Raw genomic sequence first — 72089 nt, forward strand, 5'->3', positions numbered from 1 at the left:
GAATCGATTCCCTTAAAAAAAGGAAGAAATAAGACATAAAAAGATGGAGAAAACTTAGGTACAATTCCTTACGTGCTTTGGGTATGGTTCTTAACTAAAAATATATATATTTTTGGATATAACAATCTTTGAGAAAATTATGGATTTGAGAAAATCATGGTGAATTTAGTTAAGAACTATACGAAAAACACATAAGGAATTGTACCCAAATTTTCTCCTAAAAAGATATCTATTTCTATATAATCTATAACGATATAAAACAAAATACATTAATTTGAGATGAATTTTTTCTTTCATTTATACCCTTAATTTAAACTATTTATTTACTACTTTATTCTTTTTATAATAATATTAAGTTATTAACTACAAAATAATTAAATCATATTAAAAATAGGAAAAACTCGACTACAATAGAAACAATATTGAACATTATTATTTCAATCTTATTTATCAGCATTACCCAAGAGCGTTTAGATGAAATGACACAAAACTCTTCTAACTTAACCAAAGTCCTTGGTTCGAATTCGGTCATGGGCATGCAGCATCGTTAAAACTCTTAGGAAGGGTTTGTGGCCCATTTGAGTTACATAAGACTCGAGAGATTAATCTTCATAAATTGCACGTGGAGGATACCTGACTAAGACCAAGAAATAGTATTTATCAAAATTAAAATATCTTTCTATACCAAATTAGACATAGTAAAAATGTGGATAGACGTGCACATTGATGCCCGTCTATCCGCTAGTGATACATAAAGAGATCTTTTAAGTTTAAGCCAAGAAATTGTGAGAGAATATATGACACAACCAACATTACTTTTATGTTTAGAACAAATTCTCTAATCCGGTTGCATCTTAGTATAAGACTATTTCCTCATAATGCTAGATGGGGTTCCTGGGTCAATTTTCCCGGCCCGCGGTATTCATTTGAACACAAAAACTCAGTGAAACACAAATCCTTCAACCTAGCTTCTGCAAAACTCATCATAGGATGGAACAATGACTTCTATAGAATCTTGGTTAACACCACCAGATCAACCAATGAAAGAAAACACAAATAAAAAAATGACCAGTTTTGTATTAGCTTATGAATTTATAATGGGTTGTGAAACGGCTGAGATTACCGCAACAAATGCTCTACGTGCAACATAAGAAACCTATGATTCGCCACTGTGTCGGATAAGAAATCTATGATTCTTCTAAATCACAAATAACAAGAAAAGTGGCAAATTAACATAACAAAAGAGCGCCAAACCAAGCAAGCCAGAATTCCTAATCCTCGGCGCGGGCAAAATGATATACTCTAGAATCTTATTATGCTTCAGTATTCATGCTCCTGATACAAAAACAGATAAATCCAACACTAGTATGACACACAATCAAAGGAAAAAAATCCCCATTTGTAAAAAACGTCTGCAAAAAGATTCTTTGAAACAAAGTACTATATAATTTTCAAGATATTGTGCTCTATATCAAATGACAATTTAAGCTTCCACCTAAGAGGAGTCTTTGGTCACTGTACCGAAGAAGATATTGTTTTAGGAAAAGAATATCATCTCTCCCTATCCATTAGTCCCCAACGACGCATAACCAAAACAAACAGCACCTGATCAAGATCACCAAATTATATTCCAAAAATGAAAGGGGGGTATAAGATAACCTCACCTTAACTAAGCTCCCACAAAGGAATCGAGAAGCGTGGATGCTGGAACGACTATATTGAAATGTAAAGAATTCATAACCTGAGATCACCAAATTAAAGCCTAGAAAATATATAACACAACCAACAAAATATTATGGTTCATGGGTCCTTGTTAATTTTTTCACAAAATAAAAATACTGCAATGTGAAGTGAGACTCGATAATATTATGATACAAAATATTATGGTTCATAAGGTGTACGAAAATAAGAAGTGAGACTTGATACCGAACATAATGCCATTGTTTCAAGACACGGTAAACTATAAAAAAACAACATTATAATAAAAGGGATCTAAATGAATCCAGATTCAAGGGTACAATGAAGGGATTTGCCTTGGATGTATTGAGGGTTCCAAGGACCAAGGGACGAAAGAGGCTGCTTTTGTGTTCAATCAACATTCAACAGTCACTACCTTTGCAACCTAGTGCCGCAGAGGCCTTAAATATGCAAAGGAGGTTGTCGACAATGAAATCAGGGAATCTGGCGAGAAGCCAAACCAATGAAATGCTATGTGGCCTAAAGATTCTGAGAATGGTGCTAGTTCTAGTTCTGATTGGATGGAGGGTGACCCTGATCTTTCCAAAGAAAAGCTGTGGAGGCCGTTGACCTGGAAAGTGAATATTCCAGCTGCAATTCTGAACCATTATTAGTATGGTTGAATTTTTTGGATCCCATTTTCTTGTTTTGTCGATGAAATATTTCCATATGATGATAGTCTTAAATCTAGTTGGAGCCTCTAATATCTGATATTCAATTGGAATTTGATATTTCAGGTTTTAGTAAGTAAGTTTCTCAAAGAAAAACTTTTTATGAACAATGACAATTCTTTTTTTTTCCTTCAGGAAATTTATTTTAAAACATTTCGATTTTAATTACTTCTATTTTCCTAGTTGTTGCTGGTTTTCTTGTCTGAATTTGGACAATTTTTCTTTTAATTTTTTCAACATCTAGGCTCGTAATATTGGCTCGGATGGTGCTTCTCGTTTTCTTCCTAAAGTGGAGGGTGTGAACTTTGAATGACCATGCGATGTGGCTATGGGGAATGTATGTTGTTTTTGAAACCTGGTTTGGAAACTCCTGCCTTCTTGATCAGCTCCCTAAACTCTTTCCGGTAAACTGTGTTGCTGATCATGGCGTTTTGAAAGAGAAGTTTGAAACCCTTGGTCCAACCAAACCAACTGGAAAATCTGATCTTCTGGGAATTGATATGTTTTTGCGACTGCCTTCAAGTTATTGCAAATACTATTATTTCTATCCCCACTGCTAATTATCCAGTTGATAAACTTTCTTGTTATGTCTCCGACGACGGCAAGTCGATTCTTACTTTCGTGGCCATGGGATAGGCAGCAAGTTTTGCTCCGGAAGCACAACATTGACCTATGGAACCCTTGAATCACATTTTAGTCTGAAAAGAGTTCCCTACAAAAACAAAGTACTTTCATACTTTATTAAGGGATATCTCTTCAAACTAAAATATGATTCAGGGTTCCTTAGGTCAAAGTTGTGCTAAAAATTGTTGCTTGTGCCATGGCCTCAAAAGTAAGAAGCAACCTGCAGTCTTCAAAGACATAGCAATAAAGTTTATCAACATGATAATTAGCAGGAAGTATAGAAAGAATAGTATTCTCAGTAACAAAGGGTGACTCTTTCTTTCTCCGGATCTGCAGTCGACACCAACATATCAATTTCTGGAGGATCAGATTTGCTGTTTGGCTTGGCTGGACTAGGAGTTTCAAACTTCTCTTTCAAAATGTCAAGATCAGCAACACGGTTTATTGGAAAGAGTTTAGGGAGCTGATCATGATCAAGAAGCTGGGAGTATGAAAACCAAGTTTCACAAACAACAGACATACCCCATAGCCACATTGCATGGTCATTCGGATTTCGTGCACTCTACTTTAGGAAGAAAACGAGAAGACCGTCCGACAATACTATGAGCTTGCATGTCGAAAAAAATGAAGAAATTGTCAAAATTAAGAGAAGACCACCAACATCAAGGTAAATAAAACCAAAAAGATGATGAATTAGAAGATAAGAAAACAAAATGAAAGGGAACATGTAAGTTAACATATACTTGTTATGTTTTAAAATAAATTTCTTGTAAAAAAAAAAGAATTGTCATTGTTCATAAAAAGCTGTTCTTTAAGAAACTTACTAAAACCTCAAAGCATAAAACCAAGTTTGAATTGAATGTCAAATATTAGAGACTCCAACTAGATTTAAAACTATCATCATATAAAAATATTTCATCGACACATCAATGAGAAAACGGGATCCAAAAGAATTCATCTGTGCAAGCAAAGGAGATAAAAAGATAAAAAAATAAAAAGCAAAATGTAATCATACCAATAAGGGTTGAGAATTGCAGCAGGAATATTCACTTTCCGGGAACGGCCTCCACGACTTTTCTTTGAAAACATTAGGGTCACCCCCCATCCAATCAGAACAAGAACTAGAGCTAGTAGCATTCTCAGAATCTTTAGGCCACATAGAACTTCCATATCCATAAGTCCCTTTAATCTCAAACAAACATTGAGCATCAAATTCATTGGTTTGACTTCTTGCCAGAAGCAGCCTCTTCCGTCCCTTGATCCTTGCAAATTACATGTCAAATTACATATCCAATTTCTCCATCAATGTGTGAACTCCCGCACCGTCAAATTACATGTCAAAAGCATAAAATGTGTAAGATAAAGATAGTATAAAGGGGTAAGAAACCTTAAGGCTAAACTTCTAAGAGATAACCATAAACCCTCCCCATACATCAAAATTCGATCTCTCACAAGTTACAACGAAGTGGAGAGATCAAAAAGGAGTAATCTAAAAGACAGGGCAGTAAAATGAAATAAAATTCATCCACAATCTATATGCTTGATCAAATTACCATGAAATTAAGAGTGTGCCAAAATAAACTTGAATGCTTGATACTACACAGAACGTTGCATTGCAAAAAACAAGTACATGTTTCAATTCACAATGTCTAATACAAAAACTTCACATCAGAAGTCCAGCTATGTTTCGAAGTTTTGCAAAACATTACCATTATGTGATACTCAATTAGCAATACCTTAAAATAGAAAATTCACACCAGAACTGCACTACACTGCCAACAAATTAAACACAAAATAACAGAGGAATCGGAGAACAATTAGTTTAAACCTAAATAAACTCAATTATCAGATCATTAAAATAAGAACAGAAAACATCAAAATTGAAACCAACAATTAACAAATCGAACCTCAGAATCAAGATACCGAAATAATCAACCGAAAAGAAGGATAAAGACATTTTGAAAATAAAAAAGATTTTAAGAGAAAACACCAAATCAAACCGTTAAGGTCCATGCTATGAAGAAAGTTACTGTTTGACAGATGGTGCTGCAAAAAAATGTTAAATATTCATCTTTTATGCCTTGCAATTCAAAACCCAGAAGTTAAAATAATAAAAGAAGAATGTTAAATTTTCATTGAAGAAAATTGGTTTATCTATCGGCACCCATTGTGTGTTCTTGTCCGTGTTATCAGACATTCTAGATATCAAGACTTCCCAGCTCGCGGCAAAACGGATAAACGGATCTCTCGATTATCAAAAATGAAGAGAAGAGTCATGAAACGTGTGATGGTTTAAAATTTTTTATATCTAGAATCTAAGAAAAGCATATTAACACATAAGTCCTTGGCAATCATATTCATAGGAGTAGATCAATGAAAACCATGAAATCAAGCCATCACAGAGCAAACAATCTTGCCAAGAAATCAAGAAACAAAAGAAAGTAGGACACATGAACGAGAACAAGAAAACATCAGAATTAACAAATCAAAATCACATCCTCTTCTGCAACACCAGAGTAAATAACCAAATCGAGAAATATCTCATAAAGACAAATTGAACGAAAAGATTTTACTAGAGATCACGAAATCAATACTCGAGGCTCCATGCTATGAAGGAGATTATAATTTTGATTATCTCGTAATCAAAGCTCGAAATTAAAACAACCAAAAATGAATGATTGAAAAATTCAATTTATATATGTGAAGCCGTTCTCGGTTCTTATCTGTTGTGTTAAGAATTGTAAAACATTCTAGATTTCTAGACTTCAACTCACTGCCAAATGGATAAACGCATATCTCAATTATCCAATTATGAAGAACTATATCCAATAATCCATAAATAAACAAATAAGTCTTGAAAAGCTGATCCAAAAAAGAAGATTCAAGATAATTGTGAAATTCTTTTTTTTCTGAACAAGATAATTGTGAAATTTTTGATATCTACTTTCCGAAAAATGCATATAAAAACGCCAATCCATAACGATCTCCTTGATGTAGCAAATCAAAGAAATCGAAAACAACAAAGCTTGAAATTGATCCATCATAGAACAAAGAAATCTGAGCAACAGTCTCAAGAACAAGCAAAACCTATCAAAATCACGAGTTCATGTATGCTTCATATTCATGTTCTTCATTCCCGAGGAAAAGAGATGTACTCCAGAATCTTTTATGCTTCATACTAGTGTTCCTAATACTTAATCATAAAAACCGCAAAACACACACATTAGAGGACAACTATCCCTTCCCAACAAAGTGTGGAAGTGATCAAAACAAACAAAATCAACATCTTTTTCCAGCAATTGTTTCATGGATTCTAATGGTGAAAGAGTTTCAGAATCAGAAGAACAGGGAAAAGCACAACCAGCCATGAGAATAATGTATGAAAGAATACAAAGAAAGAATTGACGTAAACATCAAAAAGCGAAATGATCTTGAAGTACAAAAATAGATGCCGAAGAACATATATATGAAAGGGATGTAAACAGATGACCAAGTTATAGCTTGCAGTCGACAGTATACAACAACCTGCAGAAGATGATGATTCCTTGGAACAAATTTCCATCCAATTTACAAGATCGTCATATACCAATATGAAAGAGAATTTTAGCTTCCTCCTAACACAGAGGAGTCCCTGCCACTTATTGAAGAGGATATATCCAATAAGGTGTATCATCATCATCATAAATGGAAAATAACAATAAAAACAACAAAACAATAAAAAATGATTATTGAAAGGATCTCCAAACAAAAATAAGAGATTAACTACAAACAAATCATCAGAACAAACAACAAACAAAGTTGTCAAAAGTAGCTCGTATTCGGAAGGGAAGAGTAAACCAGATTGGCTCTTAGGTTCCAGATACAGAAACACACAATTGAAGAAACACAAAAATACCGGCTTGTATACTATTGAAGAACAACAATTCGGGAACAAAAATATACATACGTATGTATAAGATGACTACTTATATCCCAAGGATGAATGAGAAGGTCTCTGTGTTAATCAAACCCAAGCTTGTGAGAAGAATCAAGAAACATGGAAGCAGAAATGTTCACATCCAAGTTCAGATCACCAAATTAATTGAAAATAGATATATAACCGTTGATACATGTAAATTAGAACATAGAGCAGAAGCGCTCATCAAATTTCTCATCTTCAGACATCAAAATTAACAAGGTTCAGTGTAATAAAGAAGAGATTATGTGGCTCACTAAACCCATTTAATTTAACACTTACCCTATGAACACCAAATGATACATGTTCAAAAAAACTACGCCGTGACAAATAGTTATAGAAAAATCAAGAAAAAGAAAAAAGAATTCTGGAAACCAAGCTGCTGATCAGCAGATCATAGTTGCAAAGAAAACCCTACAATGTTCGAATTTCTCCAGAATTGTGTAAATTATCACACTGTTAGGTTACATGTCAAAAACCTACATGTAGTGAGACAAATAGTTGTAAAAAAACCAATAAAAAGAAAGGAGATTACCACAATTCTCTAAAACCAAGGCTAATCAGCGGAACAGTTATTGAGAAAGCCCCGTAAAGTTGTCCCACACTGCCACTTTATCCAGAATTTCATAAGCATATCACACTATCAGATTACATATCAAAAATCTAAATGTAAGAAAACAGTAGTATGACGGGGTAAGAAAAATAAGGCTGGACTTTTCAAATGTAACAACCAACCCTAATTGCACATCGATAAACTTATCTCTCACATGTGACACTGAAATGGAGATCATAAAGGAGTAAATCGAGAAGACTGGACAATAAAGCCGAGAATAAATAAAATAAAAAAGATTCACGATCTGTATGCTTGATCAGGTGACCGTGAAATGAAAAGTGAGCCGAAATAAACTTGTACCCTTGATTACATTATATATTTTTTCATGACACATTAAACTGCAGATAAAAGGTACATGCTCCAATTCACAATTCAACCAGGGTGATAATCATGTATCAAGTGTCAAAAACATTAGGTTATTAGTTTGACAAACCACACTGCAGGAAAACATGTTCAAAATTCAATTAGTATGTCTTTTAGTCGAAGTCCAGAAATTTGATTTATATCTATCTATCTGGAGCTCTTCTTCTTGTGGGTGTATAGACTTCAGTATTCACTGCAATAAACAATCTTGAATATCAAATGAAGAATTATATCCCAAAAATTATAGAAAATATTCTTGATAACCAATAAGTAATCGAAGAGTCAAGAGAATTTTTAAAATTCTTCGTATCTACAATATGAGAGAACATAGTAATAATCAATTCCCTCGCGATCACGTTGACAACAACATAATGAAGAACACAAGAAGATCAAACTCATGAAGCAAACAATCTGACCAAGTATTAAGAAATATAAAAACAAAAAACCAACAACACAAAACAAATGAAATTCAGAATCAATAAATAAAAATGATTTCCTCCTCCTCTAACAACAAATCGTAGAATATTTTCTCAGAATCAATGAAGAAAGATTGAAACCAAAACAATTTATCACCAAATGAAAATTGAACCGTAACACCAAATCATGGAATATTTCCTCAGAATCAATGAATTGACATTTTAAAGTTAAAACCAAAAGAATTTACTAGAGATCACCAAATCAAAACTTTAGGCTATATGCTATGAAGGCCGCACAAAAAGCAAGTTCAAAATTCAATTAGTATGTCTAACAAGCAAATCCCAAAATCAAAAGTAATAGTATCAACATAGTTTATATCTATGTTTTTTTTTTAATTAAGGATTACTTACACATAAATAGTAACAAATCAACCAGAAAAGAATAAGAATGTGTTACATGAAGAATGCGTTACATGAAGATTAAAAACAAGAAGAGGAGAATGTTTTCATAATGAATAAAGAAATATTGAAAATGAAAAGAGTTTAATAGAAATCACCAAATCAAAACATAAAAGGCTCCATACCATGAAGATATTGCTGCAGCCAGAAAAACAAGTTCAAAATTCAATTTGTATGCCTTTGCTATCAAAGCCCGGAAATAGAAATAATAAATAGAGATTCATTGGAGTTGTTCTCCTTCTTGTCTGTTGTATCAAAACGTTTTAGATATCAAGACTTCCCAACTCGCTGCAAAACGGATAAATCGATATCTCCATTATCAAATGAAGAATTATATCCAAAATATAAACAAATAAATTCTGATAACCGGTCCTTAAAAGAAACTCGAGAAAATTGTGATTGTGTGAAATTAAGCAATCATGGAGTCCAGAATTAAACTAATGGAACAAAAAATCAAGAAATGAGAGAAAAAGTATACCGTCTCCTACAACACCAAAGATTAAACAACAAATCTAGCGAGTAGTTGGATCATAGTCCTCGATATTTGAAGGACCGCCCGAAAGCATATAGGCAAGCTACGCACCGTCCCTTTAAATTAATTAGACAAATATTTGTCTTATATTTCAATTGGAGTCAAACTTGTTCAGTAAATAGCAGCATCGCCGAAAGTCACCTATACTAGAAACCCACCTAAGTTTATTGTATATGGGATCAACTATTTGACCATGCAAACTAGAATGCTGAAAGGCTTTTTCTTTTTTTAGGGGAATCGCTACATTTCCGTATCGCTCATGATCTATTACTAACTAGGGAATAGAAAAATACTCACAGAATCTATAAAGAAAGATTGAAACAAAAATAATTTATTAGAGATGACCGAATCAAAACTCGATAAAATAAAAATAGGGTCTTACTAACCAGTGCCCCAAGGGCATGAATCCATAAATAGAAACTTACATTAATAAAGTGCGACTAATTGAAGAAATCATTATAGATATTGCAAAATGTCAAGAAACTCGTTCTTATCTATCTATGAGACGAAACTTGTTCTTATCTGTAATGTCAAGAAACAAGAATTGCAAATTGTTTTAGGTATCGAGAGTTCGGCTCACTACAAAATGGATAAATGCATCTATCGATTATCCAAATATGAAGAAGTATATCCAATAATCCAAACACATACAAATGATTCTTGACAACCAATCCATACAAGAATAGTCAAGAGAACTTTGGAACTCTTAATAGTGCAATCCGAAAATAGCATATCAAAATGTAAATCCATAATTCACAATTCAACTAAGGGTGAGAATCATGAATCAAGTTTCAAAAACATTACCATTATCCAAAACTCAATTGGAAACACCTTAAAATAGAAAAAAATAAAATAATCAAAGAACTATTCAATGTAGAAAATCTATTTATCTATCTAGAGCCGTTGTTCTCCGTTCTTGTTTGTTGTACACTTCTCAAATCGCTGCAAAAACTGAAAACATCTCTCAATTATCAAATGAAGAATTGTATCGAAAATTTATTCAAATTCTTGATTTTGAATGAAGCATGCGAATTAGATGTGTCCCTGTAGCCAACATCGATAGCGACTGTGATGGGTAGTTTCTATGGTGGTAAAACTGGCTTTTCTAATTATAGTGTAGTGATTGATGATTGTAGACACAAGTTAGATTTGAATTAGTAACATCTGCTGTTAGGTTTATTCGGAGGCAAACAAACAAAGTCGCTCATAGCAAACAAAGTCGCTCATAGCGTTAGTTTCCATATTGATATTTAAGATTCCATCGTATATCTCTACTATTATTTTAAATGAAATGCAATAAATTTCATCTTGTAAAAAAATATGTTTTAGGTTATTAAAATATATTAACTTTTTGTTTTAGTTCCTCTAAAAATTTTGTTAAACTTATAATCTCTATTTTTTTTAGTTTTTCATCATTACTTTTGGTCCATTGTTTTTAGTCAACTTATGTCTAACCTTCATATTGTTGTTCTACATGGCAAGGTGATACGCGCTAGATGGGGGTGAATAGGGTTTTAAAAGTTTATCGAATTTTTTAGCGAAAGTGATTTTCAAAAACAAAGATGACACTTGATTCAATGGCAATGACAAAAGTAATAAGACTATGCAATAATAATATGATTCAGCAATAATAATATGATTAAGTAGGATTTGAGAGATTCAAAATCAAATCTTTTTCAATCTATTATTAATAAATCTCACACAAAGTACAAAACTAGACGAATCTCAAACCAAACCTAAAAGCAATTAAACAATTATACTAATGAACACAAGGTATATGTGTTTGATAAATTGACAATAGATTAAATTCAAATGTGATCAATATAGATTAAGGGAAAACCTAATTCAATGAATTAAGTCAAGTTTAACAAGTTGAAACAAGATCACGTTCAATTTCTATTCCAACAATTTATCAAGCAAGCATATACACAATTAGCAAAATTAAAGAGGAAAGGGAAGAGAAACGACATTGAGATTTTATAGTAGTTCACCCTTTCTTCCTCGCTTCGGGCTACGTCTACTCTCCTTGATGGAAAACGTCTCCACCAAGGAATTCCACTAGAATATGAATGTTTGATTACAATGTGATTACAAGAATTCCTTCAAATTACCCCTAGCTCTTCAATTCATATGAAACCACTCCCCCAATCTTCAAATACCCTTTGAAATTGGTGCTTCTTGATGTCCTTGAATCCTTAATCACCCGTGCAATCCTTGAAGCTCTTCACTCAAACCCTTCGTTGCTCCGTCTGGTGGTTGGATCCCTTTCAATACAAGAACTTTAGAAAGAAACCCAATACCCTTAGAGGTGGAATGAAATTACTCAATTCACTTTAGATCATTGATTCCCAATCAATATCCTTGAAAGCAAACAACTTACAACCTCTATAGAAGTCTAGCAATCTATGACTCAAAAGACCACAATGATTCTTAGAAAAAGTGTTTAATCTCAAGAACAAATGGACAATGAGGTTTGGAGACTCTAGAGAGAATAACTACAAATGATTCAGTAGTTAGGGTGTTAGGAGGATAAAAGTATATATAGAAAAGGGTGGCAAGTGCAATATCTTGGCTAAGTACAACGTACTGAATCGATCCACTTAATGTGTGATTCGATTCAGACAGCAAAACGACAAACAAGAAGAAGCATGAAGATTGATACGATTCAGATCTATATTGAATCGATTCAAGTTGCTCAGAATGAATATTGATATGATTCACTGATCATGTGAATCGAATCACTAAGACAAAAAAACAAAGTCAGAGAGAAACAATGATACAAATCAAAATAGTTTGAATCTAATCATGCATGATACGATTCACCAATATATGAATCGATTCGAAATTGCAAGGCACATGACAGAAGGATCTAGTGATACGATTCAAAACAATTTGAATCGAATCAAAATAATAGAAACTCACTTTTTCCAAAATCAAAGATCATTTCAATGTGTGTATACTAAATCGGACACATGGAGCAAGTTGACACAAGGGAAGATATTACAACATCATCAAATGACATCTAATAAACACTATTACCTATCAACCAAACATCATCAAAACAATGACCTAAAGCTACATAGCTTCACATTTTTTTTTTTTAATGAATTTTTTCATAAATGTGTAGAATATTATGAAAATCTCTCAAAAAAAATTTATAATTTTTTTTTAACAAATTACATGAATTAAATATGAAATTTTAAGCAATAAAAACATAACAATTCATATTTAATTCATGTTTTGTTAAAACATTCTATTTTTTTTCGAAAGGGACTGTCATAATACTTTACCCATTTGTGGAGCATTTACCCCAATACGCGTGTACCCCACGCTGCTAACACATGGAAAGTTAAACCGAACAACAATCCTATCATAAACGTCTTAAATCAACCATTAAATGCCAACTACTCCCTCTCATATTTTCAGGGTGCCACTGAATTCGACATGGAACAACAAAGAAACCTTTTCCAAAGTATTCGGAGGCGCCAAACACTCGAGGACGCCTATGAACGAGCAACTCACACATTAAGCCATTGCGCCATAAAGACAACAATTGCTTGGGGGGCAACTCTTCTGGACTTGCTAGAAAGCCAATTCAACGTTGACACGTGGACAAAGAGTCCTCCGGATCAAGACACGCTATCAGAGTGAGCATAATAACTCCGGTGCACACCACCCCACTAAAGCACGCCCCTGTGCATCCTACGCTGTAAACGCAACCTCCAACGACCCCCTAATGAGGCGCCGCATTTCACGAGAACAATTACCGTCTCCTTTGTAACACCCCGTTTTCCCAACGCGAAAATTTCATTTATTTAATCAGAGTAATTCACCTAAACGGAATGTCACATTATTTTCTTAAAATCATAAACTGTATAAATAACTATTTATCCTTTAAAATTCAATAACTAAAAAGTCTTTAATACTTCGCAGCAGAAATTATTCAATAATCAAAACAGTCTTTGGCACTAAAGCCTCTTTACAATTATGCCATAAAAATCCATTCTAAAAACATAGTCATAACTCTTCAGAAACAATACGTAAGGATTAGAAAGCAATAACAAATTCCCATCCCGTTACGTATCAGAGCACCTAAGGACACTTGAGCCACCACTCCTACTAATCATTAATACCTGCAAGTTACTCATACGAAGAGCAACATTTTCAAGCAGAAGGGGTGAGATTTCACAAAACAATAATATCAAGCATATAATTCAATAATTATATTTAACAACACAAATAACTTCATCTATTAGTAATAATAATTCTTCATGTAATAATTCTTAATAACTCAACCAACTTCTAATTATCATTTAACACATATTAACCAAATCGTAACAAACATAGATCATCACATCATAGTCATAGTTCATATATAGCATAACAACATCTTAATCCTAATTCATATACAACATAACAACATCATTAATTCATAATAATAATTATTCATCAAACATCTCATTATCAATTCATTAATAAAAGACAACTTATCAATTTAACATAAACATCATCAAGTACACTTAACAACTCATAGATATCATCATGTAATCATCATCACTAATAACTTTAAAACAACACAATATAATCATCTCTCATTAATAGTAATAATTATCTACATCATAACATAAACATCTTCTTATAATAATATAACAACAACGTAACATGATATTCACTTAATAATAATAATAATTATATATACATCATCTCGTCATAATATAATAATATAACAACAACATAGCATGATATTCACTTAATAATAATAATAATTATATATACATCATCTCTTCATAATATAATAATATAACAACAACATATTCATCTTCTTGTATTAATATAACAACAACGTATTCATCATCTTATGAAAATATAATCAACACATACTAACACCAAAATCAACATCATAAATCTTCAACATAAACATCTTAAACAATATCATCTTAAACATCCTAGCATCTTTGATAAACAATTACCAAGTAATCACAACATTCGATCATCATCAATAACATAACATAATATTCACTTAACAATATTAATCATATATAGAACAACATATTCATCACTTAATAGTAACAATTATACACGACATCATAACAACTTAACAATATCATAATCATTATCTTAAACAACATAGCAACGTAACAATATCATAATCAATATCTTAAACAACGTAGCAACATAACAGTATCATAATCAACATGTTAAACAACATAGCAACATTTTAGTCAACATCATATAATTCACATCGTATAATCTTCGTAGGTACTTCTTTAACAATACATGGGTAGAACACAACTCGACAAACTCATGGATGATAATTCATCGACAACTTAACAACTCATGGATGATAATTCATCAACAACGACCTTGACTCGACATATGCGACAATGCAACTTAGACACTTATATGCATGTGGTACCAATCGTCATCAATTCTATCAATTTGACCTAATTTTCGATTCTTCTTAAACTCATCCTAATTCATGTTAAACTTAACCATTGATTCACATACTTAATAGAATTGCAAAGTTAGTCTCACCCTTACCTTATAATCAAGAAATCGCAGCCCCTCTAGGTCTCTCCCTCTTCTCTTGGCTTTTCTCCCTTTTCTCCAAAAGCAGTCGTACGTACGTTATGTTTTTCTAAACTAGGTCTCTCCTATTTATATAAATCTTTAACCTACTTATTTTTTTCTCTTAAATCCAAATATTAATATTCTATCCCAATATATATATATATATATATATATATAAAATGTTTCTATAACAATAATAAATAACAATTATATCTCTATAACATATATATATATATATATATATATATATATATATTTCCATAACAAATCATACATATTTCTATAACAGATTATATATATTTCTACAACAAATCATACATATTTCTACAATAAATAACATTTATTTCTATAACAAATCACATTTATTTCTGCAACAAATCGTGTATATATTTCTATAACAAATGACATATATACATTCCTAAATCAAATAACATATATTATATTTTTAAATCAAATAGCATATATATATATATATATATATATATATATATATATATATATATATTTCTAAATCAAATAACATATATATTTCTAATAGGGTTACAATTATAATAGGCTCTGCTAGGGTTTCGCTCTGCTAGGGTTTTTGCTCTCGCACTCCTTCTTCCGTTCTCTTCTTGCGCCGGTGTGTTTCTCCTGCTCCGGTCATGTTTGACTGGCAGGCGGAGATAGGTCCGTCGCCCATCAAACCTGGGCTTGTTGCTTCCCCCGTCTCTTTGTCTGTGTTGCCCACTGCTTCTCCTACTGCTCGGATGTTTACAGCTGCGCCGAAACCTTCTTTTGTTCAGGCCCTTCAGGGTAATTCAGCTACCCTGGAACCACTCCCGGTGCCGTCCATTCGTGGTGATATGCTCTCTGTTAAAATTACTGACGATGTCTATGTTCGTGGATTGAATTTCTGCAAAACCAATCTTCGAGGTAGGGTAGTTTTGAACAAGGGAGACAAGCCTATCTCTTCCAAGGACCTTACGGCCAAATTGCAGAAACTGTGGAAAGTGAAAGGGCCATGGCACTTAACTTCCCTCGGCCGAGAGTTTTATGAATTCTTCTTCAATACGCCTGAGGATATGAAATCTGTTTGGGCAGCCGGTACCGTTAGTTTGAAACCAGGCCTGCTACGATTATTTGAATGGAAGAAGGACTTTAACATGCACACGCAACGACAAACTCACACTCAGGTTTGGGTTCGTTTATGGGAATTACCACAAGAATATTGGATGGAGAGGACATTGTATGAGATTGCTGGGGCGGTTGGTACTCCGTTACTCATTGATAATGTGACACGTCACAGACTATATGGTCATTATGCCCGCATCCTTGTTGACTTAGATCTTTCGAAGGATTTGTTTTATGAGATTATGGTGGAACGTGAAGGCTTTGCATTCCCATTGGCAATTGAGTATGAGGGACTACCCGATTTTTGCAAGCATTGTACAAGCATTAGCCATGATGTCTCTAGGTGTCGATGGTTATATCCTCGAAAGGATGCGGCAAGCAATCAAGGAAAGGATAACAATTCTGTTGATAAGGGAAAAGAGAGAGTTCCGACTAAAACAGCTGACTGGATGCCGCTGAAGGAAAACCCCTCAGGAACTGGTTCCTCCAAAGCCTTTGCCGTCCCTACTCTAGAGCAGCCGGTTTTGCATGAGAATGCTGAAAATGCTACAGACAAGGTACAACAGAGTTCGCCTTCCTTGGGACCTATTCTGACATTGGCGACATTTGAAGATCCGGTGGCCGAGTTATCTCTTGCAGGGAATACTGTGCCAGTTGACAATGTAACATCAATGGCTACTACTTCCCCCTTGCAAGGGGAGCATGTTGTTGAGACGGAGGTGCCTTTTGCTGACCCAGGAGACAAAAGCACACAATCTTCCCAGGGTGTTGATGACGGTACAACCTCTGTTGTTGCTCATATTGAGGGGGAGTCTCCGCCTGTTCAACCGGTCGACTCAAACGACGCGGAGATGGAGGATGCAAACAGACCTGTATTTGTCCGAGAGGAAGGCATGGTCCATAATAATCCTTGTATTCAAAATGATCTAGATATTTGGCAGAAAATTAAGGAGTATGATCAACGCTCGGCCGAGAATCCTTTTGTGCCCGTATTGTCCAAAAAACAACAACAAATGTTAAAAAAACACAGGTTTGATGGCAAAACCCCTTACAAAACCCGCTCCACGGGGCCGTCCTCACCTCCTCCTCAATGAATATATTCTTCTGGAATGTACGAGGTATTGGTAATGTTGATACCCGTATTACTTTACGGAATTTATTTTTAACTCATAGGCCTTTGCTCCTGTTTATTGCGGAACCAATGATTGATATTTCCCAAATCCCGGCTTGGTATTGGCATAGTATTGGTGTTCTAAAATTCTGTGTTAATGATAGAGGCTCTCTGCTTCCTACTCTTTGGGTGCTTTGGGGAAGAGACATCAGCCCTTCCATCATTTTTGTTTCCTCCCAATGTATTGTCTTGGAAATTTTATTTCAGCAAGTTAATGTTTATGTTGCCGGAATCTATGCAAGCACATCTTATTTGTCTCGCCGTCATCTTTGGGCTGACCTCACGCGTCTTATTGGTATGTATCACCGCCCCTGGCTTTTTGTGGGGGATTTTAATGCTGTTTTAGGGGGGCATGAGAAGCGGGGTCGTCGGCCTCCTCCTTCGTTATCTTGTTCGGACTTTCTTCAATGGTCGAATGCCAACTTATTATCGCATCTTCCTTCCTTTGGATCTTTCTTCACTTGGTCTAATGGGAGGCTTGGTTTAGAGAACGTCGCCCTCCGCCTGGATAGGGCCATTTGTAACGTTGATTGGTTGAATGCTTGGCAGCGCACGTCCTGTAGTTCTCTAGTTCGTCATCACTCGGATCATCATCCTCTTCTAATCTCTGTTGACGGTCACGGTGTTAGAAATGCAGCCCCTTTCAAATTTTTCAAGACATGGACCACTCATGAGGATTGTAGGCGCCTTGTTTTGGAGTGTTGGTCCAAACATGTCCGTGGTAGTGGTATGGTTCGTATTTAAATTAAAAAATCTTAAGAATGCTTTTAAGGCTTGGAATCGAACTACTTTTGGTGATGTGGATAGTAAGGTGCGCATGGCAGTTGACGAGGTTAACTGTATTCAACTGCTTATTGACACTAATGGCATTACAGATAGTCTTTATGCTCAGGATCTAGAGGCTCAACTTCTCCTCACTAAAGCATTGAATGCGCAAGACACTCTTTGGAAAGAAAAAGCAAGAAATCAAAATTTCATCCATGGGGATCGCAATACCTCTTACTTCCACAGAGTCACGAAGGTGCGTGCTGCTTCTAAAAACTTGACCATGCTGCAGGATGGAGACAATACTATTACTGATCTTGCTGCTATTGAGGCGCATGTTTTATCTTATTTTCAATCCATATTTAGTGTCCGCAACTCTTGTGCTTCTAATAATATGGTGGAGCGGCTTATTCCTAATTTGATTACTTCTGCTGAGAATGATGTTTTGTGTCGTGTTCCCTTGAGCACGGAGATAAAGGCTGCGGTGTTTGATCTTAATGGTGACGGTTCTCCAGGTCCGGATGGTTTTAGTGGGCATTTTTATCAAACTTTCTGGGATATTGTCTCATTGGATGTGGTGCAATCTGTCCAGGATTTTTTCACAACAGGTTCTCTTGCTACGAACGTTAACTCTAATTTAATTGTCCTGGTTCCCAAAGTTCTAGGCGCTAAAACCATGGGTGATTTCCGCCCCATAGCTCTTGCCAACTTTCAGTTTAAAATCATAACTAAAATCCTTGCTGACAGACTGGCTTCTATAGCCATGCGAATTGTGTCCGTTGAGCAACACAGATTTATTAAAGAGCGAAACATCTCTGAGTGTGTTATTTTGGCATCCGAGGCTATTAACGGTATGGACCGGCGTCAGTGCGGTGGTAATGTTGCCCTCAAAGTGGATATCGCGAAGGCTTTTGATACTTTGGATTGGGATTTTTTAATTGCTGTTCTTACACAGTTTGGTTTCTCCTTGATTTTCATTCAATGGATTCGGACTATTCTATATTCTGCCCGGCTCTCTATTTTGGTGAATGCAAAAGCGGTGGGTTTTTTCTCTTGTTCTCGTGGTGTTCGACAAGGAGACCCCCTGTCCCCTCTTCTTTTCTGTCTCGCTGAAGAGGTGCTAAGCCGGGCTATTTCTGCTGCTCACTCTGAGGGCCGCATTTCCCCTATGGTCTATGCTCGCGGGGTTCCTTTTCCTACTCATATTTTGTATGCTGATGATATTCTGATTTTTTGCACAGGTACAAAGAGGAATATTAGATGTTTGTTAAATATTTTCCTCGAGTACTCCGCTGTCTCGGGGCAGGTTGTCAATCGCTCCAAGAGCAGATTTTTTACGGGTGCAATGACGAATGCTCGTGTTCAAATGCTTGCTGCCATGCTTGGTTTTAGCGCCGGGTGCATTCCATTTTCCTATCTAGGTTGTCCTATATTTAAAGGGAAGCCGAAAGCCTCGCATTTTCTCTCCATCACTGACAAAATTAAGGCTAAGCTCGCAACTTGGAAAGGAACTACTCTTTCTATCATGGGTCGTATTCAGCTGGTTAAATCAATTATACATGGTATGTTAGTATATTCTTTCAACGTCTACATGTGGCCGCGTCGCTTGTTGTGTTCTCTAGACTCCTGGATTAAGAACTTTATATGGAGTGGGGATGTTCTTTCTAGGAAAATTTGCACGGTCTCGTGGAAAATTATGTGTCGTTCTTGGACTGCGGGAGGTCTCGATATTAAATCAACTCGCATGATTAATGATTCTTTAATGTTAAAGTTGGCTTGGGAGCTGGTCTCGGCAGACTGTCAGTGGAGCGCTCTATTTAAGCACAAATATTTTTCAAATGGGCGGCCTTGTCAGAGGTATATGAAGTCTTCTATTTGGTGTGGCATAAAAATGCATCTCTCCACAATTCATTCTAACTCCATTTGGATTGTTGGTACTGGTGAGAAGATTAATTTTTGGGCAGACAATTGGCTTGGCATTCCTCTTTTTGATATTCTGCAAATTGACCCGGATTTTCACTCTTGTTTCTCGGGAATGGTTGCAGATGTTATTCAAAATGGCAACTTTACTCTCCCAGGTTCTCTGTTGCCTCTAGTGTCTCATCTTTTGGACACGGTGGTGCTGCCAACTGCACCTCTCCCTGATTTTTTGGCTTGGCAGCATTCGACAGATGGTAATTTGACCGCAAAAAATGCTAAGATGTTTATGACTCCTGCTGCACCGGTGCTTGACTGGCCGAACCTTATATGGGGTTCTTGCATCCCTCCTTCTCACGCCTTCATCTTTTGGCGTTGGTTCCATGGTAAGATGCCGACTGATGAAAACCTTCGGACTCGAGGCTGTTTTATAGTGTCGGTTTGCAATTGTTGTATGAGTTCTGAGGAATCTTCGGATCATCTGTTTCTCCGCTGCTCCTTCGCGTTGAAATTATGGTCTTGGCTCGGAGGTAAGCTAAATTGTGTGATAAATCTATCCTCTATTTCTTCTCTTTTGGAGTGTGTCCCCAATCGTTGTTCTTCTCAAATAGCGGACATTTACGTGGCTGCTGTGATACATACTTTGCACATTATTTGGCTGTCTCGTAATTCCCTTCGGTTCTCTTCGGATGTGGTTTCTATCCATGCTGCTACGGTGCGTCTGCATTCTGCCATTTCCATGTCTGGTAATATGTCTGTTGGTCACTCTTTACCGTCGGATCAGCCCATTCTTGATGCTTTTAATATTGCTGTTCGCCATCACAACTTCAAAGACATTATTGCGGTCTTTTGGAAGGCCCCCTCTCCCCCTTGGAAGAAGGTTAACACAGATGGTTCGGTTGTTGATGGTCACGTTGCCTGTGGGGGGATTTTTCGAGATCATTTCGGTACTTTTCTAGGAGCTTTCACTTGTAATTTGGGTCCCGACACGGTGTTTTCTTCCGAAATTATGGGGTACATTTTTGCTATAGAGTTTGCTGCCCAAAATGGTTGGTATAATATCTGGTTGGAGAGTGACTCAACAGGTGCTTTGGCTGCGTTCCACAATCATGCTTTGGTTCCGATTTTGCTTCGCAATCGTTGGCACAATGCTTGTCGACTTGGAGTTCAGCTTATTTCTTCCCATATTTACCGTGAGGGTAATGTTTGTGCTGATCGCTTGGCGAATATGGGACACTCAGTACATGGAGCGGTTTGGCTTTCATCTTTACCTCCTGAATTAGGCTCCGATTTCTTTCGGGATAGGTGTGGCCTACCTAGCTATAGGTTTCCGTAACCTTGTTTTTATGGTTTTGTTTTTGCTGTTTATTTTTTGTTTTTGAGGGTTTTGGCCTAGTCCCCCCTCTCTGTATATATTTTTCCCTTTGTTTAATAAAGTTTTGAGGTTGGCGGCAGACGATGGAGGTTTCCCGAGGTGCCAACCTAGTTGGGATGTCGGTGTTGCCTCTTGATGCTCGTCCAATCTCCCGATCCAGCAAAAAAAAAAAAAAAATCAAATAACATATATATTATATTAATAAATATATAACATATATCATAACAAAATATCACTCATCAAAATAAATCATATAAATCACACAAATCATATAAGTATATTCTAAACTCATTTAAAATAATCAAATAATTAGAGAGGGCGTTACATCCTTCCTCTCTATAAGGGCGATTCCGCGTCACCCTCAAGTTACGATTCATTTCCCACATAATTTTACACATTCAACCCCATTTCCTACACTAACATGAGCGTTGGAGTGCTAACGTGCCTTCAGGCACCCTCCGTTCCACCGTGAAGACTTCGTCGCCACCGTCCATCTGTCTCCATCGGACATATCATGTTGTATGTTGGTGACTAACTAATTTAGAAAAGAAGTAAAGAAATAAACTAAAAAATTCATGAATAATATTTATTAATTAAATATTTATTACAATCCATATTTAACACCAATATTTATACTTTGGCATTAGGAAAACAAATAAACAAACATTAAGAAACAGTGTCCACGTAAAAAAATTAATTTAAATAAACATAATAACTTATAGCACCTATTTTGAAAAGATCTCTCTCTTATCACTAAATGCTTCTTTTTTTGAGATTAACCTTCAAGCCATGTTTCATGTGTAAGACAACAGAAAGACTTGGGATTATGGGATGATCTTCCACCACTTGAATGTGATAATTCAACAATATTGCTATAGCAACCATTTTCATCTCAATGAAGCTTATATCCTTACCCAAACAACTCCTTGGTCCAGCATTAAAAGCAATGAACTTGTAAGAAGGAACATAAACTATCCCTCCTTTTTGAGAAATCCACCTCTCTGGCTTAAATTCCAAGCAATCTTCTCCCCATATTTCCTCGACCCTTCCGACGGAGTATAGAGAATACACTATCATTGTATTTGACTCAACCCTATGTCCACTAGGAAGCACATCAGATTTCTGTGCAGATTTATGCTCAAAAGGTATCGGCGGATAAAGCCTCAAGGCTTCACATAAAGCTCCATGTAAATAAACTAACTTGCTAAGCCCTTTTGCTCCTAAATCTTTCCAACTATGTTCTCTTGATGGTAAATTTTCTTTGATCTCTTCAAGAATCTTAGCTTCAATCAAAGGATGTGTTGCCACCAACCAGAAAAACCAAGTAAGGCCCGAGCTAATCGTATCTCTTCCGGCAGCAAGTAGATTGATTGATGTATCTCTCAAAAACTTGTCATCTATTTTATTTTCTCCATCTCCTACTTCATTTATAATGATATCTAGCAAGTCAACCTTTTGTTCTCCTCGCATTTCTCTTTTAGATTTGATTTCTGAATACAACATTTCATCAATAAATTTATTATTCTTTATAAATTGTTTCTCTTCGCCAACTTGAAACCAATTCTGCAACTTCCACAAGAGTTTTGGCTTAACATGCCTTATGAACAATGTGTCCTCTGCTTGTGTAAAGGCTCTCTCACATGGAATTTCAGGGAGATCAATAGAAAGACATTTAGGATCAAATCCTAATACAACAGAACATATGTTGTCAAAGGTTAACCTTTGAAAAATATCTTGCAAATCCACTTGCACCCCATTTTTAGAAGCATGATCAAGAAATACAAGAAGATAGTTACAAATTTTTTTCTCAACGGTTTTTTGAATAAATACCTGAAAATTTCCCTGCTTGAAAATTGAATGAAGTAGCTTTCTGTTGTACTTCCAAATGTGTGAATCAGACCTAAAAATTCCTTCTCCAAGAACTTCAAAAATCTCTCTGAAATCATTTCCTTTCCCGTAGTTTTCGAATTTTGTGCTTGTGATGTGTTGCACGTTCATGGGGTCACTGGTGCAAAGAATGTTCATGTTTGTTAACCATGGTCCTTCAAAAATGAAAGTTCCTCCATTTTGTTTCAAAGTTAAGTCTACATAACCGTGAATGTTGGATACGTTGTGTAAGAGACCAGGTAGCATTCCAAGAACAGGCCATTTTGTCATTGGTGTGTTTCTGTTGAGTCTCCAATAATGGATTGCAACGAAAACAAGAACTGCCCAAAATAGTTCTTCAATGCCAAACACATACATTATTACTCTTACACTTTTTTATATATGTTTTCTATATGAATGGGATTTATTCTCCAATGCCAAACACATGCATTGTTGTATTGCCAATGATGATGTTGTGACAAAGCTACGAAGCTATTTATAAAGCATTGTTTTTGTCATTATATGAAATGTTGGAAAATTCTACGGTGAAGTCGTTAAAATGACTTTTCTGGTGAAGTTAACACTATAGCATCCAAAGTGTTGTGAGTAACACCCCACTGTTTGTACAGTGGCATCAAAAGTTAAGTCCCTTAAGTATCATCAATTCATCAGATTAACAAGAATACACTTAATCTAATTTTATTCTACCTTGTTTTAAGTGTAACACCCCACAAAGTGTAACACTCACATAATATCAGCAACTCTGTTTGCATGTTAAAGATGACAACGATAAAATAGTATCTGTAAGTCTAAGATGTTGCAAGCATTACTAGATGAATTACTATTGATCATTAATCAGTAATCAACAATTTAAAAATGAGTCACCATGAACTTAGCTCATTTGGTAAGGGATAATGCACAATTTGTGCAGGGGCTGGGGTTCGAACCCCAGACACCCCACTTATTCATCTTTAAGGTGAATTTCTCTAGCTACTAAACTACTTGACCAAAAAAATAAATAAATGAATCAAACATTAAGATTAAAATTAACTTTTTTAGAAAAGTCAGTTTCATGACTGCAGTGTAGAAGCTCCCATGTATATTTCGCGTGTATTGAAATATGTTGGAAGTTGGAACTATATGACGAAATTAAATGTGCACCTACAATTTAATATGTTACATACATCCTGACTGCCATTCCTTTATTGTAGCAATTGACATGGCTAGTGGGTCCTTTTTTATGCTTTTTTTGCTACCACTGCAATTTTATCTTCTCGGGTTCGAGAAATTTCCTCGCGACATATAGCACTGCCGCAACGATTAAGATGAATAGAGTGAAACCAACATGTGTTCTATCACTTTATGTGAGTTTCTTTTTCAAAGTATATGACCCACATTAATTTATTTGAATAAGAGAGTGATTGTTAAAGATAATATTCAAAATAGCGTTGCAAGCACTTAAATTTGTGCTTATATTTCAGCTTATTTGTTAATCAAATTTGTGCTTATATTACAACTTAAATTTTGGATATACAATACGATTTAGATATTGGATAAACCATCATTTTAATCTTTAAATGTGTGAGGACCGATCATTATAGTTTTTAAATGTGTTGAAATTGTAAATGCAAATCTACATGTATCACATTAATTCATCATTTTAGTCCTTAAAAATGTTGGGCAATCAATTAGTCATCAACTGCATTTTTCGTTAGTCACTTTACTACATAAACTTATTAAAAAATTAGGTGTTAGAGATGTGCTTGTAATTTATATACATTATGAGATTATGGTGACAACGTCTCATATTCAGAGACCATATTTTGGTACCCATGATTTTTAGTAAAAGTTTGTCATAGCCCAGAAAACTTCCAATTAATATATATAGAAATTCTAACATGTGTTCTTAGCAAACTTGTTAGTGTACCGAAGATAGAAAACATGTAACTTTAGAGCATAAATTATCATGACCCATAAATTTTTAGATATCTTAGAGTTTCGTTAGGTACCAATATCTTCAGGACAAAAAAATTTAACAATTGAATTTTTCATTTTTTTTGAGAAAGAATTATATTTTAAAATTATTAATCTAAAAATATGTCATAACATTGATTGATTGGAGACCCACAATGATTTAAACCAATAAGAAAGTGAGTATTAAAGAGAGTGTTGTTAACATTACTCTTTTTATTAAAGGCATCCAAACGTCCTCGCGAACTTAATTCAATTGATATGAACAATGCATAATATATTCAAGGTCCGGGATTCAAACCCCAACCACCACAACAACAAAAAAAGCATCCAAACATAGCATCATTAGCGAACAAAAGGTACACCAAATTACACTAAGGGAACCAAACTTACCAATGGAATCATGCCCACAAGGCATTACCAACACCAACCTTACATAATAATCCTACACTAGAACTACCTACCTCCTTTAAAACATACAAATTGCACTACACCATAATATGTAACGACCAATATCCTTTGCAAGAGGCTTATCACATCTTACAACAACACCTATGGATTTAATTAGAGCCACAAGATCAACCAATCAATATGATACCTAGGCAACAACAAGGTGTACAATAACAAACCTCCTAAGCAATTGCACCTTTGGCCACATAAATCATCACCATAACCATAACTACCGGAGCATCATCCCCAAAAATTAAGGCCATCCATACATACATCCATACAATAATAATTAAGGCCATAACAACACATAACGAACTATAACAAATCAGAGATAAGATCCTCTCCATCAATAATCAAATTTTCTGCGACCAAGTATTTAACTCAACATCATCCTCCCTGCGACCATGTATTTAATGCTCTGCAATTTTTTATTGACTTGAAATTTTTATTAATATAATCAAAACTAGTATTTGCACCAACTTTATGAGGACTTTTTCATGTTAAAATGTAGAAGTTATATATAATTATTTCATCTCTTTCATTTTCACAAGCTTTCCTCTAAAAACAATAATCAAATTTTCTACTCTTTCAATTTTGAATTCTGCTCTTTACCCAACAACAATTGCTCGCTCCCAACTGAAAAGATGAAAATACCTCTGCACATGTTAACTCATGCTAGTGTTAATTTTGCATGAGTTGACATAAGTTGCGTGAGTTAACTCAAGCTAGTGTAAATTTCAATGTGAGTTAACTCACGTTTATTACAGGTTAGCGTGAATTAACTCACACAAAGTACTGATATAGCAGACAACATTTACTAAATTTAATGCAATGCAACCAAGTCATAAATGACCTGTAGCCTTGACACATCTAGAATTGAACCAAATTACGCTAGTTTAACAACATTATCAGATAATACGACATAATCGATCCAAATTACACAAAATCATCGTTTATCATACAATCACATAATAACGCATAAAAGATTCAAACGATCCAAATTACACAAATTCGTCGTTAATGACGCGTAATCACTTAATTACACTTAATGACACGTAAACGATCCTAATTGCACCAATTTGTCCTTAAATTTCCTAAATCACATAAACGGTCAAAATTACACAAATTCATCGTTAAATTACACACAACACAAATTCATTAAAATTCATCGTTAAATTCCAACATGATGCCAAATCTCCCACTTTACTCCTCAAACATCTTTTCAAGTGTCCATGAGCCGATTCAACAATGTTGGTGTTTCTATACCCTAGATGCAAGAATTTATTCGTCCATGCCCACACAAAATGCTTCTTAACGGGGAAAACTGTGGTTTCAACATATTTAACGAACATTGAAAATGGTTCGCATACCTCTTTGAATTTCAACCATGCAGTTGCATATGGATCCTTTGTAGTAGAGTTAACCATTTCTCTCCAAACCCTCGCTATTTTCTTAACAAGATCTCAATGCTTATCATCATTCGCTTCCTTCACGTCTTTGTCAACAACTTTTTCACCCATAGGCTTCGCTTTGACTCTACAATCCGTGATGCACCTAGCTTTGACATTCTTCTCGATATGAAAATAGCAAAGGACATGGTTCGTTTTAGGGAGAACTTTGGCAACAACATTCATCAAAGCGGTGTCCCTATCGGTGACAACCACCTTAGGGATGTTGAGTTTTTGAGGTCAAAAGACCAACCATAATCTCAATTGCCCAAGTAAATTTATTCTCTTGTTCAAAGGAAAGAAAGACAAACGCAACCCAATACGTCATTTTGGTAGAGGTAACACCAACAATCTCAAACAACGACATTTGACAGGTATTGGTTTTGTAAGTGGAGTCCATGACCAAAATGGTGGGAAAAGTGTTAAACATATTAATTGACTCCAGATGAACAAAAAATAAGTCTTCAAGAGTGGTTTCCTCACTATTTGCACTTGTGAAATAGACGTATTTATGCTTCTCCAACTTTGAAATCAAATATTGCATCTCCGTCTTGTCCTCTTTTTGCCCCCTGCGACATCTAGTTCGCGCATTGTACACTTGTTTGATGGTTGCCACACTTTTTTTTTCCCTTCAAATCTGTGAGAATATTCCTAGGCGCCGCCAAACTCTTTGTCATGTCGATAAGTCTTTGCTTCTTCTCCGTTTTTAGTCGACCCGCAAGAAGGTGGTCGGTTAACTTTGGTGCCAACTCATGGTTGTAAATTCCACAAAGCATTGAAATCCACCAATCTTGTGTATTCTTTTCAAAGAAGCATTTAAACCTAAACAGACATTCACATTTCCTTGAGCCTGTGCCTTCAAGCTTTAGGTGGCTTGTATTCACCACTTCTTTCACATTGCATCGTCAAGTATGACCTCATTAAATTAGATTTATCTATAGAAATAGTAAATCCGACCCTTGCCGCTTGTCGACGACCCCAACCAAATATTTCTTCTCGACCTCTCCATCTTTCATTTGTTGTAAAAAATGACCCGATGTTTACTTCAATAACATGAACACCAGTAGGTACCGATTTATGTTTTTCTTCAAAGTTACCGGTAGGTACCGGTTTAGGTTTTTCTTGGTTGTGACCAATGTGAGCTTGAAAGGGAATTTTCACGCAAACTTCACATATTTGGTTGGTTTGATATCGCCCAAACCTACGCCTACGCCGGAAGCTTCGGTTGGATATAAAGAAAATTATCCCTTTCAGCACTTTTGGGTTGGATTTTTTTTTTCTTCAAAAAATGCCCTCAATTTTCAATGCAAATAACACATGTAACAAATAGATAAGAATAAATTTAAATATTAAAATAAATGCAACAAACATGACATGAATATTTTTTTTTTGTTTTTTTTCCTTTATCATTTATAAAGTGTAACAAACTAGATTAGTATATTTATACTTACTTTTTCATCATTCCAATTATACTCTTAAACAACTTTTTCTATAATAAAATTGTTGTTGGTCTCGTTAAAAAAAAGAATTTAGATTATTTTTTTATTTTTATATTATCGGTGTTATTAAAATAAGATAATCATGATTAGTTTGGTTTGTTATAACTTGAAAATAACAAACATTTGTATTTTTAGTTTTAATAAAAAATTTATAAAAAAACACCGTTCATAATTTTCAAACTTTAACATAATAAAAAGAGCGGAATAAGTGTCCGTCTTTTCGCTATATAGAAGAAAAATATAACAAATGAAAATAAAATTTAAATCTATCCTAGATTCTAGCCTAAATAAAACAGAAAAATATTTTTGTTATTTTTAAATAAGATATGAAACAAAAATATAACTAACCTAAAAATACGGATAAAAAATAAACTAACCTACAAACAAGTGGCCTCAGGTCAGGTTGGTTATCAACGATATGTCCATAAGAAAGTCTTCTGCATCAAAACATAAAAGATCCACAATAGCTTACCGAGAGAAAGCTAATACATCATAGGGTTGAAAAATAAATAAAAAATCGAGGTTTAAGAAAAATATTTACGAGTGCCCACGATCAAATATAGTAGTGTTTTATATTAAAAGTTGTGTTGTCATTACATAAAAGTTTAAAAAGTGTTCTTTTTGACTTAAAATTTCCATTTTTAGCTTCCTTAACCGGTGCTCCATAATCCTTGTACACCCTCCGGTCATTAATATAAGCAAAAATTTGATTTTTAGATTCATTCATTAAATAACGTATGTAGATTTTATTATAGACTACATACATCATTTAATAAATGAATCTAAAAATCAAATTTTTACTTATATTAGTGACCGGATGGTGTATTAATTATGAAAAACAACAAGCTAAAATTGTGGCGGTAGATATTTCACTATAATCTATATTCTCGGTCCTTGTTTTATTGAAGTTTTTACTATTTCTCTTCAACACAATAATCCGTGTGATAGATTTCAACAAGGCAATCATAGCCAATCCAATAATCAATATAGAATGTAAATATATTTCCATTTTTCATTAGGACTCAAGATATCAAAGCCTTTGAATATGTTGAAACTTCCAAAGTAATCAAAGTACAATGATAGATATTCCAATACTCCCTACATTATTAATAATAAGCAAATTTTACTTTTTAGATTCATTTAATTAATGATGTATGTAGTTTATAATATGGATCATATACATCATTAATTAGTAATGGAGGGAGTATAGTTTATACTTCCTATCCTTGTTTGACTTTCGTAACAATTGCAAAAAACTGCAAACTACAATTATGAAGGAAGAGTTCATCAAAACAGAGAAAATCTAGCATTTTCAAAATTCAACAACGCTCTACTTTGGATTTGGATTTCGTGCATTCAACAATTTCAAAGCACGAAGGTCAAATTTAAATTCGAGTTGTTAAATTTTGAAAATGCTAATTGTAGTAACATTTTTTCTATTTTAACGAACTCTTCTTTCCTTATTGTTTCTAAGGTTAAACATGGACAATAATTTTAGATTTTAATGGCATATCTATCACTATAGTTTTCGATACACTATAATTATCCTTGAAATTTTCAATTTATTCACAGGTTTTTATATCTTGAATTTTGAAAAGAAATGGAAATCATCCTAAATTCACATAGAATTACATCAGTCATTCTGGGATAGAAGGAGTACTATACTAATGGTCAAATATTCATATCGAGCACAATCACTCATAACAGGAACAAATCTTCATTGCATAATGTAAATCAACATTCTTACAAAATAAAAAAAAGAGCATAAATCAACATAACTTAAATCATTAACGAATACGTATTATATTTACCAAAATTACTTTAGCTACAAAATTAAATTAAATTAGTTAAAATCATTTCAACCTTCTACATGACTATGTATATTGATAAAATTATGTCTTCGTGAACTTAACTCGGTTGATATGAACAATGCATAAATAATATAGGGTTAATAGTGTTTTCCACCCCTGTAATATAAGCCACTTCCGGTTTTTGCCCCTGTAAAATTTTCGGTTTGATTTGTATCCTTGTAAAACTTTTTTTTTTCTTCCAGAAAACACACCTCTCCCATCCAACTCAGCAAATTCGCTAACGTGACGCTGATTTGGCATTTTTTTTAATTGGCCACGTGTAAAAAATATATCCACATCAGATTTTATTTTTAAAATATTTGAAAATAAATTTTAAAAAATAAAAAAATCCAAAAAATATTCAGTTTTTTTCCAAAAATTTAAAAAATCAAAAAAAATATTAAGATTTTTTACGAAATATAAAAAAACAGAAAAATAGTCATATTTGTTTCCAAAAAATTTAAAAATAAAAAAGAAAATTAGATTTTTTTTTTCAAAAATTAGAAAATATAATCAGATTTTTTTTTAAAATTAAAAATATTTTAAAAAATTCTGAAATTTAATTTTAAAAATTACAAAAGAGGTCAGATTTTTTTTAAAAAAAAAAAAATCTTAAAAATCTGTATACAAATATAGAAAAAATTCAGATTTTTTATTCGAAAATTTTATTCCACAATTTTAATAAAATATTGGGAAAAAAAATCATTTCACTCCACAAATATAAGATTTATGATTTCTACCTCCTCTAAGGAAAAGCTTAATTCTAGGAAAAATGGAATTTCCACGACTTTTTTTAAACTCTCTAAATTTGTATCCAGATTTTTAAAAATTAAATTTTTTTCCAGATTTTTTTAATTTTAAAATCTGACCTTTTTTTTTGTATTTTGAAAATTAAATTCCAGAATTTTTTAATTTTCGAACAGAAAGGCAGATGAAACTGAGAGAATGATGCAACAGATGATGGAGATGATTCAAAGACAAGCGCAACCTTAGTTGCACACCTATTTAAGCTTATTTAGTCTTATCTCTTAAAGTTGTTTCTGCACTTTTTCATTTTTTTTATGAATTTAATTTCTTCTGAATTACTCTGAATGATTATGAATGCTTCTGAATCTTTTGTATGCTGTGTTTTATACATTGTTTGCTCTGTTATATTCCTTCTGAATTTATTTATTTATTTATTTCTAGAATTTCTCATTTTTTTTCTTATCTCTTTCTTTTTGTCTTTATCTTATACTTTTTGTTGATGACAATAGGGGGAGTAGATGTATAGTATTTATAGGCTCTGAGCCCCATTAATTTAATATTAATCAAGTTAAATTAATAGGACATTCTTCTAATCTCTTAGTCTATTAATGTGAGTTTATTCTGAGAATTATTGCGTTTTTAATGATGAATTTAATTAACATGAATAGAACTCAGGGGGAGCTTACAAACCTCACCTTAAAGTACTATTGGACACAGGGGGAGCTTAGAAACCTCATACCCTTATAGTCAACGTGTTAATTAGATTAACAACAATTGAACATTTTAAATACTATTGTTTGTCATCATCAAAAAGGGGGAGATTGTTGGAACAAAATGTGTTTAACGTTAACCCTTAAGAGTTTTGATGATAACAAGGTATTAAAAATAGTCAATTGGATATGCTAATATTTGTTCAAGTGTATAGGACTATAGACAAAAAATTGACATCTTAAAAAGGTCTTGGAAGAACAATAAAGAGCAAAGGAATCAACAAAAAAGAAGCTTAAAACGTCTGAAGAAAACTACTCCTGAAGATAAGACGCTCCTGAAGACATAGTGCTCCTGAAGTGATGACGTCATCAAAAGCGAGTTCATCAGAAGCAAGTTTATCAGAAGCTAAAAATCACCAGAAGCTGCAGTTCATCAGAGGATGCAACTTAAGCTTCAAAAGCTGTTTTATGGGATTCAACCTCGTCTAAGGATTGCAGAAGACTGGAAAAGTGAAGCAACGACTATTTTGAAAGGATTTGAACGCATTGGATGCTTGTTCCTCAAAAGAGCGTTGACAAAGTACGTTTGTACGAAGTGTACAACCACTACCTTTAGTACTCTGTTTTGTCTCTGCTACAAGACAAGAAAAACAGCTCTGCCTGCAACGATGCTCCTTCACAATGAGAATGCATTTGAAATTGATCATTCTTAGGACAATAACCATATTAGACAAAGGATCATTGGTGATTGATCAAAAGCTTCAAACGACTCTATTTTGAATGTGCTGGGAATTCAACGTCTCTTTCACACCTCTATATAAAGGAGTGAAGACTCAAAGCTTCAATAGAACAATACCAAGAATTAAAAGAGCCAAAACTCTACTGAAATTGTTCTGCACTCAAAGTTCACTTAGAATTTCTTTTCAAAGTTCATATCTTAGAAATTCTAGAGTCTATATCTGATTTGTATTGTGAACACCACTGATTGTATATCAAGTGTTCAACCTCAAACAATTTTCTTTGTAATTATGTTTGAATTCAGAAGTCTCTTGCATTTGTGCTTGAGCAATAGAAGTCTCTTGATTGCGTTCAGGAGCATAGGAAGTCTCTTGCAGTTGTGCTTGAGCATTTGAAGTCTCTTACTAAGTTTAGTAGTGAGCAATTGTAATCAGATATTACATAGTGAACTCTCCTTGGAAGTGCAAGGGGGGCAAGACTGACTTCCGGTTTGTGGAAGAAACCTGTATAAATTGTTTGTGTCTTTCTTCTCTCTCTCTGTTTTATCCGCTGCAACTAGTTCTGAACATCACTTCAAAAGTAGAAATTTATCTGCTTCTGATCAGTGTTTTCAACTTTGGAGAAAAACAAGAAAAAACCAACACAATTCAACCCCCCGCTTGTGTTTTTCTTACCTTCATTAACCTCTCCTAATTAACTAGAAATAACACCATTATTTATATGATTTTTTTTTTTGACAAAAACTTACTACATGATGTTAGTAACTAATTAATTTAGAAAAGCAGGTAAAAAATAATCTTAAAACAAACATGAATATCAAGCAAGTTATTATTACAATCCAAACATAACACTGATAATATATTCTTATATTGGAGAAACAAACAAACATGACCACACATGGTGTTTATTTGAGAATTCAAATATATAAATAAAATTACACATATTATCCGAACATAGTTCAGTTATTTTGAAAAGATCTCTCTTGATCATTAAATGCTTCTTTTTTTGACATTAACCTTCAAGCCATGTTTCATGTGTAAAACAACAGAAAGACTTGGGATTATGGGATGATCTTCCACCACTTGAATGTGATAATTCAACAATATTGCTATAGCAACCATTTTCATCTCAATGAAGCTTATATCCTTACCCAAACAACTCCTTGGTCCAGCATTGAAAGCAATGAACTTGTAAGAGGGAACATGAATTATCCCTCCTTTCTTAGAAATCCACCTCTCTGGTTTAAATTTCAAACAATCTTCTCCCCATATTTCCTCGACCCTTCCGACCGAGTATAGAGAATACACTATCATTGTATTTGGTTTAACCCTATGCCCACTAGGAAGCACATCAGATTTTAATGCTGATTTATGCTCTAAAGGAACCGGAGGATAAAGCCTCAAGGCTTCACATAAAGCTCCATGTAAATAAATTAACTTGCTAAGCCCTTTTGCTCCTAAATCTTTCCAACTATGTTCTCTTGATGGTAAATTTTCTTTGATCTCTTCAAGAATCTTGGCTTCAACAAAAGGGTGTGTTGCCACCAACCAGAAAAACCAAGTAAGGCCCGAGCTAATAGTGTCTCTTCCGGCTGCAAGTAGATTAATCGATGTATCTCTCAAAAACTCGTAGTCTATTGGATTTTCTCCATTTCCTGCTTCAGTCATAATGATATTTAGCAAGTCGAATTTTCGTTCTCCTTGCATTTCTCTTTTGGATTTGATTTCTGAATACAACATTTCATCAATAATTTTCTGATTCTTTATAAACTGTTTCTCTTCACCAACTTGAAACCATTTCTGCAGCTTCCACCAAAATCTTGGTTTTACATGTCTAGAAAACAATGTGTCCTCTGCATGAGTAAATGCTCTCTCACATGCAATTTCAGGGAGTTCAATAGAAAGACAATTAGGATCAAATCCTAAAACTATATAACATATATTGTCAAAGGTTAACCTTTGAAAAATATCTTGCAAATCCACTTGCATCCCTTTTTTACAAGCATGATCAAGAAATACAAGAAGACCACTAAATAGTTTTTTCTCAATGGTTTTGTGAATAAATACCTGAAAACTTTCCTTCTTGAAAATTGAATGAAGTAGTGTTCTGTTGTACTTCCAAATGTGAGAATCAGACCTAAAAATTCCATCTCCAAGGATTTCAAAAATCTCGCTGAAATCGTTTCCTTTCCCATAGTTTTCGAATTTTGTGCTTGTGATGTGTTGCACGTTCATGGGGTCACTGGTGCAAAGAATGTTCATGTTTGTTAACCATGGTCCTTCAAAAATGAAAGTTCCTCCATTTTGTTTCAAAACTAAGTTTAGATAATCATGGATATTGGACATGTTGTATAAGAGACCAGGTAGCATTCCAAGCACAGGCCATTTTGTGATGGGTGTGTTTCTATTGAGACTCCAATAATGGATTGCAAGGAAAAGAAAAACCGCCAAAAGGATTTCTCCAATGCCAAACATGTACATTATTCTGTTGGCCTATGAGATATATGTCACACTAACACTTTTGTAGATATGTTTTTTTATATGATATTGTCTCAATGATAGTATTTCATGAGGGTTATTGTCAATGGTATGATATTGTTAGAATGCTAGGAAGCTATTTATAAAGCATTTCTATTTGTTTTTATTGTTTTTTTCATATATATTTTTTGGTCCATTTTATCACCCATCTTCAAGTTCGTTGATAGTATAGGAAGAAAATATTACTATATTTGCTTCCTTAACCGGTGCTCTCAGGGGTTCTGGTTAACATTTCCCTTCTTATAATTATAAAATAAAGTTTAGATGAGTTGAATTTCATAACTTATCAATGTAGGTTTGAGTAAAAAAAAGCATTTACAAAAACACTTACAAATTATCCACTAAAGAAAATTTCACACCGACGGCGGGAGTTGAATCCACACTCTGATGGACATGAGTAGTGGCAGGAGCCACCATGGCGGCCTTCGGAGGTCATGGTCCACCTAGAGTCTATAACTTTTTTAGTGTGTTTTAATACTAATTATAAATTTTTTAGTGTTTTAATACTAATTGAAATGTTCTAAAAAAATTACTAATTGAAATGTGAACAAATACATATCTCACCTGTGTAAAAATACATGGCATGTGTCACCATAGGCAGTGGTGGCCTTGGAGGGTAGGCGACAGCACAGGGTACCATTAGTTTAGGGACATCAAAATTATTTTTACTTAGTAGTTAGTACTATATAGATATATATATCTTTTTAATTCGGTTTAATTAATTTTATTGAAAATATATTTTTAGAAAACTTTATTATAGATGAATCTTTTGCAACAAAAAATGTAAGAAGAAAACTATTAGAATAATTAATAGGGCACAATTTTATTTCGTCCAGGGCACCAAAACTCTTAGGACTGGCCTTAACCATACGAACAAATATGGTACTAATTTAACTTAGACAATGACACACTCCACTTTTTAAGGTTTTTTTTTTCTTCTTTATTTTTTGTGGTGAAACTTCATACCAATAGATAAATTGTCAAATTTAAGATCATTTGGAGCTGATTTTTTTTATAAATCCCTAGTATTGACTATTGAGACATAGCTTCTGTTGAATTTCTGCTATGCTATTGTTGTTTGGAATAGACAAGACTTATGATGTCCATATAAGAGGACATGTAAGAGTTTTAAAATTGTCAAATACAGAATACAATATAGTACAAATTAGGAAACTAAAGAAAGTGAAAAAACGATGGTATGATTAACTTGCACCAATATTTTTTGCCATGTGCCATGAAATTTGGATATATTTCAATAAGCAGCTCTAAAGTCGTGTTCAATGTATACTTCAAATAGTATGAACGTCAAAATATAAAATAAAAAAAAAGGCTTAAATATGTAAAAGGTCCCTCTAAGTTCGCGTGTTTTTGGTTTTCGTCCCTGTATCTTTTTTTGTTCTAAAACAAACTCTGTAAGTTGTTAACTTTTTGGTTTTAGTCCCTAACGTTAACTTCTGTTAAAAAAACGCTGATGTGTCTAACGGTGGCTGGCGTGGCATTGTTTGACGTGACAAAACAGGCTTATGTGTCCTTCTAGGAAAGATTACAGGGACCAAAATCAAAACCGAAAAATTACATACGGACGAAATTAAAAATCACTAAATTACAAAGTTTAAAATTAAAAATCCTTGATGTTTCCATCTTCTTCCTGTCTCATCCATATTATTCTTTTTCTGCTTAGACTCTCTTCACTGTGAAATTGTAAAGATACCATTTGTAGCTTCTCTTGACTTTGTATCGTGATTTCTCCATTCACCAAACATATACTTTATCATTTTGAGGCCAAAACTTGTCCCATTTTTTGTCCTATGTCACATGAGTAAGTACATGTTTATGGGAGAAAAAGGTGATAAGTTAGCTTTGAATTTTCATTTTATTCTCCGTTAGCAATTCAAAATTTCAAACAGAAATATGTTTCTCTCAAAAAAAAGAACAAACACAAATTGCCAGCCACATCAAATAACCAAATGTTGTTGTGGGAACCTTGTTCCAACCTCTGTATAGTGAACTTTGTAGGATAATAAAAATCTAGTACCTAACAACATAAATCAACACAGATTATTGGTTTTTGTGTACTGATTTGTTTATCAATAAGTAGTTTTATGAAGGATAAGGTAGTTGTGTTCATATATAGTGTAGCATCATTTTATAAATTCAATGGAGGTCTTTATATACATTAGGTCAATTCTGGAACTAGTAAATCTTAATATGCTTTTTTCGTCCTTTTTTAAGTTAACTTCACTTAAAATTAACAAGAACTCAACAATTTAATTTTGTCATGTGAAGGAATTTAAAAAAAAAAATGAATATTTGATGGTGTAATATAATATGTGTTTCTTAGAAGTTCATTGAGTTATGTAGTTGTACAAATTAAGTCTAATCTTGACTTATAAAATTGCAGTTATTTGTATATAAAATAATTGAAGACCTTCAAAACATAGTTATTTACAAATTCAATTTCCCTTCTGGAGAAATCAATTAGCAAGAGATTGTAGACTTGAGCAAAATATATAGTATGATTTTATAGTATATGAAATTGCTTCATCTTGTAAGAGAGCCAAAGTTTACTGGTGTGTGGAAGTAGATTAATGATTCTAATCTCAGATGCATCATGCAACTAGTTTGTTTTAATCTTATGGTGGTTTAAGTTATGTTTTCTTGCCATTATCCTTTGATGTTTTCTATTCTCTTATTCTTCCTCTGCATAGTGTTTGAAAACCTAGCTAGTTTTCAATGCATAAATTTTGGTTTTGGTATTCAAGTTATTTTTTGGTGGGGTTAATAGTGTTTTTCACCCCTGTAATATATGTCATTTCTGGTTTTCGCCCTTATAAAATTTTCGGTTTGATTTTCACCCTCGTAAAATTTTTATTTTCCGGAAAACACCCTTAATAGGCCATTCAAAAACCAAAATTTCTTGAAAAAAAAATCTGAAAATGGCCTATTAGGGGTATTTTCCGGAAAATAAAAATTTTACGAGGGTGCAAATCAAACCGAAAATTTTATAGGGACGAAAATCAAAATTGGCATATATTACAGGGGTGAAAAACACTATTAACCCTTTTTGGTGAGAGTAGCACTGTTGGAAGTGTCACTTTAGTTCCAATGATGTACTATTTTTGTCCGCAAATGAAACAAAATGATTTACGACAATGGAATGCAAGGAAATAATGTTACAGGTTCATGCAAGAAGAATATGGAAGAGGGAGGAAGAAGACACAAAGAGAGGAAGAAGATGGAAACAAGGCTTTTAATTTCAAATTTTGTAATTCAGTGATTTTGAATTTCGTCCCTCTGTAATTTTTCGTTTTTGATTTTGATCCCTGTAATCTTGCCTAGAAGGATAAATAAGCTTGTTTTTCCACGTCAAACAACGCCACGTCAGTCACCGTTAGACACATCAACGTTTTTGTAACAGATGCTGACGGGAGGGACGAAAATCAAAACGTTTGTAACTTACAGGGTTTGTTTTAGAACAAAAAAAGATACAGGGACGAAAACCAAAAACACGCGAACTTACAGGGACAATTAACATATTTTAGCCTAAAAAAAATATTAGCACTAAATCATGGTTTTGAAGAATTTTTGTTTTGATCATGGTTCCCCTCAAAATAAAATCCTAGCTCTGTCCCTAAATCAAAACAAATTTTTTTTACATGGGGTAAATCAAAAAATAAATTTTACAGGAAGGAAATCGAAAATGACCTATATTACAGGGGGATAAAGACCTATTAACCCTATCATATATTAGAGCATGTATAATTATTTTTCAAATGTAGGTGACATAGTGTCAAAAATAACAGCAAGTATTGAATTTCAATGACTTTATTTTTGCTGTCCAAGTATTGTACTAAAAAAAACGGCAAGTATTGAATTTCAAGGTGTTGCAACAGCAAAAATTGTCTGAGAATGTGACATTAACAGCAAAAATTGTCTGAGAATGTAAAATTGGTTGGAAGGTGTTATACTAGCATGTTATAATTTGGTTGAGAATGTGAAATTAATTGGTAGCAGTACTGTCTGCTCCCTTATTATCCACCGTATTTGCAGTCTGAAAACTAATAGTTACATTGTTCTAACACTCAAGAGACCTTATTGCATCTGTTGGGCTAGCAAAGGATAAAAGCGTACGCATCCATTATTTCCACCGAACAGAAGGCTGTTCGTGGGGTTTGGCTTCAGTACACATCACCTAATTCTATGAAATAAGTTCGTAACTCATAGTTCAATCAATAAACAATGTCCAAATTCCTATATCCAACGTTGATTTTTCAAATGAAGATCGAGAAAAGAATATGGTTGTGTTTGATGTTGTGTTGTGGTTGACGTTGATCTTTCGTGGTGGTCATAAACGCCGAGGAGAATTGTGCATGCAAGTACGTTAGCGCTCCAACTCGCCTACGTCAGTGTTATATAGGCGCGTAGGAGAATAACCCATTGATATGTGAATTAGGCAAGTATACCAAATCGTTTATAAAGTAATAAAGTGAGAAGTAGAGTACCGTATCCACATGAATTGTCGTTTCGTCCCAAACAATTCGAGTTACTTATTTTAAGTTGACGATAAATTAAAAGAGTTGAAGGGTTAGAGATTTGCAATTTTTACCTGTTTGTGTTGGAACATTGGTATGTTGTTGAAAGAAAAATAGAGTGTGGGGGTCCCACATAAAATAGAACACACACATTAGTAGTGTTTAAATTGCGGTATTTAATTTTAAATACTTGATAATGATAAAAATAATAGTAATAATCATTTTTTTTATTCGTGAATATCACTTCCAATAAATTTAGCTTATGGTGGTTGTGATAAGAATAAGAATAAGAATTCAATTGAATTCTTATATTTCCTTCGTTCAAATCCAATGAGTTTGTTTCCTCCACTTTTGTGGATTTGTTTCTTTTTTTATCTTATCCACAAGTGTTGTTGAACTGATTAATGGATAAGTTCTCTTTTGATCTTATCCATCGGAGTAATTGTAACGTCCTATTTCTATTAAAGCGATAAAACACACGAATAATACAAATATTCAAGAAATAGACTTCTCTAACAACCTCAAAAGATCATATATAAATTTCTCAAAAATCGCAGAGGATATATAACATACATCTCCAAAATATACATGTCATCAACTCAAACATACATCACCATATAAAATCTCCAATTCCCGACAAGTGAGTAAAATCTCAACAACATAAATCAATCCAAAATAAAGTATAGACCGACAATCCTAAATCAGAACCTATGCTAAGACTTTAAACGGATAAACGGAGGTAGCTCCCCTTATCCTCGAGCAACTCACCAATCAAGCTAAAAGATCACTCCTGCACGCCGTCTACCCATTCATACAAACTGGTAGGCGGTCAAAGATCATTGGGGGTTAGCTTCACAACATCATAATAAACATAATTAATTGAAAATGTATTTATCAAATTAAACTTCAAATAATTCATATTAAGAGATAATTCACTTCAACATTATTCATCAACACCAACGAATTCACAACATCACAATTATGCAAACCACCAATCACATCAACACCAAGCACCAAAACGACTAGGACTCATGCCACAACGTACAATGCTCCTAGACACGACTCCTACATGCATGTGGTACCATCACCAACAACGTCTAGGTCGTCACCCCATGATGCCAACAACACATCATAATCACCTCAACTAGATATAAATATCCCACAACTATGAATGCATGAACATATGACATACTATGCACATGTTCAACAACAACTCCCAACATCATCAACATACATACATTCACTAAAAATATCAACATCATTACAAATCAACAACTCTATACAATATCTCACAATTCAAGTAACGAAGAAAATCCATCATACTATGATAAACATCATATTCAACATCTATAAATCATTCACACAACTTCATATAATCATATCAAACTGATCTCAAAAGATTTACAAGATATTCGACATTAAAGGTCATTTTTGACAGAGTTCGTCTATCGTTTTTCAACTTTAAACAATTGTGGCAATTGAATCAAAACTGAGAAAAAACTATAATGCCTCAACTATGTATACTCTTAGATCACATATAAGTGCAGTTGAGTATACATGTGCGTTTCTGATAAGTGCTCAAAAGTAACATATTTCATGTGTTAACTTATGTAAATTAGTGACCTGTTTTGCAAGTTATCTAAGGAAAAGCTACCATTTGAGTGTATTTTTACCATTTATGCTTCACATGCCTGATTCTACCCAATTTATGCAGGAAACGACAAGCAAGGACCAAAAGAAGGAAGCTCCTGAACCAAGGTCAGTTCGCTTAAGCGAACCCCTGTTCGCTTAAGTGAACAAGTTCCAGAGAGCAACCAGCCTGTTCGCTTAAAGGCACGCCTTCAGTTCGCTCATGAGAAAAGTTCAGTTCGCTTAAGTGACCTATGGTTCGCTTAAGCGAACAAGTTCCAGAGAGCTCCAGGAAAGTTCGCTCACAAGTTCACTTGCTGTTCGCTTGAGTGAAGTTCATCCAACTTCAGAAGATAAGGACCATGTGGCAGCTCCTCAATGGTCAACAGAAGATTCCCTGGAGGATCGCTTAAGCGAGCGTTGCTTCGCTTAAGCGAACGAGCACGTTTTCAGCCCATATAAATAGTTTTCTCTTCTCTTTCCAAACAGATTATTACATTTTTATTTACATTTTTCTGGTTTTTAGAGAGAGACTAGGGCTTTTCTAGAGAGAGAAACACAAAGCAAGGTAGTTAGGAGTAGATTCAAGCCAAGATTTGTTGAGACATCATAGATCTTGTCATGGAATCTTCATCTTTTCTTCATCCTTTGCAAAGCTATCATAGACATATGTAGCTACATCTACTTTTGTGGTTTTGAGGTATTCAAACAAGCTATTATGTAATCTTTTGATCATTTAATATATGGTTCTAGCTATTTGTTCAATATTGTTGTTATTCTTGCATTTAATGTTTTATTGAGATTCAAATGATATGGATACATACTTTTGAATCTAGAGATAGAATAACAATCTATCTTGAGTTATCACTCTATACATGGATGTTAAAATTTGATAATCACTTTTAATCTACGACTTAATGCTTTTGGGTAATTTAATCAGTTGGGAAATCGTCGATTAAACTATCCAATCGACTTTGTGATCGTTTAAATGTTTGGGAAATCGATGTTTAAACGATCCCTTAGAAATAACGATTTGGACACGAATGATATTGTCGAGTGATTGTGATAATATCGTTTAAAAAGCTAGAATTTGTTAATCGATCGAGAGATTGCAGCTGTTACGCTTGGTTGATGTCTCTGACCGCAAGCGAAATAGCCCTATCTCTTCTCGTTTTATTTTCATGTCGAATAGGAAAATAGTTTTACACAAACAAACAATTTATACCCAAACACTTAATGTGACAAATATTGTGAAAATGCTTATGAAATACACAACTCCCTGTGGATTCGATCCTATATATACTCACGTGTAAATAGTTTTATGAGATGTAAAAATCTTACATCAAAATGGCGCCGCTGTCGGGGACTTCCCATAGCCTGAGATACCAGAGTCAGATATGCCCCACCAGGACTTCCCAGGGCATGTTACGCCTCAGCAGTCTGGCACTTTTGACTTTTCCTCCTTTGCTACCATGTTAACTCAGCAGGATCAGAGGCAGGAGCAGAGAGCTCGGCGAGAGGAGAAGAGGGACCTCCTCATGATGGACCAGCAAGTTGTTGTCTTCAGGAGTAACCAGGGGATCTACCAGCATCTCTATGATGCTCACTTGGATCCGACTTATGTGATGATGACTCCCGCCTAGTATTACCAGTCTTGCATGTGGCCTGGGGACAGGCCAGTCTACTTTGGAGGGGATGGTGCATTCGGTGGCCCTGTCGACGACGAGGAGAGGACTGCTAGTGTTTATGGCGTCGATGACATGTAGGATGATGGGGATGATGCGGCGAACCACTGATCACAGTCTTGAGTTTTTAGTGATGCTTAGTGTTTTTGCTTTGACATTTTTACTTTATGTCTTTTATTTTCATGTTGGAATAGTTTTCATTGTCATTTTGGTACTTTGTTTCGGTACTTTTAGTTTCATTTACTTTGATTAAATAACTTAGCTTGTTGTTGTTTTTAACTGTTGTGCTTTGGGTAAATTTTATTTAATCTTGCTTGTGTTTCTCTAAAGAAAATTGCTCATGAACACCAAAGTTTAAAGTGCTCGTAAGAGCCAAAGATTGAGCAATAATCAGGTGAGTGATAATGATATGATTTGTGAGAAAGCGCAAAGCCAAGGTATTGGTTTCCTGTTTTTCTAGGCATTCACTAAAAATTTTGAAACTAGTACTTTGCACAAAATTTATCTCATCTAGTTCTTCTCATAAACATGTTTACTATTGAACCATGTAGTACTTAGCCTAAATGTGAGGTAGCTTCAATTGTTGATACTATATGCTGGAGACTGACAATCAATGTTTAACTCGTTTTTGTTATGTTAAATCCGATAATTGTTTCGAATTGTATGAAAGCATGGAAAGGATCAAGGCACTTTTTGAAATTGAGCAAGATATTTGACCACATAAAGCCTACTCGTGAGAAGAGTGAGTATTTGATACCCCAAATTGAGCCAAATGAATCAAGTCCTTAAACATGGATTGTCAATATTCATAAGCACAACGCTTGATGAATTTGCCCGAAAATTTTCAAAAATCCAGCTCATGTTTGATCCACTTTAGGACTTTGATATTTTCACTTTGTTGAACCTGAAACCTTCTTGTACTTTGTCCCTTGCCTTAGGATAGGGGAACATTCAATTAGAGTTTTGTTGTGTTTAAGTTGGGGAGAAAGGGAGGTATTTTATGTCAAGTATCATGGTGAATTGTTAAAGTAACCTGACAACATTGAATGGCATAGAGTTTAGAAGTTTCAAAGTTTGTAAATTTGAAAAAGAAAAGAAAAAGAAAAAGAAGAAAAAGAAAGAAAAATAAAAAAAAATAGAATAAGTTGTCAAGGTTATTAGATAGATTGTTAATTGTAACACCCCGTTTTCCCAACATAAAAAAAATTCTTAACATAAATCAGAGTAAACATCACAAAACGGGATATCACATTTCATATAATCTAAAATAGTTAAATAACAATTTAACTTCCCAACAAAATATCTCAATCATCGCAGCGGAGTTAATTCAAAATCATAAATTGTCTTGGCACGCAGGCCCCATCATAATATCTCAAATAAATTCAGTTAAACAATCAAGTCATAAACATCATAGTCAAATACGTAAAGGAAATGAAGCATGCATATCATAAACCCCATCCTGTTACGTATCAGAGCAACCTAAGACTCAGTGAGGCAAGGCCACTCACGACAGCACAACAGCAACCTACGCTCGATCACCTGCAAGTTACTCATACGAAGAGCAACGTTTCCAAGCAGAAGGGGTGAGATTTCACAAAACAATAATATTAATCAATATAATTCAACAATCATAATTAACATCATAAATCTTCAACGTAAGCATCTTAAAACATCATAGCATCATAGATAATAATATATCAAGTAATCACTTCATTAAAGCATCATAAATCTCATAACATCTTAACATCATTCATCACTGACTCGACTATGCGACTATGCAACTTAGACCTCTTATATGCATGTGGTACCAATTAAGGGCATGAGCCGCCAACATTATTTTAGTATTAATATACTTTCAGGGCATGAGCCCCCATCGTTATTTTGAGCTAATGCTCCATCGTGGTGAGTACAAAGCTCTAGGGCATGAGCCCCCAACAAATGTATGCTAATGCATGGACTCAATCTCTTAAAACATCTTAATCATCATCTCATATATATCCAATAATTTGGAGGTTCAACATCATCTTAATCATCTTATATCGACTCATGCAACTTGGTTGAATAACAATAGCAACATAGGCAGATTACAATTACAATCATGATAATTATACCAATTCAATTCATCAACATCTTATGTATACAATTAATCTTCAAGTAATGCATAAACATTATAATACATCATATTCAACGCAAACATCTCATATCAGCTTCACAGATTGCAGTTAACTTCTTATATAGGTCTCATTACTACCTAATGGTCCATCCCTAATCAATTCAAGCAACAGAGATCACGATATTCTCACTTGCACTCAGTTCTGGAAGGGCTCGCGAGGCGAGAGCATCTGCTCGCCACGGCGAGTACAAGCCAGAATCCCAACTAAAATTGTTCTAAGCTAAATCAGGTTCAATCTCATTCTAAGTTATCATTTAATCTTTAATAAACATCTTTAGGCACTCAAAAGCATCTAAGGTTCAACTCAAAAGTCAAAACTACAGAATTCAACATGTTCTCTGGTCATGCTCGCTATGGCGAGTAAGGTTGTTCGCTGTGGCGAGCTACAACTTGTAACTCGCGAGGCGAAGGGAAATGGCTCGCGTGGCGAGCGATGAACTTCATCACTTGTGAGGCGAGGATCATCGTTCGCGAGGGCGAGCGATGAATATAGGCTCGGGAAGAATGCAGTTTTCACAAAAATTCAACAACTCACATGGTTTAAAGCCTAATTTCGATTCCAGAATTCATCTTATTCATAATCTAAGGTCAAAGGACGTTTTAAGCATGAATCTAGCAACCTAACATCATTGGATCATCAAAATCACCTATTAACCCTAATTTCATAAACTTTTTAATTCAATCCTAACTTGTTAATTTGATCATCATAATTACATGGATTAATACTACTGAATCATTAGTCTCACCCTTACCTTAGTTGATGAAATCGCAGCTTTCTACCTTGACTTCTCCCTTCTATGGCTTTTTCTCCCTTTTCTCCAAAAACAGTCGTACGTACAAAGTGTTTCTAAAATCTAGGTTTTCTCTTTTTATATCTCCTCTTAAAATCTTATCTTATCTCACTTTCTCCCCCAAAACTCTCTAAAATCTCAAAACAGCCCCTAACTAAATATTTTATTTTATTTTCAAATCTTATTTTATTTAACAACAAAATAAGTCTCAAAACCTCATAAAAATCGTCACATCACAAAACTCATCTAAAATCATCCAAATCATCTAAATCGTCATAAATCATCATAAATCACACATATATTATATAAATATAATATAACTCGTCTAGACTCGATTAAATAATTAATTAATAAAAAGTGGGCGTTACATTAATCACCAAGGGTTTGTAATGATTGGTAAGGAAGGCTTTGGATTGTAATTGTTGATACAAGGAATGTTTCTCTATGATAGGCTTTTTGATCTCAATTTTCCCACATATGACATTTTTCTTGTAGCTTGGCCAAGTTATAACCCTATAAAGACCTTTTGATCCATGCTTCTGTCCTTTTTAAGAAGATATTTGGTTGGACACATAACTTAATCAGGATGTTAGCATGATTGTTGGATGTGTGTTCATTACCCTCACTAATTGGTATTGTTATATTTTATCTACTTTTAAAGAAGTGTGTTAAGTGTGGTTCATAGACAGTCATGTTGTGATTTGAACTTTGTGATGTAAATTTTGTGCTTAGGACTTGTTTCACATTCATAGTTTGTGCTTAGATTAGTGGAAGACTTCATGCTGAAGGTAAATCGACATGTACAGAATAAGCAGCGGAATAAAATTTTCGATTTACTTTCCTTGGATCATTACGAATTGGAACTTGAACCAGTGATTCGATTGTTACCTTAGAACGATTGGTCTGAAAACGATCGGTGGAATCTGCGAACCGGAATCACGATCACAGCCAAGCAAATAGCAGAGCCTCTATCAAGTCCACACGAACAGTGCTCCTCCAAAACCTCGGTGCTAGCCAAGAAGACGGAAGTCAGAGAACTAGGGTTTCTGCAAAAGAACGTAACCGCAAACTGTTGCACTAGGGTTCTATTTATATAACTCCTTATGTGCTTTGCAAGTCAAACTCGTTTTTGACTTCATTAAGCCCAATACGAGTTTAGTAAACTTTGCTAAATCATTAGCATTATTTACTAAGCGCACCCTTTATATAAGTCGTACTTATACATATCTCTTTTGACTGTTCTTTGTGTGTGACCCTTTAGGTTCTAGTCACGTTGGCAATAATATTAAATCTAATATTTAATATTATAAACAATGAGCGGTATCTAGCAACACATCATTGCTACCCAAGTGACAAGAATGTCAAGTGATCTGACGAAACCTTTCATGATAATACATATGTGTATAATTACTCCTTTGTCTCAATATCTTCATTGATCCCAAGGCATAGATAGTGTCACCCTTGTATAGATCAATGTTCATTTATCTTGATTCCGAAATATACTATTTAACGAATAAGTCCAATATCTTATATTGACTTAGTTCGGCATGGCCATGCATATTTATAGTCATATTTCATCAAGAGGCCTAAAGATATATCTCCTGTTTATGAGGAGGGACAAATCCCATCTAGGACACTCATGACCCTCAGCATGATTCATCAAGTGCCCATCAACCAACGTTATTGTTATCCCTTTACAGACAACGTTAGAATGGCAACAAAGCACTTGAGTCCACATCTAGAGATCATAGTGGTTTCAGGTCTAAGAGCGATATACATTATTATCATTGTGAGAATATCTTATGACAATTTCATAACTTACTATGTAGTATTCTCACAGTGGGTCAATCCAATATAAATATTACTCCTAATATTTATATCTATGTATAGACTTGATATCTCATATCTATGACCCATGAGATGCGGTCATCAGTCTACATACATAATAGTCTCGACGCTTTATTATTATCCTTTATTCATATTAAAGCTTTGACTACGGATACATTTAAGAATAGCGTTCTATAAGATAATGTAATCTCATGATTAAGTCACACTTAATATATTATTACACGAACTATCTATTCTAAGGACTTTATTAACATTATCTAAATATAATAAAGAGTGCCATATATTATTCAATAATAAAAGTCATGATACATAAGATAGGTTTAACATAAACTATTGGCCTCTAGGGCTTACACCAACACATGCTTGCCCGCGCAATTACAATTGAATCACCACCTGAAATTTTTGTGTTTGAACTGTTTGACACCGTGCTAAAAACCTTGTCCAAAGCCTTGTAAGTTTCCTTTTTGATTCTTTTGTTTGAGGACAAACAAAAAGCTAAGTTGGGGAGTGTTTGATAATTGCTCAAAAGTAACATATTTCATGTGTTAACTTAGGCAAATTAGTGACTTGTTTTGCAAGTTATCTAAGGAAAAGCTACCATTTGAGTGTATTTTAACCATTTATGCTACACATGCTTGATTCTACCCAATTTATGCAGGAAATGACAAGCAAGGACCAAAAGAAGAAAGCTCCTGAACCAAGGTCAGTTCGCTTAAGCGAACAAGTTCCAGAGAGCAACCAGCATGTTCGCTTACAAGCACGCCTTCAGTTCGCTCATGAGAAAAGTTCAGTTCGCTTAAGCGACCGATGGTTCGCTTAAGCGACCTATGGTTCGCTTAAGCGAACAAGTTCCAGAGAGCTCCAAGAAAGTTCGCTCACAAGTTCACTTGTTGTTCGCTTGAGTGAAGTTCATCCAACTTCAGAAGATAAGGACCATGTGGCAGCTCCTCAATGGTCAACAGAAGATTCCCTGGAGGATCGCTTAAGCGAACGTTGCTTCGCTTAAGCGAACGAGCACGTTTTCAGCCCATATAAATAGTTTTCTCTTCTCTTTCCAAACAGATTATTACATTTTTATTTACATTTTTCTGATTTTTAGAGAGAGACTAGGGCTTTTCTAGAGAGAGAAACACAAAGCAAGGTAGTTAGGAGTAGATTCAAGCCAAGATTTGTTGAGACATCATGGATCTTGTCATGGAATCTTCATCTTTTCTTCATCCTTTGCAAAGCTATCATAGACATATGTAGTTACATCTACTCTTGTGGTTTTGAGGTATTCAAACAAGCTATTATGTAATCTTTTGATCATTTAATATATGGTTCTGGATATTTATTCAATATTGTTGTTATTCTTGCATTTAATGTTTTATTGAGATTCAAATGATATGGACACATACTTTTGAATCTAGAAATAGAATAACAATCTATCTTAAGTTATCACTCTAGACATGGATGTTAAAATTTGATAATCACTTTTAATCTAGGACTTAATGCTTTTGGGTAATTTAATCGGTTAGAAAATCGTCGATTAAACTATCCAATCGACTTTGTGATCGTTTAAATGTTTGGGAAATCGATGTTTAAACGAACCCTTAGAAATAACGATATCATTTGGACACGATTGATATTGTCGAGTGATTGTGATAATATCATTTAAAAATCTAGAATTCGTTAATCGATCGAGAGATTGCAGCTGTTACGCTTGGTTGATGTCTCTGACCGCAAGCGAAATAGCCCTATCTCTTCTCGTTTTATTTTCATGTCGAATAGGAAAATAGTTTTACACAAACAAACAATTTATACCCAAACACTTAATGTGACAAATATTGTGAAAATGCTTATGAAATACGCAACTCCTTGTGGATTCGATCCTATATATACTCACGTGTAAATAGTTTTATGAGTTGTAAAAATCTTACATCAGTTTCACCGGCTAATTACGACGAAATCATACTAATCACAAAGTTCGTCTCTCTTTATAATTTTTGCAAAACCAATTCATTATCAAAAGAAAACTAAGTTTGATTCAACAAGAAATAGGTTAATTACTCTTAAACATCTTAATTAAACTCCTAATAAGGATTTGAAGTTTGGAAACATACCAAAAGTTTCGAGTTAATTTAGAAGTGGTTATGCTGAATTTTCGTAAAATTCTTCCAAGACCTACTTGGAGTGTTTATATGATAACTCAAAATCCACAAAATATTTTCAAGTCAAACCAAAGCCAATGGAAAGTTAACAGAATTATCTAAAACTTTCATGTTTACACGAAAAGCCAGTTCAAAACATAAAAGGGTGAAAAATGTGAATTTTTTTTCTAGATTTTCCTGATAGAAAATCAGTGGCCGAATTGCAACTATCGGTGGCCGATTTTTGTCGAACCAAAAGCTGGAAAAAAACAGCTCAAGATCGGTGGCCGATTTTGGCAATTGGGTGGCCGATTTTCGGCTTCACAACAGTTCAAAAATCAGCTCACAAATGTTTTTTTCACTTATTAATCACTCTTAACTCACTAAACTCAAACACAACACTCCCAAATTAATTCAAAACATTGTCTATGGTCATAACACTTGTAATAAACACTTACACCACATCAAATTATTAAGTTCACAACCAAAATCATAATCAACCCCATTTTTCACAAAAACTTTCAACAACAACTTAATTCACACCACAACTCCATAATTATGAATACCCATAGCATGAATCATCAACAACTATATATATATATATATATATATATATATATCATTAGCATGTAATTTCAACATCAACTACTTAATTATCATCAAATTCATATACCCAAACATAGCACCAAAATAAGAGCACGAATTTCCAAAAATAAATTCACAATAATCACTTTTCACAATTAAGCACTTATGAAACTAAGTAGAAAAGAGATTATAACTTAATGATTATGAATGAATACTATCCCCCTTACCTCAATTCAGCACAAACCTAGCCTTAGCTTTACTTTAGCTCGACCCTCTCTACCCTCTTCTGGCTCTCCAAGTTCTTCTCTCTTCAAAAACCCTTTTTCTCCTCCTCTAGCTCTTTCTCTCTCTACCTCTCTCCAAAAGTTTTGTGAAATGAACAAATGATCTATGTGACCTAATTTTCTCAAATACTAGAGTTTAAATAGGCTCCTCACTATTGGGCTCAACCTTTAAATGTATTAATGGACTGAAAACACTCATTAACCAATTCACAAAGTTTCTAACCTCTCACGGTAAAAATAACGAATAGTTACCGGCTCTTAACTAATTACCACAATCTATTAGTAACTTAGTAAAAATAATGGTTTCCACTTGAAACACTAAAAATAAATAATATCACAGTGAAATTACTAATTTACCCTTGCTCACACAATGACCAAAATACCCCTAACTCCAAAATGACTAAAATACCCTTTAACACCGAATTCTAATAACCCGAACCAAAATACATACAGAGGCAATTAATCACATACATGCACATATAAACACATAAAAAATTAATTAAAATAAATCTAACGAAAATCGGGCTGTTACAACTCTCCCCCTCTAAAAAGAATTTTCGCCCTTGAAAATTACCTGAAGGAAACAACTCTGGATACGAAACCTTCATCCTACTCTCCGATTCCAAGGTAGCACTTTCACCAGTAGGTCTAACCCAAATAACCTTCACCAAAACGATCTATTTGCCTCTTAAATGCTTCACCTCTCAATCCTCAATTCTAACTGACCAAGTCTCAACGGTCAAATTATCCCTTACTTCCAAATCATCCACTTGAATCACATGAGACGCATCATACACATATTTCCGCAACTGAGACACATGAAACACATCATGAAGATTCGACAAATATCGTGGTAACGTAATCCGATATGCTACAACCCCAACCTTCTCAACAATCTCAAACGGTCCAACAAAACGAGGAGTCAACTTCCGGCATTTCAAAGCACGTCCAACACCGGTTACAGGATTCACCCTCAAAAATACATGATCACCAACCTGAAAATCAATGTCATTCCTCCTCTTAACATGATAACTCTTCTGCCTACTCTGAGACGCTCTCATCTTCTCTTGAATCATCTTAACCTTCTCCGTAGTTTCTTGCACAACCTTCGGTCCTAACAAAGCATTTTCACCTGACTCATACCAACACAAAGGAGTTCTACACCTCCGACCATACAAAGCTTCAAACGGTGTCATACTGATACTTTAATGAAAACTGTTGTTGTAAGTAAACTCAATCAACGGTAAACATTCGACCCAACTGACACCTTGCTCCAAAACATAAGCTCTTAACAAATCTTCCAAACTCTGAATAGTCATCTTCGTCTTCCCATTGGTCTAAGGATGATAAGCAGAACTCAATCTCAACTTAGTTTCCAAAGCAACTTGCCAACTCTCCCAAATATTAGAAGTAAACCTCGGATCCCGATCTGACACAATCCATGCAACCTAACAATCTTCTCAAAGCTTATAACCTGACGAATTATCCACCAGCTTATCAATGTTGGGCAAAGGATAAGCCTCTTTTGGGAAATCCTTGTTTGTATCTGTGTAGTCGACATACATGCGACATTTACCACTAGATTTCTTAACAAGCAATATGTTGTATATCCACTAAGTGTAATGGATCTTGGAAATGAACCCGGCTTGAAGGAGTTTGTGTACGATCTCACTATCGGCCTGAGCCTATTCTAAAGATTGATGACACCTTTTCTGGAAGACGTATTTAGCTAACCGATCTATGTTGAGCTTATTGCAGGCCACGTTGGGGTCTATCCCCGACATCTCTACTAGTGAACACGCAAAAGGATCTGAATTTTCTCTCAAACATATTATTAGTCCCTCTTCGACTTAAGCGAGGAGATCTGCTCCAATCTATACCTTTCGGGTGGGATTGTCGTCCAACTAGATGGTCTTGAATTCTCTATTCGAGTCAATCTTTTGAAGTATAGCTTTTCTTAGAGGGGGAGTGACGTCTCTTGGCCTCTTTCTCCTTTCAAATTCGGCTACGTTGCAGTCGAAGACTTGCAACAATGGAGTGTCGATGTTTCCTATTACTACCCCTTTAAAGATTGAGGCGGATTCCAAGGCGGAAGACTTCTGAAGTACTCTATAGCACCTGTTTATTTTGTCTAGGTCCGCATGAATTGTGACTACCTCTCCATCCTTGTTGGGATACTTCATCTTAAAGTGTACCATAAATGTGATGGCGTCTAGTGCAGCTATTGTTAGTTTTCCCATGATGCAGTTGTAGACAAATGTGACTGGGACAACTAGAAACAGTGTAAGTGTTTCCACCGTGTTCTCGTTGGTGCCTTCCCCCAAGGTTACATTCAAATTGATGCATCCCTAAAGGCGTGTAGATGTGTCGTTGAATCCTTGGAGTTATATGTCGTCATAAGCTTTCAAATCCTCCTTCTTCAGTCCCAACTTCTCCAAGGAGTTTTCATACATGATTTCGACCGAGCTCCCTTCATCGACTAAGCATCTCGCCACATCATGGTTTTGTATCCCCACCATTACAACAAGAAGGAAGATCTCATTGCTCCTGCCATTCACCTTCTCATCATCAATGAAACTTAAAATAGGCATTTTCTTGTGTTTATGGCGTTGTTCACTGGTGGGTTTGTGATATTTATGGATAGCATCTCCACTACCTTCCTCTTCAGTGTTCCTTACAAGGAGTTCCCGGGGGCGAAAAATTATCCCATGATGACGTCTAGGAAGACGCACTTGCCCTTCGGTATCTTCGTTCTTCCCTTTAGGCTCTTTAGATCCTTCACTAACAACATTCAATGACTTCCTCGGTGAAGTCTTTTCTCTGCCAGGAGAATGTTTCCTCTTTGGGAATTCGCTTCAACGAGATGACTTCCGCGGGGAATGTTTCTTCTTATCACTTCTCTGATAGTCATCCTTGGCATAACGGTTGAGCTTCCCCTTTTTGATCAATTCTTCTATCGCGTCTTTTAGCTGGAAGAAATCATTCGTATCGTGGTCATGGCATCTATGGAACCTACGGTACTTGGACTTGTCTTTCCTAGATGATTCCTTCAAAGTTGTTGGGTTTCTGACTCTATAATCCGTGAGTTTTGTGTTCAATCACTTTTGGAGGGTTCTTTCTCAGGACATGTTAAGCGGTGTGTAATCATAATACTTGGAGTGGTGTGTATAACGCCCCAGATTTTGATCCAAGACATTACGCCTAAATTATTTTCTTTTTCTGAAGAAAAAAAAAACACTACTATTTATTTATTTCATAAATAATAAATTCTTAGCAAATTCTATACAAAGTTCTTAACATAATTTAATGAAAATTCTTAAAATAAATATCCTTTAACATTTACAATTCGATCAAAAACCCAATTTGTCCCCCGTACGCACTTCAAGCAAAAACTTCAAAGTATAGACCATCTCTTCTTTGGTACCTAAAATGTTAGTGTAAGAGTCAATTTCCTTATCCAAATTGGTTCATACTCAAAGCACCATAAACAATGTCATGAAATAGATAATAGCAAAACTTATCAATCAAAAAGAATTAAGAAAAATACATTCAAGTCATATGCTTCAAAGTAAGGTTCACACACATCTTATTTGCAATAAAATAGTTTTAAGTCAATAATCAATCACATGTATGCGTAAGATGCATGCTCTTATAACTATATGATCCGGATATAATTCCCGTCACTAAGGCATCCACACAGAATATAATTGCAATTCCCGCCACTAAGGCACCACACAGATGAATATGCCATGTATGATCATGAAAATGCAGACTAAAGTCCGCCACTAAGGCACCACACAGATATATAATATTAACCCACCACTAAGGCAATTACAGCCAAATATTAACGCATCATCAGACACACAACCAACAGTCAATCATTCACAACGTATAAAACATAATAAAATAATTATACAATTCAACATCACACAATTATCATATAAAACATTATTAAAATATTCACATTTAGAAAAGATTAATTTTCACCGTAAAAATACATTTTAATTATTTTTCTTTTTAAAAGACAAGAATTGCTACCACTATTTAATAACATAGTCCTTGCACTTAGTAAGAATGTATGGGGAAAAAGCCCTTACCTTGTAAGTTTTTCTTCCTAGCCGAACTCTAAACCACCTCAAACTCACAGCTACGGTGCAGACACGTTTTCTCTCACTCCAGGAATTATTTTGACGATCAAACGAAACGAAAAACCACATGCTGAGAACATGTTTTCCAAATATTAGCTCCATCGGACCGTGAACGAAGGCGTAGTTGCAATTCTACGATGACAGGTTTTAGGAAAACGAAAATGGCTTTAATGTAACAAAAATGACAGGATTAGAAATTGACGAATTGAAGTAGAGAAAATAAACAAGAGAAATGAAATTTAGATTACCTCAAGGACTACCACAATTATAAGAAGAAGGGCTGCTAGATGAATATTTCACGGATACAAGGGTGACGATAGGCAGAGAATGACATGAGAAGGAACACAATGAATAAGGTTGACTGAGATTTTGGCTGACAGCAAGAATGGACATGTGAGTCAAGAGATAGAAACAATCTTAGTCTTAATGTCTTTCGAAGAACATCAATACAAAAGACTCTCCCATGATTTAAAATGAAATATAAGTTGATGGGAGAGATAGATTAGTTGGTCGTGTAGTCAAAGGAAGAGAACGGTAAATCAAAATTTTAGTTGATAAACTAAAGTAAGGAATGCCAAGATTTTGTGAAGTTTCTCGCATATAAAATAAATTGTTGAACAACTAATTAGTGACAAGTCAAAAATATCATTAAAAAAAACATATATAAAATATTGGGGCGTTACATTATTACCCCTTAAAATAGTTTCTTCTCCGAAACTAGAAATTCAGAATACTAATTAAGGTAGAGTTTCTTCGTAAAAACAAATCAAAGGATACTAGAATAATTTTCTCACAAATAGAGACAACATAATTATAAATAAAATTTTGGGATCTTACGGTATGCCTTGCCCCTCCCTTTGTCAAAGTCATCACGTTTCTTGTTGTTTCCTTTGTGAGACTGCTTGTTCTGCTTCCTTTGTTATCTTCTTCTCTTCGTAGTCAATGTAGGGCTGAGCACGGGTCAGCAGATCATAGGGCTGAGCACGGGTCAGCAGATCATGCATGTCCCTTGCCGCCTTAGGCCCTAGTGCCTCCTTGAACTTACAGTCTTCTCGAATATTTGTTTCAAAGATGAAGCATTTTGAGATTGTCTTGCGCACCATACACTTCTACTTCTTCACGTCGAACCTTTAAACATATTCACGGAGAGTTTCCTTCTTCCCTTGGATGACGGCTTTCACTGCCACAAACATCTTAGGTTGTTTCCGCCTAGTAGTAAAGTGTGAAGTGAAATATTCACACAGTTCCATTCAAGAATCGACGGATCTTCTTCGAGTCCCTTGAACCACATCATTGTTGCGCCTTTCAAGGATAACAAAAAGAGCTTGCAATTCACCGCTCCTCTGGTCTGGTGATAGTTAAGGACGGTGTCAATATACTCCACGTGTTCATTAGGATCTGTAGTGCCATCGTAGAACTCCAGCTTTGGACGTTTTTCAAATGCGCATGGGATAGGGGAATACAAGATCCTTCTCGTGAATGGACTCTGCCTATAACGACTCTTATGGCGCTCAGTAAAGTGTTCATCTTTCTTCTTGTGGCAGTGGTGGAGAGGTTGAGAGTCATTGTGACAGTTCCGACGAGGCGAACGACTACTATTTACTTCATCTGAATCCTATGGAGGTTTACCATCACCTCTCCGTCGTGGATTTGCTGATGCAGAAACATTTGTGTTTACCACCGGAGTGTTGTTACGTTGATTACATTGTGCAACTTCGATCTACGTAGCGACTTCTGTCGAAATCTTCTTGTTGCTTCCTAGCGGAGGAGGATGAACTTGATTCTTTCCTTGCGTGTGGTTTTCGGTGGTGAGGGGCGGAGGAGGAATCGGTGGCGGATATATCATTGTTGTGGGAATCTCTGATGAGTCAATAATTAGTCGTTTTAGTATAATATTTAGTTTCGTTTTATTTAGATTTAAGTTTATTTTATTTAAATATTATTTCCTTTTAGAACTATTTTACTTCAATTGCATATTATTATATTTCAGGAATGAATATTTGATGGATTGAATCTTGAAGCAAAAGAAAGGGGTTTGGAGCTGATTCGGAGCAAAAATACGAAGATTCAGAGACAAAAATATGTCTCTCCCAAGTCAGAAGCTTGGCACGGCCCGTGCTAACATTGGCACGGCCGTGCCACCTCCCAGGAACACCTTTTGCTGCTTTTGCTTAGATTTTAAGCTACTCTATTTTAGTTTTACCAAAAAGCCCGCAGTTTCTTGTGGAACATTCTAGTGATGTAATTGCTTAGATTTTAAGTCGAATGTAAACTATAAATAGAGTAGCTAGCCATCACAGATATTTATCTTTTATTCTTGGAATTCAATAAGTGACAATTGTCTTTCTTAATAAAAGTTCTTTTCTTTTCTTTTACTTTCTTGTTATTTTACTTTATGCTTTTCTTCTTCTTCTTCTCCATGTCTACGATGAACATGAGTGAGTAGACTTCTCTTGTCTTGGGATTGTTGGATAAGTATAATGACATAATCATAATCAAACCAAGCTTTAACCCTAATCTTATGTAACCCTAATTTCTAATCTAAATTCACTGTTTTAACATGAATTAACTATTATTAAACTGTGGAAACGAAAGTGGAGGGTTTGATAATTGTTAATCCATCATCTCAAATATCAATTCATAAAACGAAAGTGGAGTTTTGATATTCGAACAAGTGAATTTAGACACGGATTGTAGAGGCAGCGAAATAGTCTTTGCAATCCTTCAGACATATAAGTTTCGAACTTCAAGGATTCTAATAGTAATCAAGTCAGCGAAAAAGGCTTGGTTGCTAAAGGAACCAAAATCTAATAGTAATAAAGTCAGCGAAATAGGCTTGATTGCTAGAGGAACATAAGAGAAACTTGTATTTAGAAGTTAGGTCTAACATAAGGTTCTAGGTTTAATAGTTTGGTTTGTGAAGGGTTTGTCACCGTGACGGACCAATGATCCCAAGGCTCTCTTTTATTATTATTTTCAACCGTTTGAAAACCCCAACTTTGCAACTTAATTCTCTCCTAATCATCAACTAAAAGTTAATTGAATTGAACAACTCCCTGTTGAAACGATATTATTTTATTACTACTTCGGTAAGACCGTGCACTTGCGGTTTTATCCCATCAATCTCATGCGCGATCGTTGGAGAAGTTCTTGCATTGTCTTTGTTTTCGTTCACCAATCCCAACACTGGAACTGATCGATCTTGTGGAGTCTGAATTGCGGATCGACCTTCTCCAACGATTATGGATCGGGTGCCGGTGTTTTTCGTGCGAGTTCAGGCCATGGCTTAGTGCTGGAAGCTAAAGCAAATAAGAGTCTCTACGGTGAGAAACGCGAAACAGAAAATGGTTACGGTGAAAGAACGCGTAACCGAAAACAGTTACGGCACAGAATCGTTTGAAACGTAGGCAATTAGTGAACGATCCCCTCCTTATAACGCCACTGATCTATCTAATAAAGATCGAGAGAAGAATACGGTTGTGCTTGATGTTCTGTTGCGATAGACGTTGATTCTTCACGGTGGTCTCCAAGACAGAGGAGAATTGTGCCTGCAAGCACGTTAGCACTCTGACGCCCAAGTTATTGAGAGAAATGAGGTGGATATGAGTGAAATGAGATAAAAGTGAATTCTACCTAGGGGTGACGTTATGTCACCCTTACATAGGCGCGTAGGAGAATAATTGTCTCCGTGAAATACGGCGCCTCTGCATGAGGCGGTTAGAGATTGCCTCAACGACTCAGATGGGTTGAGGCATGCTCTAGTGTGGTATTCCACACGGGGCTTAACCTGCTCAATTGTCATCGTTGGCTAGTCTTATTTAGGCTTAGACTTGTTGGGCCTTGCACCCGGTTCAGAACAGACGTTGTGATTGAGGTACGAACTGTAACGCCTTAGTTGTTATTTAATTATTTTTAGTTGATTTATAGTCTTTTATATGATTTTAAATGATTTATGTTGATTTTATGTTGTGGTGTATTTTATTAAATGACTATTTTTATTTATTTAATAATTTAAGTGGGAATTATAATTTATTGGAGTTTTGGGGGTTAATTATTAATTAAAGGAATTAAGTGCGAGTTAATAGAAATTAAAAAGGGAGTTAAGTAAGGAGTTAGAAAGTCAGAGAAACAGTTTTACGTACAAGCAGTTTTTGGGAGAAAAACCAAGAGAAGAGCCAAGAGGGGAGAAACTGATTTTTGGAAGAGCTTTGTTCATCAAATCAAGGTAAGGGTGAGACTAACTCTCAATGGTAATAGTTGTACAATTCTGATTTTGGTTTAGCAAGATTCTAGTTGAAATTGGGAATTGGGGGTTAGGTTTTGAGTATGATTTTTCAATTAAAGAGTGTAGAATCCATGGCATTAGTGATAGATTGTGTTCAGGTCGTAGGCAGAAACTTATAACACTTCTGTAATCAGTTTTGGGGATTGAATTGGGAAAAATTGGGAATTATTGTAAAAAAACTGCAGAATTCCCGTAGTCAAACCTGACGCAACTCGCCATGGCGAGTAAGCTGACTCGCCTGGCGAGTAAGCCATTTCATCGCTCGCCTCGCAAGCAGAACAACTCGCCACAGCGAGTACCTAGGTGAGAAATCATGAATTTTAAATTGTTGTTATAAGATGTAAGTTGGATGGTTTTGAGTGCCTGGATGTTTTTAGAGAGGACTGGGGCAATTTTCAGATTAAAAAGATGATTGGGGAGCTTAAAAATGAAGATTTAGTGAGAAAAATGTCAAAACTCCCGAGAGCACCATTTTTCTTGCTCGCCACGTACTCGCCATAGCGAGTAGCTCATTTCTTGAGTTCGCCATAGTGAGCAAATGCACTCGCCTCGCGAGTTGCTCAGTAGCTGAGAGCCGCTTTTGCAATTTTGTATACAGTTGGGCTGGAATCTTGGGTATATTAATAATCCTGATTAATTATAATATTTTATTTGAGTTGCTGATTTGTATATGAAGGATTGCTGATTGTGTATTTAAGTATAATTGTATGGAAATAAATTATACAAGTTGTTGAATTTCAATGTTGAGTGTTGTAGTATTGCTAGTTGATCATGTTGATGCATAAGTCATATTTATATATGCATTGCTGTGTAGTAGATGTTGTTGTTCATGTTGTTGTGGTTGTTGGAGAGAGTATGTTGATATACACTAAATTGAGTCCATTGCATACTCATAATTGTTGAGGGCTTATGCCCTGTGAACGCCTTGTCGTTCAAACCGTTGAGGGCTCATGCCCTGGGAATGCTTAATCATTCCAACTGTTGAGGGCTTATGCCCTGTGAATGCTAGTTCATTCAATCGTTGAGGGCTTATGCCCTGTGAATGCTCGTTCATTCAAATGCGTTAAAATGGTACCACATGCATGTGCATTGTCGCATTTGTTGTTGAGTCATAGCAGTGTTGTCATGTCATTGCATAAGTCGTTGTTGTTGGTTGAAATTGCCAAATGTTGATAATGTTGCTGATCATGAAATATATAAGTATATTGAATTATTGTTGATATTTAGGGTGTTAGATTCAATTGATGAATTATATATCTATTATTGTTGTTTGTGAATCTCACTCATTCTGCTTGGAAATGTTGTCCTTTGTATGGATAACTTGCAGGTGATCCAAAGTAGTAGATGTTATTGTTGTCATGAGTGGACTCCTCACATGTGTCTTAGGGCTCTCATATGTAACGGGATGGGGATAACATGTCGTTGTATTTTATCATCCTTTATGTATCAATTATGACCCTGTTGATGTTGAATTTAATTTTGAGGATATTTTGTTGAGGCCATGTGCCAAGAATTGTTGGAAGTTGTTTAATGAAGAACTATGAATTTTCCGCTGCAATATATTAGTTGCTATGTTGTTGAAGTTTAATAAATAGTATTTTATTCTATTTAAGAATTTTCGAAAAGCAGTGTGACATTCTGTTAGTTGATTAACTCTGATTTTATTTCTTAATTAAGTTGTTGGGAAAACGGGGTGTTACAATTGGTATCAGAGCAGGTCGGTCCGTCCGGCCAAGTAGTTGAGTCGTGTGTCAGTTTATACTGCCTTGTTGTTGTCCTGATTGTTGTTTGTTCTGTAGAATTTTGAGATGGCTGGAAGAAACGATGTTGTTATTGCTGCTGCACTGCAAGCTGTAAGACAGCAACCGAATGCTGGTGCTGGTGCAAATGATGGAGTGAGGTTGTTGGAAACTTTTCTGAGAAATCATCCACCAACTTTCAGAGGTAGATATGATCCTGATGGAGCTCAGAAGTGGCTCAAAGAAGTTGAGAGGATTTTCAGGGTCATGCAATGCAGTAAGGTTCAGAAGGTGCGCTTTGGTACGCACATGTTGGCTGAAGAGGCAGATGACTGGTGGGTAGGTGAGCTTCCTATCCTCGAGAATGGTGGAGAAGTTGTGACTTGGATTGTGTTTAGGAGGGCATTCCTGAACAGGTACTTTTCAGAAGATGTCCGAGGAAGGAAAGAAATCGAGTTTCTTGAATTGAAACAGGGAGATATATCTGTAACTGAGTATGCTGCTAAGTTTGTGGAGCTTGCAAAATTTTATCCACATTATACTGCTAAGACTGCTGAGTTCTCAAAGTGCATTAAGTTTGAAAATGGTCTGCGTGCTGATATTAAGCGGGCCATTGGTTATCAGAAGATCAAACAATTTTCTGAGTTAGTGAGTAGCTGTAGAATCTATGAGGAGGATACCAAAGTTCATTATAAGGTTATGAGTGAGAAGAGGAACAGAGGCCAGCAAGGTCGTCCTAAGCCCTACAGTGCTCCTGCTGACAAAGGGAAACAAAGATTGAATGATGAGAGGAGACCTAAGAGGAGAGATGTTCCTGCTGTGATTGTTTGCTACAAGTGTGGTGAGAAGGGCCACAAGAGTAATGTTTGTAATGGTGATGAGAAAAAGTGCTTCTGATGTGGGAAGAAAGGGCATACGATAGCTGAATGCAAGCGTGATGATATTGTTTGCTTCAATTGTGATGAAGAAGGTCATCTTAGCTCGCAATGCAGGAAGCCTAAGAAGGCTCAGACAGGTGGAAAGGTGTTTGCATTGACCGGTACATAGACGGTTAATGAGGATCGACTTATCAGAGGTACTTGTTTCTTTAATAGTAATCCTTTAATTGCTATTATAGACACTGGTGCTACACATTGTTTCATTGTTGTTGATTGTGCATATAAGTTGGGTCTGGTTATGTCAAGTATGAGTGGAGAAATGGTTGTTGAAACTCTAGCTAAGGGTTCAATAACTACTTCTCTTGTTTGTTTGAGTTGTCCATTGTCTATGTTTGGTAGAGATTTTGAAGATGATCTTGTGTGTTTGCTGTTAACGGGTATGGATGTAATCTTTGGGATGAACTGGTTAGAGTATAACCGTGTTCATATCAATTGTTTTAGTAAGACGATACTTTTTTCTTCTGATGAGGAAGAGAGTAAAGCTGAGTTCTTGACCACTAAACAGTTGAAACAGTTAGAACGTGATGGGGTCTTAATGTTTTCTTTGATGGCATACTTGTCGTTAGAGAATCAAGCTGTGATTGATATATTGCCGGTTGTGAATGAATTTCTATAAGTCTTTCCTGATGAGATTCTTGATGTGCCGCCAGAGAGGGAGGTTGAATTTTCAATTGATCTTGTTCCGGGTACGAAGCCTGTGTCGATGGCGCCTTACCGTATGTCAGCGTCTGAGCTAGTTGAGTTGAAGAAACAGTTGGAGGATTTACTTGATAAGAAATTTGTAAGACGGAGTGTTTCACCATGGGGAGCGCCGGTATTGTTGGATAAAAAGAAGGATGGTAGCATGAGGTTGTGCATAGATTACCGTCAGCTGAATAAAGTGACGATAAAGAATAGGTATCCACTTCCGAGAATTGATGATTTAATGGATCAGTTAGTGGGTGCATGCGTGTTCAGCAAAATTGATTTGAGGTCAGGTTACCATCAGATTAAGGTGAAGTATGAAGATATGCAGAAAACGGCCTTTAGGATACGATATGGACATTATGAATATAAGGTGATGCCTTTCGGTGTTACTAATGCGCCTGGTGTGTTTATGGAGTACATGAATAGAATTTTCCATGCTTATCTGGATAAATCTGTGGTCGTGTTTATTGATGATATCTTAATTTATTTTAAGACTGAAGAAGAGCATGCAGAGCATCTGAAAATTGTGTTGCAAGTGTTGAAAGAAAAGAAGTTGTATGCCAAGTTGTCCAAATGTGAATTCTGGTTAAGTGAAGTAAGTTTTCTTGGCCACATTATTTCTGGTAGTGGTATTGCAGTTGATCCATCAAAAGTTGATGCAGTATCACAATGGGAGACTCTGAAGTCAGTCACAGAGATTAGATGTTTCCTGGGTTTGGCTGGTTATTACCGCAGGTTTATAGAAGGATTTTCGAAGTTAGCACTTCCATTGACTCAGTTGACCTGTAAAGGTAAAGCATTTGTGTGGGATGCTCAGTGTGAGAATAGTTTCAATGAGTTGAAGCAACGGTTGACAACGGCTCCAATTTTAATTTTACCTAAGCCAGATGAACCTTTTGTTGTATACTGTGATGCGTCCAAGTTGGGTTTAGGTGGTGTGCTTATGCAAGATAGTAAGGTGGTAGCTTATGCTTCGAGACAATTGAGGATTCATGAGCGGAATTATCCTACACATGATTTGGAGTTGGCTGCGGTGGTTTTTGTGTTAAAAATTTGGAGACCTTATTTGTACGGTTCCAGATTTGAGGTGTTTAGTGATCATAAAAGTTTGAAGTACCTATTTGATCAAAAAGAATTGAATATGAGGCAGCGTAGGTGGCTTGAATTGTTGAAGGACTATGATTTTAGTTTAAATTATCATCCGGGTAAAGCCAATGTTGTTGCAGATGCCTTAAGCAGGAAGACATTGCATATATCAGCTATGATGGTTAAAGAATTTGAGTTGCTTGGTCAGTTTAGAGACTTGAGTCTAGTTTGTGAGTTGTCACCTCAAAGTGTGAAATTGGGTATGTTGAAGATCAACAGTGAGTTTTTGAATAGTATTAAAGAAGCACAGGAGGTTGATGTTAAGTTTGTGGATTTGTTGGTGGCTAGCAACCAAACTGAAGATAGTGACTTCAAGGTTGATGATCAAGGTGTGTTGAGATTCCGAGGAAGAATTTGTATTCCTGATAATGATGAGTTGAAAAGGTTGATTTTAGAAGAAAGTCACAGAAGTAGCTTAAGTATTCATCCGGGAGCTACAAAGATGTGTCATGACTTGAAGAAATTGTTTTGGTGGTCCGGTTTGAAGCGTGATGTTGCACAGTTTGTATATGCATGTTTGACTTGTCAGAAATCTAAAGTTGAACATCAGAAGCCTGCTGGGTTGTTGACACCATTAGATGTACCAGAATGGAAATGGGATAGCATATCCATGGACTTTGTAACAAGTTTACCAAATACTCTGAGAGGGCATGATGTCATATGGATGGTTGTTGATAGATTGAAGAAGTCAGCACACTTTATTCCAATTAATATTAGTTTTCCAGTGGCACAGTTGGCAGAGATTTACATTCGTGATATTGTGAAGCTGCATGGTGTTCCGTCGAGTATTGTGTTGGATAGAGATCCAAGATTTACATCGAGATTTTGGAAAAGTTTGCAAGAGGCGTTGGGTTCAAAGTTGAGGTTGAGTTCAGCTTATCATCCGCAAACAGATGGTCAGTCGGAGAGAACGATTCAGTCGTTAGAGGATTTGCTAAGAGTGTGTGTACTTGAGCAAGGTGGAGCTTGGGATAGTCACCTGCCGTTGATAGAGTTCACGTACAACAATAGTTACCATTCGAGTATTGGTATGGCACCGTTCGAAGTTTTGTATGATCGGAGGTGCAATACTCCGTTATGTTGGTTTGAGTCGGGTGAAAGTGTAATGTTGGGACCGGATATAGTTCAGCAGACTACAGAAAAGGTCAAATTGATAAAAGAGAAGATGAAAGCGTCGCAGAGTCGACAAAAGAGTTATCATGACAAGTGTAGAAAGGATCTTAAGTTTCAAGAAGGAGACCATGTGTTTTTGAGAGTCACTCCTGTGACAGGTGTTGGTCGTGCCTTGAAATCAAAGAAGTTGACGCCGAAGTTTATTGGTTCGTACCAGATATCTGAGAGAGTTGCAACAGTGGCATATAGAGTGGGTTTGCCACCACATCTTTCGAATTTGCATGATGTGTTTCATGTGTCGCAACTTCGGAAGTATGTAGCGGATCCTTCGCATGTTATTCCAAGAGATGATGTGCAAGTTAGAGACAATCTCACGATTGAGACTTTACCATTGAGGATCGAAGGTCGTGAGGTAAAGAAGTTAAGAGGCAAGGAGATACCTCTAGTAAAAGTTGTTTGGGGAGGAGCATCTGGTGAAAGTTTGACATGGGAGCTGCAGAGTAAGATGTTGGAGTCTTATCCAGAGTTGTTTGCTTGAGGTGATATTTTGAGGAAGAAATTCTCTAAGTTAGGGAGAGTTGTAAAGCCCTGGTTGTTATTTAATTATTTTTAGTTGATTTATAGTCTTTTATATGATTTTAAATTATTTATGTTGATTTTATGTTGTGGTGTATTTTATTAAATGGCTATTTTTATTTATTTAATAATTTAAGTGGGAATTATAATTTATTGGAGTTTTGGGGGTTAATTATTAATTAAAGGAATTAAGTGGGAGTTAATAGAAATTAAAAAGGGAGTTAAGTAAGGAGTTAGAAAGTCAGAGAAACAGTTTTACGTACAAGCAGTTTTTGGGAGAAAAACCAAGAGAAGAGTCAAGAGGTGAGAAACTGATTTTTGGAAGAGCTTTGTTCATCAAATCAAGGTAAGGGTGAGACTAACTCTCAATGATAATGGTTGTACAATTCTGATTTTGGTTTAGCAAGGTTCTAGTTGAAATTGGGAATTGGGGGTTAGGTTTTGAGTATGCTTTTTGAATTAAAGAGTGTAGAATCCATGGCATTAGTGATAGATTGTGTTCAGGTCGTAGGCAGAAACTTATAACACTTTTGTAATCAGTTTTGGGGATTGAATTGGGGAAAATTGGGACTTTTTGTAAAAAAACTGCAGAATTCCCGTAGTCAGACCTGACGCAACTCGACATGGCTTTTAAGCTGACTCGCCTCGCGAGAAAGCCATTTCATCGCTCGCCTCGCGAGCAGAACAACTCGCCACAACGAGTACCTGGTTGAGAAATCATGAATTTTAAATTGTTGTTATAAGACGTAAGTTGGATGGTTTTGAGTGCCTGGATGTTTTTAGAGAGGACTGGGGCAATTTTCAGATTAAAAAGATGATTAGGGAGCTTAAAAATGAAGATTTAGTGAGAAAAATGTCAAAACTCCCGAGAGCACCATTTTTCTTGCTCGCCACGTACTCGCCATAGCGAGTAGCTCATTTCTTGAGTTCGCCATAGCGAGCAAATGCACTCGCCTCGCAAGTTGCTCAGTAGCTGAGAGCCGCTTTTGCAATTTTGTATACGGTTGGGCTGGAATCTTGGGTATATTAATAATCTTGATTAATTATAATATTTTATCTGAGTTGCTGATTTGTATATGAAGGATTGTTTATTGTGTATTTAAGTATAATTGAATGGAAATAAATTTTACAAGTTGTTGAATTTCAATGTTGAGTGTTGTAGTATTGCTACTTGATCATGTTGATGCATAAGTCATATTTATATATGCATTGCTGTGTAGTAGATGTTGTTGTTCATGTTGTTGTCGTTGTAGGAGAGTTGTATGTTGATATACACTAAATTGAGTCCATTGCATACTCATAATTGTTGAGGGCTTATGCCCTGTGAACGCCTTGTCGTTCAAACCGTTGAGGGCTCATGCCCTGGGAATGCTTAATCATTCCAACTGTTGAGGGCTTATGCCCTGTGAATGCTAGTTCATTCAATCGTTGAGGGCTTATGCCCTGTGAATGCTCGTTCATTCAAACGCGTTAAAATGGTACCATATGCATGTGCATTGTCGCATTTGTTGTTGAGTCATAGTTGTGTTGTTATGTCATTGCATAAGTCGTTGTTGTTGGTTGAGTAGTAGTTTCTGTTGTTGGTTGAAATTGCCAAATGTTGATAATGTTGCTGATCATGAAATATATAAGTATATTGAAGTATTGTTGATATTTAGGGTGTTAGATTCAATTGATGAATTATATATCTATTATTGTTGTTTGTGAATCTCACCCCTTCTGCTTGGAAATGTTGCCCTTCGTATGGGTAACTTGCAGGTGATCCAAAGTAGTAGATGTTATTGTTGTCGTGAGTGGACTCCTCACATGTCTCTTAGGGCTCTCATATGTAACGGGATGGGGATAACATGTCGTTGTATTTTATCATCCTTTATGTATCAATTATGACCCTGTTGATGTTGAATTTAATTTTGAGGATATTTTGTTGAGGCCATGTGCCAAGAATTGTTGGAAGTTGTTTAATGAAGAACTATGAATTTTCCGCTGCAATATATTAGTTGCTATGTTGTTGAAGTTTAATGAATAGTATTTTATTCTATTTAAGAATTTTCGAAAAGCAGTGTGACATTCCGTTAGTTGATTAACTCTAATTTTATTTATTAATTACGTTGTTGGGATAACGGGGTGTTACACGAACTTCGATACCTCTATTTATTTGTGTGAGAGTTTTCAACGACTCTTGTCATTTATGTGGAACTAGTTTCGAATTTTAGCTACTTTTTAGTTTGAGAATTGTTGTTGACACATTACCTTTGGCTGAGAAACACTAGTAATTTACCCAAATGCCCCTCGGCAGTTAACTGCCGAATTATGAAACCGGCTGCAGTTAACTGCCGAGGAAAACTTCGGCAGTAAACTACCGAGGAAAATTGAAAACTTCTGCAGTTAACTGACGAGGAAACCTCAAATCTGTTTTTTTTTTTTTTTTTGACAAAAACCATAAATATTCTTTGAGAATATTCCGCGGTCTTTATCATTTTTGATTGATTTTTCTTAATAATTCGTTTTTAATTTTATTGATTTGCCTTCCTTATTTATTTTAATTGTATTACTCCTTTGATCTTTTTTTTTGTTGTTATAACTGCTTTGATCTTCAACAATAGTGAATATTTTATTTCCAAAGAACTTTCACGGAATTTTCTTCTTTTATTTCCTTTTTACGGAAATATTCACAATTATTTTAATTGTATTACTCATTTGATCTTCTTCTTTTTTTGCCTATTTTATTTCCAAATAACTTTCACGGAATTTTCTTCTTTTATTTCCTTTTTCTTTGTTTTAGGCTTAACATTTAAGTCCTCAAAAAACATTTCAATAAGTGTAAAAATTAAGTATTTGAATATTGTTTTGCAAATTACTTAAATAAAAAAAAATCTTTGTACACAATTATTTTAATGTAGAAAATATAACAACATATTATACCTTAAAAAAAATCGTTGTGCACAATTATTTTAACGATTTTTTTATTATTATTTATATTTAAGTAATGTGCAAAACAATATTCAAATGATTAATTTTTACCCTGATTTAAATGTTATTCTTATTAAGATATATACGCATAAGTATAATACTGCAATTGTTTGAAACTTACCAAAATAATGATTGAAACATTCAAAATCAATAAATATTATTAAAGACAATTTATGGTTTTTGTCAAAAAAAAAAAAAAAAGGTTTGTTATTAATGACAATTTATGGATTTTGTAAAAAAAAAAAAAAAAACAGATTTGAGGTTTCCTCGGCAGTTAACTGCCGAAGTTTTCAGTTTTCCTCGGTAGTTTACTGCCGAAGTTTTCCTCGGCAGTTAACTGCGGCCGTATTTCTAAAACTTCGGCAGTTAACTGCCGAGGGGCATTTGAGTAATTTACTCGTATGGCACAGCCAAACCAAATGTGGGAACAGCAATTCTCTTTTAGTTTAAGGAAAATTTTAGCTAGTTTGTAGTCACATCACAATGTTAGACATCTAAGAGAAACAACACTCACTTAAACGTAAAATGTGTTTGAAATTTTGTAATATTTCAAAAGTTATAAGTAAGTTTTTCCTAAAAAAATGGTTATAAGTAAATTTATTTTATGTTTTATTTAAAATTGATGAGAATACTATTCCAAATAAATAAATTCATAAGTAAGGATCCTAACACTTGGAGAGGATCCTAACTTGTAGTGGTGACCTATTTAATTTAGAGAATTATAGAATCAATTATTTATTTTTTGGTGTTAATCTTCCGGTTCTTAGGGAAAATATGTCATAATAATTTGGAGTTCGATCGTGAAGTAGGGATAACCTGACTAAAAATTGTTTCACCTAAAAATTGAATTCGGGTTCTCTCGAACTATTTGTCCTTGGTGAAGCTCATTTACCATTTGAGCACAATTGCTTGATTCTTATAGAATCAATTTAGAGCAATGTTTGTTTTAAACGATTACCGATGGAAATAATTGAGTTTTTATGGCATTGATGTCACACATTGACATTCATTTGTCTCAACCGTTTTCCTGCAATGGTTTAAGTCTCTCTTGTGATTGTGTTTGTATATATGAGGATGGTTGTTCATGTGCAGGACCAAGTCTCTCTCATGATGGTGTTGGTATGTATGAGAATGGTTCTCATGTGTAGGACCGACGTAAAAACTTCTTCTCATTGCTTTTGGATAAACAAGAAACATACTTTATTTTGTTCCACTTCTCTTCTCATAGGTTTATATTTTTTTATTAAAACTCGGTATCTAATTCAAGGACCGACTAATCAGAGGGGCCCAATCCTACCGCCCACTTGCGAGAGCCCCATTCTAGCCAGAGTTTTTGCTCTGTATGGACTTGTCCATCGAAATTGGCACCAGAGGAAATCAAACCTGAGATCTTGAGAGGAGCACACTCCAAGATCCTAAGCCAACCACTAGGCCAACCCCAAATGGTTTTTATTTTTACGTTGCTCTCAAAACCATAATCACCGATGTGTCTTCACAAGCCTTAGAATTGTATATCTTTTCATGCTTTGCTGTAACTTGTGGATTATTGGATAAATTTTCTCATATGATTTGTATATGAAGTGAAATTTGCTTGCCATATGATGTGGTTCCATTGCCCTAACATAGCTACTGCAACATTTTAAATCATGTGGCTTGTTAATCTTTGGTGAAACTTCGTGTTCTCCTGAACACTCCACCAAGAATTCTTTGTTAGAATGAATACTTCTGAGTGGTTAAAATAAATTTTCTGATGCACTTCACTTTTAAACTTAGTCAAAGCCCTCGTTTTTATTTAAGAAATAAAAGAGGAACCTTACTCGTTTGCAAATAGTCAATTAGTTTGCACGTCAATGCAAATTAATCTTTCAAAAATGATTTGAATATTAAGAGGTTTTTGTCATTTCACTAGGAGGATTGCTTGGAACACACTTTTTACATAAACATTCCAACACTCTACTAGTTAAAATTCATGTAGATTGTCCCCGTAAGTTTAATTCAGTTGGTAAGGACGATGTATAATATATGCAAGGTCAGGGTTCGAACCTCGGACACCACAAAAAAAAAATCATGTAGATTCCACATAATCATGTGAGGTATCATAAATTTAGTAGGCTAGTGAGTTTTAGTGTGTTTGGTTCTATGGTGAGTAGAATTGATTTTGATAGAATTGAGCTTGAGTGAATTGATTTTGGTTAGAAGTGTACGACTAAAGTGGTTTATGTTTGGATATCTTCTTAGTAAAAGTGATTTATATCAAATGCTTTTTTTTTTTTTTTTAAAGAATTTATATATTGGGCTGTATCAATACTCAAACCATATATAGAATAAATTATATTGCTAACAAAATCTAAACTAAAAAATATATGCCTCAAGTGTCAACAAATAGTTAAAATCAGTGCACGCGTGCCCTGCATATTGAGACACAAACTCTGGCCAAACTGCACCATAAATATTCAAAAAAATCCCATCATGATTCATAACAGTGTAACACTTTTCATATTTCAGCTGCGTAGAATAATAACAGAATTAACAAGCATAAGCTTTCATCACAACAAACTTTGAATTAACAGAAAATCAGTCACGCAAACAAAATGGAATACCCAGCAGCGTTTACAATCATAATTGTGAATTCAAAAAGAACAATAAAGTTATTATCACTATATCTGTTGCTAGACTTTTGCTATCCTTTGACAGACCAGTAAAGCGTCTATGTAGGTCTTCGTATAACTAGTTTTCGTAATTATTTCTTACTTCATTGTACATCGACCAAAATAATAGGGTCCACAAAAAACCTAGAACACGTTATCAGAGCTTAATTCAGCCTGACCTTCTGTAAAGTTTGTAAGCCACGGCAACAGCCGCCCCAGCTCCAAGCACACCAACGGCTGTGAGAACATCACGCTCCTTCAATAGAGACCGGATCTTACAGCTTTTGCCCTCTTTAATCTCGTCTCTTTTTGCAGGATTTGGAAAACTGCAACAAGAAACTCCATTAACACCCTGGCAACAACCGGTCACATTTTCTTCCCTGCTCAAGCTGTTACTTTCAATATTCTTCTCGATCTTATTAGCATGTTCTCCATTAGCAAGGTTTCCATTAGCAAGTTTCTGGTCATTTGCTCCCTTCACTTCTGGAACAGACGGTCCCATTTGGCCCCTATAACAATTTAAATAAGTTTAAATGATAGTAATACAACTCCATATAAAAATTTTAAAAAGGAAAAAAAAATGCAATTATTACGTTATGTGTAGTTGTCTCCTTTGGTTATAAATGGTAAAACCAAAATGGCTTACAAAGGAAATGATCAAACTCAATCAGATAATCATAACAAAGGAAATAAAGCACAATGCAGCCTTCTGATAGATGAATGAGAATCAAGTTCATGACAAATGAAAATGATTGAATGAAAACACCATATCCATCTTTGATTTAGCATCTAGTAGGCTTTTTAGTAAGCCTAAAATATTGTTCATAACTAATCATAGCTGCCCAAAATGAAGGGATACATAGGTGGCTCCCATTATATTCAAATATGTGTTCATTTATAGATGCATATTCAATTCAATTTAGTACAAGGCAGAAAACAAAATGAGTGGATATAATATACATCAAGCTTCATATTATTATTATATCATGCATAATTCTAGAGCATTTTTCAAAGACTGGCCACAACTTTTTCTAAAAGAATAACAAAATAGTGATATTTGCAGTTAGAAAGAAGAGAGAAGT

At 35.0% G+C, this 72089-nt stretch overlaps 4 protein-coding genes across 4 annotated transcripts in view; 1 reads left to right on the forward strand and 3 right to left on the reverse strand.

Moving 5' to 3' along the window:
* The first annotated feature begins 17147 nt into the window (after positions 1-17147).
* LOC112416576 (uncharacterized) lies at positions 17148-17972 on the forward strand. The gene has a single exon (XM_024770818.1). The coding sequence runs from the start codon at positions 17148-17150 to the stop codon at positions 17970-17972; it is 825 nt and encodes a 274-aa protein (XP_024626586.1).
* Positions 17973-21845: 3873 nt separating this feature from the next.
* Positions 21846-23609, reverse strand: LOC25497925 (alkane hydroxylase MAH1). Its single transcript, XM_013592655.3, has one exon. It carries the CDS (start codon positions 23527-23529, stop codon positions 22039-22041), a length of 1491 nt encoding a protein of 496 aa, XP_013448109.1. The 5' UTR covers positions 23530-23609; the 3' UTR covers positions 21846-22038.
* Positions 23610-33362: 9753 nt separating this feature from the next.
* LOC25497926 (alkane hydroxylase MAH1) lies at positions 33363-35138 on the reverse strand. Its single transcript, XM_013592656.3, has one exon. The coding sequence runs from the start codon at positions 35042-35044 to the stop codon at positions 33554-33556; it is 1491 nt and encodes a 496-aa protein (XP_013448110.1). The 5' UTR covers positions 35045-35138; the 3' UTR covers positions 33363-33553.
* Positions 35139-70829: 35691 nt separating this feature from the next.
* The window catches only part of LOC25497928 (altered inheritance of mitochondria protein 32), a 4909-nt gene continuing 3649 nt past the window's right edge, over positions 70830-72089 (reverse strand). The window contains exon 5 of the mRNA XM_013592658.3: positions 70830-71516. Coding sequence (XP_013448112.1) covers positions 71177-71516 — 340 coding nt within the window. The 3' untranslated portion in view covers positions 70830-71176. The remainder of the gene's footprint in view (positions 71517-72089) is intronic.

The sequence above is a fragment of the Medicago truncatula genome, chromosome 7 (genome assembly GCF_003473485.1).
Source record: "Medicago truncatula cultivar Jemalong A17 chromosome 7, MtrunA17r5.0-ANR, whole genome shotgun sequence".
Taxonomy (NCBI): domain Eukaryota; kingdom Viridiplantae; phylum Streptophyta; class Magnoliopsida; order Fabales; family Fabaceae; genus Medicago; species Medicago truncatula.

What these genes read in the sequence shown, in the direction of transcription:
- LOC112416576 (XM_024770818.1), top strand. Translation starts at nt 17,148, where the DNA reads ATGAATATATTCTTCTGGAATGTACGAGGTATTGGTAATGTTGATACC.
- LOC25497925 (XM_013592655.3), bottom strand. Translation starts at nt 23,529, where the DNA reads ATGTATGTGTTTGGCATTGAAGAACTATTTTGGGCAGTTCTTGTTTTC.
- LOC25497926 (XM_013592656.3), bottom strand. Translation starts at nt 35,044, where the DNA reads ATGTACATGTTTGGCATTGGAGAAATCCTTTTGGCGGTTTTTCTTTTC.